Here is a 66,177-nt window from a genome sequence, read left to right as displayed (position 1 = left end):
ACACATTGCTGTTAGACTGTACACCTCCCTTGTTCGCCCCATCCTTGAATACGCGGTGGTGGTGTGGGGCAATGCTGCCCCCACCCACCTCCGTCGACTTCAAACCGACCAGAACCGGGCTCTCCGGCGTGCCCTCCGCCTCCCCTTCGACTTCCCAACTCAAGAGCTCCATAACCTGGCCGAAGTGCCGCTCCTTCGCACCCGCATCCTCTCCGCAGCCAACTCCTTTTACCAACAAACCCGTCTTTCCCCTAATCCCTTAATCCTATTCCTGGGTACCCGTGTTCACCGACTAGCCACCACTCGATGGCCTGACCTTTTATTTCGCCCCCCATGACTTCACATGCAATAGCCATCTCACCTCATGACAATTATTCTCCCTCACATCATAGAACACTCCCCCCAACATGTCAAGTCATTCACTCCCCAACACGCCACCCCCCCCCCCCCCCACACCCACACTATCACAAATGCTGGCCGAATCATGACAGGCCCTTCCTTTTTCCCTTCTCCATCTGTCGCTCTCTGACTTCTTTCTCTTTCCCCGACCCCCCCAACCCGCCACATCAAGACCGACTACCACCACCATCAAGACGCCGCTGTGAAGAAGAAGAAGACGCCAGGACAATGGCCTTTCGCTTTCACCATCTCTCACTATTCCTCCTCCTCTCCTTTAATCTGTAACTTAGTAGTAATCCACGGCCAGTCAATTGGGCCATTCGTTTTCCCACTTCTTCCACTATCACTCTAACTATCCTTTCTACTTTTGTATATATATATATATATATATATATATATATAAAACCACACAGCACAAAAGTCAAGACCAAAAAACACCCACCATGTAACCCCTTTTTACCACCACACCATTTAAGAAGGAGAAGCGCATAAAGCGCTAGAACTTCGTTCACTGAAGAGGGTCCATCCCTCAGCCATGTGCGAAGTGAGATAGGGGACTACTCGGCGCGCCACCGTGGCCGTCTAACCAACTACGACATGTCATAACAGGCAGTACACCGCCATCGGAGGTCACGTATTGTGCAGACGTAGAACAGATAGCGTTTCTAAACATAACAAAACATGGGCAATGATACCTACATACCTACTTATCATTTGGAGAACAGACGGGCAAGTAGACGATGAATGTTGCAACCACAGAAAAAAAAACTGAAATGACCCTGATTTATAGATAATGTAAGAGAAATGTTGAGGCTGCTGTTGCCTTGTATGCCGAGCGTTTTCTAGAGAAAGGTCGCTCTCGCTAGTTCTTTTGCAAGGTTGTGAACGCCTTTCTGTACACAGCGACAAAAGGAAACGAAACAAAAGTGTTACAGGAGAAACTAGTGAAATATCTGTACTATCGGCAGTGCACCACAACCCATGGATAAGCATCCGGCAATTACACCGCTGATTCCGGTATCTCCGTAGGTAATAATGTCAGAATACTGCATCGTCATAAACATCATCCATACCACGTGTCACTGCGTCAGTAACTTCATGGCGCCGATTTCCGTAACCGGGTAGTGTTCAGTGAAAGGGCACATCAACAAATGCAAACGACCACCGCGTTCTTAGCCCAGGTACTATTTTCCGATGAGTCTACATTCATAAACAATGGTAGCGTGCATTACTGGAGTCCCTACTGCTAAAACGGCAAACTGACCATCAACGCCCTTCGTCCGTTAACGTATGGTGTGGCGTCATGAGGAACAAACTCATTGTTCCATATTTTATCGACGGCACGTTCAATGGACGCAAATATCGAACGTCTTTGCAGCAGGAACTATCGGTACTAATCCAAGTTATTGCCCTATATGTTCGACAACGCATGTGGTTTCAGCATGACGGCTGCCCAGCGCATAATGCAATTGAAGCACGGCACGTTGTAAGTAGGCTGTTTAGGTTTTTTTTCTTGGTAACGCCACTTAGCGCTCTGTATGAAAATCACTAGCTGTGCTGCGTGCAGTCTGTGGCTGGTTTGCATTGTTGTTGGATATTGTAGTGTTGGGCAGTTGGCTGTTAACAGCGCGTAGCGTTGCGCAGTTGGAGGTGAGCCGCCCGCAGTGGTGGATGTGGGGAAGTGAGATGGCGGATATTTGAGAGCGGACGATCTGGACGTGTGTCCATCAGAGACAGTACATTTGTAAGACTGGATGTCATGAACTGCTATATATATTATGACTTTCGAACACTATTAAGGTAAATACATTGTTTGTTCTCTATCAAAATCTTTCATTTGCTAACTATGCCTATCAGTAGTTAGTGCTTTCAGTAGTTAGAATCATTTATTTAGCTGGCAGTAGTGGCGCTCGCTGTATTGCAGTAGTTCGAGTAACGAAGATTTTTGTGAGGTAAGTGATTTGTGAAAGGTATAGGTTAATGTTAGTCAGGGCCATTCTTTTGTAGGCATTATTGAAAGTCAGACTGCGTTGCGCTAAAAAATATTGTGTGTCAGTTTAAGCACAGTCATGTATAATTTTTCGAAAGGGGACGTTTCATATGTCGACCCTTAGCCGAGGATACCTCACTGGAATCTTCTGATCTTTTCTTGTAGTTTGTGTAATTAGTGTAGCTTTTGTTTATTGCTAGCGCATAATTGTAGAGAGAATCTCCTTTGTAGTTGCAGTCTTTCATTGTTGTACAGTAAAACAGTTGTGCCATGCATGTAGATTTGCACCAAGTATTTCGCAGCTGCGCTTGTAATTAACTAGATATTATTTTCAGTTCTATGTTAATGTGTTTTCTTATTTTGCTCTTCAAATTGTGCTTTTCTGTGTTATCGTGTGAAATATTGTGACAATAATGGCGTGTGAAAAACGTAACACTAGGCTCCAAAGTAAACTGAGAAATAATAGTGACGACGAGCGTAGCTTATCAGCACCACTGTGTAATGAATTAACAGCCATTCAAAGTAGTAATTTGGTAATTGTGCATAGGAAAATGGAGCGGGCAGCAAATAATGGCATAGACAGGGAAACAAGTAGTGAACAGGGAAGCATTATCGATCGATCGGTCGGCAACAGCTCGCCTCAGGAATCCGAAATGACAGAACACAATATTGCAAATACTGTAGACTCAGGTTTTGGGTCCTCACCGTTTCCTCAAATGAGTCAAGACACATTGACCGCTCGTCAGAATGTGAATGTTGCCGGTGCAAATGCACTGCCGAAAAGCATAGAGGAACAGATTCCAGACACTAATACATTATTATTGCAATTAATGCAACAAATGAAACAAAATCAGAAACAAACACGGCAACAGTTAGACACACTGGAACAAAATCTTCATAAGTTAGACACCACACTTGAACAAACACGTGAAGATTTAACTACTGAGTTACTTAAAATCGAATCGAAATGTCAAAAAGTCTGTAATGACGTAAAAACACAAATTTGTGAGCATTTTCAACCTTTTTTTTCGTGGCATGAAAATGCATAACAGAATCACGAAGCAGCTATAAAAGAACTGTAAACTATTGTTCATGAAAATCATGAGACCTTGCAAGCTAAAATTGACTCAGTTGCATCTACCGATTCGGTTACACAACTTGCAAAAACTCAGGAAAACTTAAAGGACACAGTAGATACTCAGAAAATTGGTTCAGAAAGACACATGGAGGAAATTAGTTCATTATCAGAGAAAGTAGTTGAACTTTCGGATCAGCTAAATAATTTATCTACGAAGGTAGATGATAATCTGAATGACACAAAACCGGTAGTCTTTAATGACACAGAAGAGTGCGAACAAATTAGGAAATTCAAACAAAATCAGAATCAAATTAATACGCAACACCAAAGAGAAATCCGATAAGTACAGGATCAGCTGACACAGGTAATACAAGAATTACGTATTTCAGAGGACACTCACGCTCCAATATGGGCAGAGGGACATAGAAATACGGAACAGCCATAAAATAATAACACGGGGTACTTCGGAAATTATGAAAGAAATTGGCAAGGTACACCGAATTTTGAGATGAAACCGCCGAAACGAAGTAACAATGACCAATATGCGACTCGCCGACATGATGATTTTGACTATAAGCTGTTTATTTACTACAGGTTAATTCAAAAAATTTAAGAATTCCGGCAACGACATTCATCCACAAGTGTGGCTTCATCAATTCTCTCATTGTTTTCCTCCCAACTGGTCATTAGAGCACAGATTAGAATTTATGTGTGGCTATTTAGAGAATGAACCAGCTGTAAGAATGCGATCGGTCATTCACGATTGCCACAGTGAAGGAGAATTTTATCATGCCTTCCTCTCAGCATATTGGTCTCAAGCTACACAAGACCGAGTAAAACATAGCATCATAATGATGAAACATTTCGAACAATCTTAATTTTTCCAGTCTTGTGAAATACACTCCTGGAAATGGAAAAAAGAACACATTGACACCGGTGTGTCAGACCCACCATACTTGCTCCGGACACTGCGAGAGGGCTGTACAAGCAATGATCACACGCACGGCACAGCGGACACACCAGGAACCGCGGTGTTGGCCGTCGAATGGCGCTAGCTGCGCAGCATTTGTGCACCGCCGCCGTCAGTGTCAGCCAGTTTGCCGTGGCATACGGAGCTCCATCGCAGTCTTTAACACTGGTAGCAAGCCGCGACAGTGTGGACGTGAACCATATGTGCAGTTGACGGACTTTGAGCGAGGGCATATAGTGGGCATGAGGGAGGCCGGGTGGACGTACCGCCGAATTGCTCAACACGTGGGGCGTGAGGTCTCCACAGTACATCGATGTTGTCGCCAGTGGTCGGCGGAAGGTGCACGTGCCCGTCGACCTGGGACCGGACCGCAGCGACGCACGGATGCACGCCAAGACCGTAGGATCCTACACAGTGCCGTAGGGGACCGCACCGCCACTTCCCAGCAAATTAGGGACACTGTTGTTCCTGGGGTATCGGTGAGGACCATTCGCAACCGTCTCCATGAAGCTGGGCTACAGTCCCGCACACCGTTGGGCCATCTTCCGCTCACGCCTCAACATCGTGCAGCCCGCCTCCAGTGGTGTCGCGACAGGCGTGAATGGAGGGACGAATGGAGACGTGTCGTCTTCAGCGATGAGAGTCGCTTCTGCCTTGGTGCCAATGATGGTCGTATGCGTGTTTGGCGCCGTGCAGGTGAGCGCCACAATCAGGACTGCATACGACCGAGGCACACAGGGCCAACACCCGGCATCATGGTGTGGGGAGCGATCTCCTACACTGGCCGTACACCACTGGTGATCGTCGAGGGGACACTGAATAGTGCACGGTACATCCAAACCGTCATCGAACCCATCGTTCTACCATTCCTAGACCGGCGAGGGAACTTGCTGTTCCAACAGGACAATGCACGTCCGTATGTATCCCGTGCCACCCAACGTGCTCTAGAAGGTGTAAGTCAACTACCCTGGCCAGCATGATCTCCGGATCTGTTCCCCATTGAGCATGTTTGGGACTGGATGAAGCGTCGTCTCACGCGGTCTGCACGTCCAGCACCTACGCTGGTCCAACTGAGGCGCCAGGTGGAAATGGCATGGCAAGCCGTTCCACAGGACTACATCCAGCATCTCTACGATCGTCTCCATGGGAGAATAGCAGCCTGCATTGCTGCGAAAGGTGGATATACACTGTACTAGTGCCGACATTGTGCATGCTCTGTTGCCTGTGTCTATGTGCCTGTGGTTCTGTCAGTGTGATCATGTGATGTATCTGACCCCAGGAATGTGTCAATAAAGTTTCCCCTTCCTGGGACAATGAATTCACGGTGTTCTTATTTCAATTTCCAGGAGTGTATTTTGAAGACCTGTTGCACAAGAATCAGATCCTGTCAAACCCATACAGCCCCTCAGAACTCATCCACATTTGCTTAATCAAATTGCCTGAACATTTACGACACATTATTTTGGCAGGACGTTGCAAAGAGGACATTGAAGCTTTTCAGGGACTCTTACAAGAATTGGAAATTGACACTGATAATCGTGGGATGCGAAAACAGGAACACAACAATTACAGGTGACATCCATCACAATTCCGCGATAACAGAAATAATAAATGGACAAGACAAGGCTATTCCTACAACACAAATCGTGATGAAAACAGACACCACCCATATGACAACCACTGGCAGAGTATTAATAGTTACAGAGAAAGATCGCATTTTCATAGTAATGAAAGTGACAGAGACAACCACAGAAACAGACAATATGGGAACCAAAACAATTATTGTCAAGGGAGACAGAATAACTTAAGACACAACGGTCCTCTGTGCAGTTATGACTCAGGGAGAAGTTCTCCACCACGTGACCGACAAGAAATTAATTACAGAAATGACCGACATGACGACAGACGATATAATCATTACGACAGACCTGAATTTCATCAGAACTGGTGAGATCAAACAGGGTTGGGCCCTCTCGACAAGGTGAATTTGTAGAACTTAGATCTCCTAATCCCAATAACGACGCATGCCAACAAAGATACAGACAATGACCTGCACCACAGGCAGCCGTGTACGCCGGCTGGCTCAGAGAAAAATAACATAGGGGCTAACCTTGAGAAAAATTCCAGTATTGTTTACCGATGTATACCACTTGATAATTGCGTTGAAGTTGAAACTCCGCGTACTAGGAAGAGTAAAGGATTGCACCACATTTCACATGTAAAACCGTTTATTGAAAGATAATCTGCTTTTTAACTTAGTCTTTGCTATAAAATTTTTCACTTCACATTACTAGTATGCTTTGTCAGACTTAGAAACTGTTAACATGCAACAATGTTTGAAGTTAAATATCCAGTCAAGAACCAAGAGAACTTATTTAAACAGAAATTACGAGTGCATTGTTATAGTGAACAGATGACACAGTGTTATTGTGTGTGTACATTCTTGCTTGTTAATTGCATGATTACGTAACGACTATAAGGCTTACATACTTCGAACATATACTGCTAAAGAGATTTTAATGCAACATTTTGGTTTACTTGAAAAGATACTCTTTATTTGAAGTACATTTGGTGAGATTAAAGATGACTTAGTATTTGGTTTCTTTGATAGCTACACGATTATATCACGACGCTACTAATGAGTGACACAATTTATATTATTGCTTTTGCGCTGTATCTGTTTTATATCTGCACAGTTTTTCTGTATTTTTCTGGAAAGTAAAAGATGTTTTAGTAGTAACTTTTGTGGTATAGCTACAATGAGATAGCCTTTTCCGTAGCACAAGAATACGTTACAGCACAGTACTTTCTTCATCATGGCAATAAGTGTAATAACTAAGATATCTATGCGCAAAAGCATTTCACTTTTGTTTATGAGGAGGTGAGTACATTGACTTCAGCAGAACTTTGCTTACAGAGGACGATAACTACGACAGTTCCACAGAATTATCTTACAGCAAGACGCACATTTAGCGCTACAGGACACGCATTTGAGTGATTAATTTTGTACTTAAAACATTTATTTTTCAAGGTTTTTGAATTACAAATGAAAGTTTTCCATGATACGTTTCATTCCATTGCTGTAATCCGTAACACCTGTGGGTATAATTACGTTACTCCTCAGGGGGGTACACACTTACTTTGTGTACCATGTGTCTGGCAAGCACAAGGAGCCCTAGCTAATATGGTATTTGCTTATACAACTTTACATATTGGTACCATATTTCTCTAACACATAAATTACACAGCTATCTGATCATTTAACTGAGAGAGACAAAAATTTTTTTCACTACATCAGTGACAGATGTTTACGTAATTACACCATTGGATAACTTCACACTTACGAAATTGTATTTTGTCTGTACTTTGTGAAATGTTCATATTTTTTCGGAACCATTGTGACACTATGAGAGCTCTGAATGATGTATTTGGTATGGGATCATGATTTTAAAGTACATTTGAGGTAGATGACACTATTGAAATGGGCAGAGAATTTTTTTTAGGTTTTGAAATTATTGTAGGAAGCTACTACGATTTTGAGAATTGACTGAGATGTTATGATATTATCACGACGACGATTTGTATTATGCTGTTGAGGTATGTTTATGATCAATATGCTGATGCTATATGAGGAATTTGATTATGCTACATATTTATTATGATGAAATATTGAAGAAGTGTCGACGAATATGCATATGTGTAATAAGGTAAGGAATAATGAGTAGTGGTTAGGGACCCTGATTTGTGGAAAAGGATGTTGGAAACAAAGAATCGTACTTTAAGAATTGTGAAATGTGTGTACATGCATGAATGTATTACAATGCTGTCGAAAATTTTTTGGACACTGTTATATTTATAGGATTTTGTTTCTACACATTTGTAACGCAAATTCTCGACCTGTGAAATTTTTTATATGAGACTGTCACTGTAGTGCAAACTGCTGTCGTAAATATATCAGTAAGAAAGCCAAGTGACCTTGACGTAATGCATCGTGAGTGGCCAGCTGTGCCAGCCGCCTGGAGAAAGAGCCATTAGGTGGAGAAAAAAGAGGCCATTAACCTCGCTATTGACATTCCTTTGTAGAAAGCATCGCAAATACGACACGCTCATTACTTGGAAACATATGATTACTCGTACTTTGTGCTACTTACTGAAATGCTTATGAATTGATGGGAAATATTCGTACATCTGCACACCTGATTATGACAAGTGTCTTTCTATGAGAATTGAGAGAATTTCTACTAACTTATGAAATGCCTCATGACTACTGAATGATATTTTTATGCTTTACTTTGTACATAGTTGCTTATATTATTTGATATCTGTTTTCCAGGTGTGTTGCATCATTGGTTTTATAAAATAAAATTAAATGCATTTGCTAATGTGAACACTTTCTGTCAACAGATCTGTTAGATAATAATTTTATGATCCTCATTTTTTGAAAAAGGAGCACTTGGAAAGGAAAGAACAACAAGAAGGGACTAATAACAGTAAGAATAAGTTGTGGTGCAGCACTTTAATGACATAGACATTAAAATGTGAATAGACATTTTCCTTATCTGCATTGTTGTCTTTAGTGTACTATTTTTTCTGCTTGAATTTTGTCATGTTTAGATATTAGTAACAGCATTTGCTGCTGCTATTTGCCAGGCATAGTATTACTGAATTTGACTTTGTATTATTCTGTTAAGCCAGTTTTAGTACTGATTTATTTTTCTTGTTGCTGCACATTGGCTAATATTAGTTGTAATGTTTCAAATGGTTCTGAGCACTATGGGACTTAACATCTATGGTCATCAGTCCCCTAGAACTTAGAACTACCTAAATCTAACTAACCTAAGGACAGCACACAACACCCAGCCATCACGAGGCAGAGAAAATCCCTGACCCCGCCGGGAATCGAACCCAGGCGTGGGAATTAGTTGTAATGCTGCATTTTCTCTGCTAATTTAGATATACTGCTGCTTGCTTTGCCAATTTGCATTTTTTTGTCATTTCTGTTTGTATTAATTGTTTTGTGCTGCTGCATTGCCTCGTCCCTTAGTTTATGCATCTGAGCTCAGTAGATTTAAGTTAGCTTAAGAGGGGTAGACTATATAAGAGAATGAGTTGCAATGCATTGAGAAGTTATACGAAAAAAGTACAGAAAGCAGGTATAGATAGGACTTTTTGGAAATAATGAAGAACAAAGGGAGATCTCTGAGAAGTAAAGAAAGTTTTGTTTGCAAAATACTGCAGTAAAACAAACCCTGTACTTCCTTGTGTTATCCCGCTATGTGTTTTTGTACCCTTGGGTATTTGTGTTCTTCCTGTCTTTATGTGTTTCTCTGATGAGAGTTACGTTGTAGAATTTTCTTTGTAAAGATGTTTAGACATTAATTATTCTGTTTTGTTTTAATGCTCATGTGTGAAGTTGATGTTTCAAAAGTTATTCTGATCTTTTATGTATGTACTTATGTCATAATTCCTGTAACACTGATGTATATCTTTATTTCTATTGTTTTGTAAAGCCAGTATTACTACAAATGTTATCTGTATTATTATGTTTTTGATGATGTATTTTGTACCTTTGTTATTGTATTCTTATGTTATAAAATTGTAATTGACACCAGTTCATCAAATTAAGTAACTTGTAAGTTACATTTCACTGCACACGTTTCTGTTTGTCATAGTATATGGACAATATGTGAGAAGTAGTGACTGATAGTGTTTGCACATGTGTTAATAATTCAGCAAGGGACTGGTTAACAGCATTACTGGTTCAAAGGACAATTCCAAAAACTTTGTGAGTGCACAAGTGGTGGTTTATGGACTTGCTATATTCTCCGCAACACTTTTAGATGGTGATTGTGCACCTGCACAGTTGAAACAGATGGCTGCTAGCCATCTCTACATGGACTACATTGGGTCTACACCTTTGATGACTCACCAATACCATTATTTCTACAAGGACTGCAGTGGGTCAGCACCTCTGGTGGCCCACCAATACCATACTCTCTATCAGGACCACAGTGGGTCTGCTCTGTGATGACCTACCTACCAATATTCTTCAAAACTTCAACTGACTCTGCTGAGGGTTTGCTCTGTCGTGGCCCATTACCTGTCAGCATGTCAAGAGTCAGCACTGTCTGTCCATTGGAAGGACAACACTACTTCTTCAAGACTGCATGGAAATCCACTACTTCTGTGTGCATTCTCTTTTACTGCTCAGACTTTGAGGGAAAAAAACACTGCAATTTTATTGTGATGAATGATCAGGACTGTCTTTATGGATTGTGAGAAAATTTTAGCTTTTGACCAACATTGTATCAATAAGTGTGTGCATTTGATATCTTTGTTATTGTAATTATGAAAATTTTTTTCAAATCTGTATTGGCAACCGCCCAAAACAATTTGTAAAATTTTTAGATTTTTTTTATTGGTAACGCCACGTAGCGCTCTGTATGAAAATCACTGGCTGTGCTGCGTGCAGTCTGTGGCTGGTTTGCATTGTTGTTGGCTATTGCAGTGTTGGGCAGTTGGCTGTTAACAGCGCATAGCGTTGCGCAGTTGGAGGTGAGCCGCCTGCAGTGGTGGATGTGGGGAACTGAGATGGCGGATTTTTGAGAGCGGATGATCTGGACGTGTGTCCATCAGAGACAGTACATTTGTAAGACTGGATGTCATGTACTGCTATATATATTATGACTTTCGAACACTATTAAGGTAAATACATTGTTTGTTCTCTATCAAAATCTTTCATTTGCTAACTATGCCTATCAGTAGGTAGTGCTTTCAGTAGTTAGAATCATTTATTTAGCTGGCAGTAGTGGCGCTCGCTGTATTGCAGTAGTTCGAGTAACGAAGATTTTTGTGAGGTAAGTGATTAGTGAAAGGTATAGGTTAATGTTAGTCAGGGCCATTCTTTTGTAGGTATTATTGAAAGTCAGAGTGCGTTGCGCTAAAAAATATTGTGTGTCAGTTTAAGCACAGTCATGTATAATTTTTCTAAGGGGACGTTTCAACGTGAGGTATTAGGCCATGTTTATACTGGTTGGTGGATCGGCAGAGGTGGCCCTATTAATTGGCCCGCCATGTTGCCGGATCTGACGGCGCCGGATATGACATCTCCGGATTTCTTTCTGTGGGGATAGATAAAGATGAGGTGGAGCAGCAAGTGCCAACAGGCCGTGAAGACACGGTCGACCACATCAGAAACGCCTGTGCTGACATTCCCGCAGATATGCTTCTGTCAGGTGTACGGTCATTTAAAAAGCAGATCACCAAGTGTATTCACGTTGGCTGTACTACGTCTGAACACTTTCTCTAATAGGAAAACTAGAGAAACCTTCGCCTCGAGCCACAAACTCAGTGGCGCATCGAATAGTACCCTGTTCGATATGACAGAGGAATACAATATTGCGAACAGGATTTTGAAGCAGAAGTTATGAAATACTAGCCTGTCTTACCCTCGCAGCATGGAGGTGGGATCGCACGTGCCATTGGATACTCAAGGACCATTGAGTAACATGTCGTAAATTAAGATTGTGTTCCCATTTCTTTTCCTCTGATTATAGCGACATCTGTGGCGAAAGGAAGAAAATGCTTCTGGCAAAACGTATGTAGATTTTGCAGTAGAGTCGTAATCTGCAATAAAAAAGGGAGTTCCTATTGAGGATTTTAAAGTTGCCCCTTGCCACCCAAACACACGGTGAAATCCGTAGTTTACCATGAAGTCAAGTTGCGATTTATTTAACAAAACGTAGGTAATAATGTTATGTTATGGTAAGAAGCTTTATGGGTTTGAAGGAAACGTAAGAGGAAAAGGAATTTAACAAAAAACTATTGAGAAACGAAATTTACGACGAGTATTTTGTATTTACAAAACAAGAAATGATACATGTAAGAAATGTTCAAGACTAGATTTATTCCAAACCCAAAGTCGGTCCCTCATCATAGATTACACGTATATCTGGAAGTGCTACTTCGCGCCTTCTGATAAAAACATACAAAGTGCATATTAATGTTAGGGTGAAACTAATATATTTACTATAATATTTCCATAATCGTGTGTTAATTGCACAAGACTTAAGCTAAGTGTTGATAATTGTGTGCTTAAATGAAATAGTTCGCAGTTAATGTGTTTGTCGTTTCACACCTGTTTGGTGCACACTAAGCACTGCAGATACTGAGAATGGATAGTTGAGAAGCGAATAAAGTGCAGTAAAATAGCATGATACGCCATATTAAATTGTTAATGGAAATTTCCAGATTCTCTGTGGTACATTGTTTGGCGACATGCACTCGTGTATGCCTTCCTACCATCAATCGTATGAGTGACTAGAATGTCGAGATACCGAATGTTCAGCAAAATAATCTAAAACAATAAATAACAGACACCTCAGAGGAAAAAAAGAGTTTGATGTGTTTACAGGAGCAGGCTGTTACGATTGGCCTCCAAAACATGGACGCAATGTACCGTCAACTGCTGACCCTGTCTGCGTTTGGAGCTGAGAGTCTTTAGTGGCGTGGCACCAGTAGGATCAGAATTCTTCTTCATTCCTTCTTCGTTGTTTTCTTTTTCTTCTGTTCGTGTGGGGCAGAAGTTCTTGCGGTGATTAGCCTGTAGAGTGTCCTGACTGCCACGACAGCGATTGTAAGCACTAGGAGCGCTCCAGACAGTAGCAGGGCAGCGACGTCCAGCAGGAGGTACTGGTACCAGCTGAGGTCGAGGGCGGCGCTGCGCAGGTGGGGGGCTCCCCGGTGCCTCAGCACGTACTCTGTCCAGTAGACGGCCGTCTCCACAGGGCTCTCTGGACGGTCCCAGAACAGGCGGGACCGCAGCTTCGCCTTCTCGCGGTACCTGCAAACAAAAGCATCCCACATCTGGTATGAAAATTCACTCAGTTTCATAAAAGAAGTTGAAGTTAATTGAGTAGAAGAAAGAGTGCACAAAGCAGGAAAAGATAATACGGCAAAAACAGGACACAAAAATATAGATCCAAACAAACACATATCATTATACGAATCAGTGGTGTCTGTACTTTCGGAAATGTAAAGTTACGAACACCGCGATAGTCAAGACGCCACATATTCATTTAACTGATACGCCTAGCTGGGCTATGGATCCACCTTCTTCAGTGTGGAGGCACAAATACGTCCGATCTCCTATGGGAATCTTAAAGTTGCGAAAATGGAGTCAATGGATAGCGACTGCAGATAGATGGCGTTCAGTGGAAACGTGGATCAGTTGTGAGGCATGCCGAGATAAGCCGCGCAGTTGCCGTAACGCTGTGTCCCAGATGGTGTAGTGGTTAACGCACCTGCCTAGTAAGCAACAGATCCCAGGTTTGAATCCCGGTCTGCTACACATTTTCACTCGTCGCCGCTGATTCGGCTTAATATCCCGCTACAGCTAACAACAGTTACCCTCTTCAATTTACAAAGACGTTTGAAACGCAGACCCACCCCACCTGTGTCCTGCCTCTTGGTGCACCCGCTGACGCCCCTACTCTTTCATCCTGCCCCCTCCACCGCTGTACCTTGCTCTCCCCTCCTTTTCATCCTCACAGGCCTCTCCCTTGGCAGGTTCCACCTGGCAGTTTTATTCTTCATCGTGTGTGGTCCAAGTGGGTTTAAAGTGTGTTGTTCTGGAGTGTTTTTATTACTGTGACCCACTTTTAACCTGTGTGTGTCTGACTTCAGTGTCTTTTTTGTGCTCTACGAATCGCCAACTGTGTTTTTTTAACATTTATGTCGACTTTTTAAATCCCCCCCCCCCCTTGAACGTCTACATGCCAGTGTATTTTTACCTCCATTATCTCCCCTTACTGTGTTTTATGTCTCCTTTTTTATCGCCTTTATATGTACCATTTTCTTCTTGTATTAGCTGTCATGTCACTTGGCTGAAGAGTGGCGGATTGTGCCCCTGACGGCCCTCCCCTGCCCATATGGGGCAGAGGAATGAAATCACAATAAAGGAAAAAAATGAAACGCAGATAAGGACATGTCATTACGGGCTTATAGAAGCAACATCAATACTTCGAGCAACAAAAGAGTGCTCAAAGTAATGTATGATGCTCACGACATCATCTATCGACTCCATTAGACTTGAATTGAATACCTGAGGAAAAGTTGGTCACAGAAGCGGATAGGGTCTAGGGATGGAGGATTCCCACGATCATTCCAAAGAGCCATTGTGGAATACAAGGTCGTGCAGTCAAATTAGTGATCCATTTGCTGAACTGTTCCCTGTTCCCAGGATAAAACCATTGTTCTACTGTGGAGTGTTTGCTTGTGTGAAAGTTGCACATCGCAGCAGGGATTCGAGCCAGTAACCTTGTATTTTACGGGACAAGTTTTCACCAAATTCTCTACGCAGTTACGATTCGCCGTTCCATTTCTACTTTCCATCCGTTAATGTCGCCCTCTTACAGATAAACTGGAAGTTAGTTTACACATTATCAACTTTATTATTTTGTCAGCGATATTTTTCACTTTTCTCCGCAGCGCATTCCATATGTAACTATTTTTCTAGTTATTTTCAAACACTCTCACCTTGTGTTTACTTTATTGTAATTGTCAGCTTGACTGCAATTGGTAAACTCGTTATTCTGTTGTTCCATCACATGGACGTCTCTTCTGCTGGGTGTATCCATCTATACTTTAATATTCGCTGATCAACCAGAAAATTATGACCACCCACAGCCGGTATGCCCATCTTGGCACGGATAACAGCGGCGACGCGTCGTTTGCATGGAAGCAATGAGGCCTTGACAGGTCGCTAGAGGGATTTGGTACCACATCTGCACATCGAAGTCCCGTAAGCTTCGGGGAGGGAGGCGTTAAGCTCTGACGCTACATTGACTCATATCCAAGATGTCTATTATCAGGTTCAGGTCTGACGAGTTGGGGGGGCCAGGACATCGACTAGAATTCGAACCGCACACATCGCACTCCTCACCTTGTCACATGGCGCATTATCTTGTTGAAAATGTCACTGCTGTCGGGAAACATAATCATCGTTAAGGGGTGTACGTGGTCTGCAAACAGTGTATGATACTCCATGGCCGTTATGGTGCCCTGCACGAACTCCACAGAACCCTCGGATGCCCATGTGAGTGTTCCTCAGAGCTCAAATGGCTCTGAACACTACGGGACTTAACATATGAGGTCATCAGTCCCCTAGAACTTAGAATTATTTAAACCTAACTAACCTAATGTCATCCCACACATCCATGCCCGAGGCAGGATTCGAACCTCGACCGCAGCAGCAGCGCGGTTCCAGACTGAAGCACCTAGAACCGCTCGGCCACAACGGCCGGCCGGCGGGCGTTACCTCATTTCTGTTGCTTTGTTTGCGTACGCGATCAGTGTCTTACTAGATATGTCTCACTAGATTCCTTTAAAAACCGAAAGTTGTGAGCCATATAGAAACTATATATATATGTACAGGGTGAGTCACCTATCGTTACCGCTGGATATATTTTGTAAACCACATCAAATACTGGCGAATCGATTCCACAGACCGAACGTGAGGAGAGGGGCTAGTGTAATTAGTTAATACAAACCATAAAAAATGCACGGAAGTATGTTTTTTAACACAAACCTACGTTTTTTTAAATGGAACCCCGTTAGTTTTGTTAGCACATCTGAACATATAAACAAATACGTAATCAGTGCCGTTTGTTGCATTGTAAAATGTTAATTACATCTAGAGATATTGTAACCTAAAGTTTACGCTTGAGTACCACTCCTCCGCTGCTCGATCGTGTGTATCGGAGAGCACCGAATTACGTAGGGATCCAAAGGGAACGGTGATGGACCTTAGGTACAGAAGAGACTGGAACAGCACATTACGTCCACATGCTAAAACCTTTTTATTGGTCTTTTTCACTGACGCACATGTACATTACCATGAGGGGTGAGGTATATGTATACACGTGGTTTCCGTTTTCAATTACGGAGTGGAATAGAGTGTGTCCCGACATATCAGGCCAATAGATGTTCAATGTGGTGGCCATCATTTGCTGCACACAATTGCAATCTCTGGCATAATGAATGTCGTACACGCCGCAGTACATCTGGTGTAATGTCGCCGCAGGCAGCCACAATACGTTGTTTCATGTCCTCTGGGGTTGTAGGCACATCACGGTACACATTCTTCTTCAACGTACCCCACAGAAAGAAGTCCAGAGGTGTAAGATCAGGAGAACGGGCTGGCCAATTTATGCGTCCTCCACGTCCTATGAAACGCCCGTCGAACGTGTACCTCACCCCACATGGTAATGTACACGTGCGTCAGTGAAAAAGACCAATAAAAAGGTGTTAGCATGTGGACGTAATGTGCTGTTCCAGTCTCTTCAGTACCTAAGGTCCATCACCGTTCCCTTTGGATCCCTACGTAATTCGGTGCTCTCCGATACACACGATCGAACAGCGCAGAAGGTGTCGCCGCTTCTTTCTCAAAGCTGGTCGCAGGTGACGCTCCAAAAACGAACAGTAATACCGTGCATTGACGGTCTGCCGTGGAGGAACGCAACCCACCCAGCGCCTTGCACGACAATGCGCGGTCGCATACAGCGCATGTTGTGGCTGCTCTGTTCGGTCGATGGGACTGGGAAGTACTGCACCGTCCACCATACTCCCCGGACTTAAGTCCTTGTGACTTTGATTTGATTCCGAAGATGAAGGAACCACTTCGTGGCATTCGCTTCAGAACTGTTCCAGAGGTTCGACAGGCAGTAGACCGCTCCATTCCCACCATCAACAGAACAGGCTCTGCTAACGGGCTACTACGCCTTCGACATCTGTGGCAACGGGTTCTACACAACGCTGGCGGTTACTTTGAAGGGCAGTAACAGGTGCAAACATGTAACTCTTTTGTATCGGTTGTGAATAAATAGTTGCCACTATTTAAGTTCTATGCCTTGTATAAACTTTACTTGCATCAGAAGTAACTACTTTGGATGCATAAAAGCACTGAAGATACGTGATCAGCTAACTTTTATTACCTATAAAATGCAATTTATATTTTGTAAGGATGTAAAAAACACAATGGTTCAACACTGAGCGATGTGCAGTTCAAATTATGTGCAAACAAAAGGAGATCATCGGCTCCTAGTCTCTCATTTATGTTTCTTTCCCTACCAATGCTGCTTACACTACAGGTAATCCTACGATTTACAACATCATTTATTTAGTGTACCAAAACTATCGAACGCAACTATACTTGTAATCAAGTTCCTCGAGCATTGAATCACAATCGGAATAAGCCTACATCTCAGCTATTTAATTGGGAATCGCTGAAACATTCTCAGTACAGGCGGGATCTTTCACCGTGTGATTCTCCCATCTTTGACGACCTGAAGAAAGACACCCATGGACACCGGATTTAGTCGGATGAGGGAGTGCAAGAGTCGGCGTGGTTGTGAATCCCTCACCAGCCGACCGCGTTCTACGAACCTGAAATTGATCGTCACCTCTTCCAGTGTGATAAATGTCTTAACGCGTGTGGTGATTACTTCTGAATGGATCCATTCCATGACCTCGTTGTGTAGGGTGTTTCGCTTTCATGCGACTGCCCCTCATATACATGGAAAATAAACCACTGAACTACTTAAGCATTACCTGTTCGAAATTCAGACCACTTCCTAGTCTGATAATAGCCCTTCCCATTCTCCTCACCTTTCCCAAGTAAATGAGGAAGGCTTTTATTCTCTCCCTCTTGCTATGAGGACACGAAGAAGCCAGCCCAGAACGAACTGTTGCTCACGGCAGCAACTAAGGCGAAGGCTGCCGATTGTTACCCACAAAATATGAAATAAGGTTAACATAACACATAAAATAAGCAGAGTAACTCACACTGGGTTGTTCAAAACTTCATAAATAGCCCACTCCACGGACTGGGCAGTCAAGTTTTGCAGATCTAGTACGATGCCGTATCCGAAGTTAGCGATTCTGCGGGCATTATAGCTCTGTTCGGCTCCAACTGGTATTCCGATAACGGGGACACCCCGAGCGGTCGCTTCCAAACTGCTCTGCAGTCCTCCGTGGGAGATGAAGAGCTGTACGTTTTTGTGAGCTGAAACACAATCATCATCACTGCCAAACACATAGGTTAGTTGCAAAACATGTGAAATACACTGCTGGCCATTAAAACTGCAACATCACGGAGGCAGTTGGCACTAATGTGCATGGGTCGGTAAACGATAGTCTTTTCAGCACAGATCTCACACAGTAGGTAGTAGAAAAGTAAACAAGAAAAATTTAAACTAAAATCCGTCACGACAGGTCTCCGAAGACCCAACGGTACTGACCGACCGCCGTGTCGTCTTCACCCCACAGGTGTCACTGGATGCGGAGGTGGAAGAATGTGAGGTCAGCACACCGATCTTCCGACCGTTGTCAGTTCTTGTGACCGGAGCCGCTAATTCTCAACCAAGTAACTCCTCAATTTGCCTCACACGGGTTGAGTGCACTCCGTTAGGCAACAGCGTTCGACAGACCGGACGGCCACCCATACAAGTTCGAGCCAAGCCCGACAGCGCTTAACTTCGGTGATCTGACGGGAACCGATGTTACCACTGTGACAAGACTGTTGGCGTAAGTAGGAGAAACGTTATCTAAATTCCGAATATAAAGACGGCTTATGCAGTTGACTTCTCATTGAGTAATCACATTTGAACGTTGTAGTTTGTTTCAGGGCCGTATTAAACCTAATGTAAGAATTTGACGACAAAAGGCTCGTGATCTGTTAGGACTGATTTTATCGTTCAACGAGATTGCTGCTCGCGTTGGTAGGTCTCACAAAGTATAATGCCAATACGTAATCGATTGGATCAGGAGAGCCATACTGATAGCCATGCTGGATCAGAATGGTCCCACATGACTAGCGCCCGATAGGACAAACATTATGCTCGCTCTGTGGTGTAGCATCGTACAGTGACATCTGATACCTGGAGCCTGGATCTGGTAGTGTTTGCGGAAAATATCCACCATGCAGCGCCACCGCGTCTGGTGCGCTATGGACTGTTGGTATGGCGACCATAGTTAGCTCTTAGCTGGGTGCGGCAACAGGGTGAGGCGTGTCAATAGCGATGTGCCCAAAGAAAAGTCTTTCAGAAAAGTCTAGGTTCTCACACGTACATAATGAGTGTGATCGGATGTGGAGGCTCCGAGGATTACAGTTCACCTTTTGTTAATACAGCTGGTAATTTGGCTATCAGCTGCTGCATTTATGACCTGTTAAGGCAGCGAACTTTGTCCTATCTTCTAGGTTTCTGTACCACTATGTTTCAACAAGATAATGCAAGATCCTTCTTTGTACGTTAGGTCTTGAATTAGTTCGATACAGAGGTCGTTAGACTCTATCACGGTCAGAGCGTTCTGCAGATCTCTCACCCATTAAAAATACCTGATCATGAACTGCCGACAGATTGACGCACCATCGCTCACCAACTACTGCGAATGACAAACCCTTGGACAGAGTCGTTGCAGCAAGGAATGACGTAACCTTATCTGTCATCTGAGCTGAGTTAAACTAGATGCTCGGCTGCGTTACAGCTCGGTGTAGTAAATTCCGCACTCTGTGTAATCTCAAATCACCTGCAAATTAATCGTCTACTCTTCCTCCTAAACTGTATGCGTAGGACACATAAAATGTCGTTATTTTCGATCCTTTGTGATGTTGTAATTTTAATGGCTAACAGATTAGTTACTTTAAGGAATTTACTGTTCAGCACAACTATGGAAAGAGCGAGGAACACCACGTAATTGTCAATAATTAATAATACAAATAAATACACTAATGATCCAAATCATTACTACCACCTGCTTAATAGTGTGTTGGTCCACCTTCGGAAAGCGGTATAGAATATGGGTGGCGTGGAGTACAAAAGTTCTTAGTAGCTTAAAGTGGAGAAACAGTGCTGATATTCTGGCTGAAAGAAGATTTTTGTTCTTGTCAGTCACTGGATGTGAGGCAGCTGGTATACCGACGCGTTTCTGTTACGATCATCATCAAAAAATCAGGGCAGGGAGAAGAATTACTTACATACAGTAAGGGTAATGTGAATGGGACACAAGCCAAAACGTTTTGGAATGTGTCACATTCACATGAAATAATACTGTACGTATGAAGTTCTTCTCCCTGCATTGATTTTTGATGATTATTGCAAACTAAACGCGTCAATAAAATAGTTGCCTGACATCCAGTGAATGACAGGAACCAAATTCCTCCTTCAGCGAGAATATCAGCACTGTCTTTTTTTCCATTTTGATTCACATAATGGGAGCATACCTCTTGCGTGACTGTTTCACACCGTGTATCTTAGTAGCTTTTCGCAAGTATACGGCACCAGATGTCTTCGGACAGGTCACACATTTTCCGTGAATCACAGCCCGTGGTTTGCGCGTGAAGGGTGGACGCCAGACAGCGTCCCAGATATCTCCCTTAGAGTTCAGGTTGGGAGAAATTAAGTGCTAAAGATATCAATGTGGTTCATTATCATTTTCCACAAATCCCTGTAGTACGATTCTGGTCTTGTCCCGCCACTAGATGCGAACGTCGTCGGCGAAGACATCAAGTAATCAGATATGTAGGTGGTCCGCAACAGTGTTTATATAGTCCGCAGTTGTCATGGTTGCTTCAATTCCTACCACAGGTCCCATGGAAGTATAATTGAATGTTCCCATGGGATTATACGGCCCCGGTATACGGTATGTACACTCTAAGGCAAAAAAAGACGCACTACGAAAGAATTATCCGAATGGGATGGAAATCAATCGGTAGACGTGCTGTACATGTACAGACAAACAAATGATTACAATTTCGTGAAAACTGAATGATTTATTAAAGAGAAAGAGCTTCACAAATTGGGCAAATCAATAACGCATTGTTCCACCTGTCGCCCTTATGCAGGCAGTAATTCGACTTGGCACTGATTGATAGCATTGTTGGATATCGTCCATAATTCTGTTCAAAACTCGTCAAAATTCCGGGTTGGTTGGCGTGACCTGCCCATAATGCTCCATACGTTCTCGATTGAAGACAGACTTGGCGACCTTGCAGGCCAAGGTAGAGTTTGGCAAACACGAAGATAAGCAGAATGGTTGGTCATGAAGAGCAAGCCGGTGTGACCGAGCGGTTCTAGGCGCTTCAGTCTGGAACCGCGTTGCTGCTACGGTCGCAGGTTCGAATCCTGCCTTGGGCCTGGATGTGTGTGATGTCCTTAGGTTAGTTAGGTTTAAGTAGTTCTAAGTTCTAGGGGACTGATGATCTCAGATGTTAAGTCCCATAATGCTCAGAGCCATATGAACCATTTGAAGAATTACAGAATCTGTTGGATGGAATGAACAGTCTAATGGGTACAGAACACTGATCGAGAGTAAATCGAAGAGAGATGAAAGTAAAGAGAAGTAACACACGTGAGAACAGTGCTAAACCTTAGATCAGAATTGGGGATCACGAAGTAGACGAAGTCATGGAATGTTCCTATCTAGGAAGCAAAGTAACTCATGACGGACGGAGCAAGGAGTACATAAAAAGTTGACAAACACTGGTAAAAAGGACATTCCTGCCCAAGAGAAGTCTACATCAAATATAGGCCTTAATTTGTGGAAGAAATTTCTGAGAAAGTGCGTTTGGACCGGAACAGGAGAGGAACGAAGCACTTCAGACGTGGTGCTACAGACTGATAAAATGAGGACTGCAGAGGATCTCTGCAGAATGGGCGAGGAAAGAAATATATCGAAAACACTGACAAGAAGAAGGTACTGGATTTTAGGCCACCTGTTAAGACATCGTGGAATAGCTTCCATGGTACTAGAGGGAGCCGTGTAGGGCAAAAACTAAAAAAGGAAACAGAGATTGGAATACATCCAGCAAGTATGTGAGGGCGTATATTTCAAGTATTACTCTGAAGTAAAAAGGTTGGCACAGAAGGGGAATTGTGGCGGGCCGCGTCAAACCAGTCAGAAGACTGATGACTCAAAGGGAAAAAAAAAATAAATGTGAGAGTTGAATCGTGTGTATATCGGTGAGTGTATGTAATATTTGCCTGTATACTGTTTTGCTATGTTCGTATTGTATGATAACGATGACAAGAGAAGGGAGAGGTTGATACCCGTTGGCGCCGGCCGGAGTGGCCGTGCGGTTCTAGGCGCTTCAGTCTGGAACCGCGCTACCGCTACGGTCGCAGGTTCGAATCCTGCTCGGGCTTGGATGTGTGTGATGTCCTTAGGTTAGTTAGGTTTAAGTAGTTCTAAGTTCTAGGGGACTGATGACCTCAGAAGTTAAGTCTCATAGTGCTCAGAGCCATTTTTTGATACCCGGTGGCGGCACGTAATCTACTCCTCTCGAATAGTAGCATGAGGGCTGAAGAGCTTAGCGTCCCCAATCTACGGACGGATCACCATCAACAGAGTGATGTTCTGACTATATGAGATACTGTGGATAAGTCTGGAATTTAAACCGTAACTTTGGCCAAAGACTGGTGATCGGGAACTTTACGTCACAGATACTGCTCCCGTTTCTGGCCAAATACTGCCACTGAAAATTGCACCCATCACTACAATTCGATCACCCATACTTTCGTATCGATCGCTACTGACCAGGCGTGCGTTAGCGACGTCCCATAAAGGGGTGAGTTCAAGGTACCTCTCAGTACTGTTTGATATGGCTCCCAGAAACTTGAGCAGTCGACTTCTTTCCAAGCAACCTGTTTTGTCGACACATTGTATTTTCCCAGTATGGGAGACTGTTAAACCTTTTAACATCCTTCAGACTTTCACCTCTAGCCAGTACTGTAATAGATGTTTAATTTGTTTCCTTATTCCGTTATTAAGTGATAGCAGTCACTTTTCGTTGCGCTCCAGATTTTTTATTTAACTTTCAGAAATTACTCTGGAAAAGTAAGGTTTTGCCAAATGTGAAAAACATGTTCCAACGTATAACAGTGTTATGTATCTAGGAGCCAATATACAATCGAAAATTAAAAGTGTTGCAGTCGAGATAGTCTCGCCGCGGTCGTCTTCAATAATCTGTCTGTTACATTATTACGCTGCTACAAACCAATCTCTGCATATGAAAGGCAATGTCCTGACTGACTGACTGACTGACTCATCATTGCCCAAACCGCAAACTTGAAATTCGGAATTCATACTGCTGGCGTCGTTTAAGAAGGGATTTATCGAAATTCCAACCCTAAAGAACTGAAATACGAGATGAACGGTTTTCTTTAGAAATGTGGCTACTTAGGGAATTTTGAAGCTAGACCTACGAAAATTGGTATTTGCTTTTTCGGTCAGAAGTAAAGAAACCCGTGGTTAAGCATTTTTAGAAATTTAACCCTATGGGAGTGGGAAAGTGGTTGAAAGCTTTCTTTGAAAATACATCCTAATTAAAGAACTACTGACGTATTTTCAAAGCTACATCAATGAACATTGGTATCTGACTTCTCGGTTACAAATAAAAAAAAATACGTGTTTCATTGTTTTTGGAATTTGAACAACTAAGGGAGTGATATTGGGGATGAGATTTCTTATGAAAATATGTTACTATGAAAGAATTTTTAAAGCTACATTTATGAAAATTTAAATTTGGCTTCTTAGTTAGAAATTAAAAAAATACGTGTTTCACTGTTTGTGGAAATTCAACCCCTAAGCGAGTTAAATAGGCGATGAAACGTTTTATGAAAATCTTTCATTTCGAAAGCATTTTTAAAACAAAATCTTGAAATACAACCCCTAAGGGGGTGAAATAGCATCAGATTGATTCACTGATTCATCATCATCGCCGAGCCAAATTCGTTAAGGACAGAAACTTAACTTGAAGTTGGGAGAGTGTGTGGATCTTAGATTGTCGGCACCGTTTAAGAAGGGACTGTCCGGAATTCCACTGCTAAGGTGGCGAAATAGGGGACGAGAGGCTTTTTGAAAGTATGTCGCTATTAAGGGGGTTGTGAAGCTGGGGCTACGAAAACTGATATCTCGTTTCTCAGTCAGAAAACAAAAAATACGTGTTTCAGAAATTTGGCTACTAAGAGGGTAAAATAACGGGTGAAAGTTTTTTGAAAATAAATAACTGCTAAAGAACTACTAAAGGATTTTTTAAGGCTGTATCTATGAGAGCTAGTATTTGACTTCTCATTTAGAAACAAAACAATAGGTGTTTGAATATTTCTGGAAATTCATCCCCTAAGGGAGTGCAATAGGGGATGAAAATTTCTGAGAAAATATTTCGTTATATTAAAAAAATTGTAAAGCTAAACTTATGAAAATTAGTATTTCACTTCCTCCTTAGATATAAAGAAATATATGTTAAAGGATGAAAGTTGCTGTGGAAGTATCTCCACAAGAACGCAAAAGGCATGATTAAGAAAAACTTTGGACTCCAGTACCAGAACCGCTTTTTGGTCAGAATTACCTTTGGGAAAGACAATGGTTACGAGGCCTTGATTATCGTGAAGAGCTTAAAAGATGTTTCAATTTGTGAACAACATTCAATTTAGTAAAAACAAAACAAAACAAAACTTCTGTAGGCCATACAGTCTACGCGAGTGAAGGAGCTGCCGCAAGGCTAGTAGTCAATAAGTGAAATCAAATTAAACTGAAGTATCACCAAAATTCATTTACAAGTTAAATAATTTTGAAATAGAAGCTATTGGAAATTAACACAAATTTACATTTTCATGATAGGTAGATCTGTTAAGACAATAAAGGAACTCAATTATTTTGCAAATATCACATGTTTTATGGTAGAAGACCTTCTGTTTCAAGGTGCAACGTGGTAGACAACCAAGGAAGTACGGCTAAACAATACACACGTTATATAAGTAGTTTTAAAAATACGTAGGATTTCACTCAGCATAACATACTGTACCCGAAGAACTAACAATGTCTTAGAAATTCCTTTAATGCATTACACAGTACTTGAACGTGTAGACCTCAATGTTTTTACGAATGCTGCACGAAACACTACCTCATGTATCATAACAATAGAAACAGTAGAAAATACTGGAAACTGCATTTGGTGGTCTCTAGTGCACATACCTTCATGTGATTCTGAAGTCGGTCATTAAGATTGAAACAACAGCCAGAAAACATCACGTGTTCATAGGTACACTATCCTCGAGGCTCATCACCCTCCCATATCCTACGAATGAACTCAAGTGTGCCAATGGCTTTAACTATGGTTAAGCCTAGTCATTCCGTTTTATAGCACTACAAAGGTGTGACATGCAGGTATTTGTATAAATTGACTGATTTCTTAGCATACCACTTCTTTTTAGTTTTGTGAAATGCCCTTTCTTACATTCATAAACATTTAAAAAAAGTCACCAATATTTACAACAGAATACAGGTTAACAATATCTAACTGAATAGCTGAGCTGCTATTTTTATTACTAATAACTGAATCACCTGCAAAAAATCGGATCTCATTATTAGTATTGTCTTCCTGCTATTAACGAACATCAACAGCAAGGGTCTGAACGCACTTCCCTGCAGCAAGTCACATGTTACTTCTATACCTGTCGATGACACTCCGACTTAAATAAAGCGCTAGGTACATCCTCTCTACTCAGAGATCTTTAATCTTTCGTTTGTTACCCCATAAGATAGAACAATGGTCGATACGAATTGCTGTAGTACAGTCACGTAGCAGTGCTCCAGTACTGTATAATATGAGACAGGGCTAAAGTGATGTTAATATGAGTGAAGGACAAATGCGCTTTGAAAGAGAGAGTAATGAAACTTACCTAGCAAGTCAGACTGTGGAAACCATTTGCCCAGATGCACATTTACTGGCTTCCCAGGTATTGTGTTGTTCTCCCATTTCCACAGGACCAGTTGCTTCAGTTTAGAGAAGGCTGTGAGGAAAGCTTGAATACTCTCCTGTGGAAAATCCGCACTCTTTACGAAAGATCCCATGCTGAAGAATATTACTCCATCTTTTGCGTTGTCCATTAGCTTCTTCAAGTCCTTCAACAAAAGAAAAAGCGGTTATAGTTGCATCACGGGAAAGCAAATTGTCAGTGTTTCTTGGCAGATCATATCACACAGTTTATTTAATATTCATGGTTGATTTTCTCCGGAAAGTGTAACAGGGAAAGTCGGTATAGTAATTACATAAATTTTTGCGAAGGAGAGCGCATGTCATGCTTTGTTCCCATCTCAGATACTGTGGAATCTACAGTAGACGTGTTTGATGATAATGTCTGTGTCCTGTAGTATCGATTGATAGTGTGATGGACTTTTTGTATTTGCAGCGTAATAAAAAATCAAAAGCGGAAATATTTGGAAACACATAATGTGAATTTCGTATCGCAGTTTAGCTATACTCGCGGATCTTGTGATTGTTTGCTTACATAGGAACCAATACATACGCTTTACACCTTCATGCATACATAGCTCACAACACAGGTATTGTGAATACATGGCCGGCGAAGTTGTATGTGATTAGGATACCATACTCTAATTCTCCAAAATCTTACTCGTTGTTTGACAACCAGCACATATGTGTGCAGTACACTGAGGTGCTCAAGTTCGTGGGACACCTCCAAATATCGTGTCAGATCCCTGTCCCCCCGGCATAGTGGTTCAAATGGTTCAAATGGCTCTAAGCACTATGGGACTTAACATCTGAGGTCATCAGTCCCCTAGACTTAGAACTAATGACATCACACACATCCATCCCGAGACAGGATTCGAACCTGTGACCGTAGCAGCATCGCGGTTTCGGACTGAAGCGCCTAGAACCGCTCGGTCACAGCGGCCGGCCCGGCACAGTGACCCAGTTCGACGTGGCATAGACTCAACAAGTCGTTGGAAGTTCCGTGCAGAAATACTGAACCGTGCTGACTCTGTAGCCGTCTATAATTAGGGAAGTGTTGCCGGTGGAGGATTTTCTGCTCGAAATGACCTCTACATTACGTCCCATTAATGTCCAATGAGATTCAATGCCGGCCGATATGGGTGGCCAAATCATACGCTCAACTTGTTCAGAATGTTCTCGAAACCAATCGCGAACTGTTGTGGTCCGGTGACATGTGTGGGGACATGAAAGCCATAAATAGCAGCAAATCATCTCCAAGTAGCGAAACATAACTATTTGCAGTTAATGATCGCTTCAGTTGGACCAGAGGAGGCAGTCTATTCTATGTAAACACAGCCCATAGCATTATGGAGCTACCACCAGCTTGCACAGAGCCTTGTTGACAACTGTGTCCATGGATTCGTGGGGTCTGCGCTCCACTCGATCTCTACCATCATCTCTTATCAAATAAGGACTCATCTGGCCAGGTCACGTTTTTCCAGCGTCTAGGGCCCAACCGACAAGGTACCGAGCCCAGGGGATGTGCTGCAGGCGTTGTTGTAATGTTACCAAAGGCACTCGTGTCGGTCCTCTACTGCCGTAGCGCATTAACGCCAAACTTCGCCGCACTGTTCTAACGAATACGTTCCTAACGAATGTGTTCGCCGTACGTCTCTCATTAACTTCTGCGATTATTTCGCTCTGTGTTTCTTGTCTGTTAGCAGCGACAATTCTACGCAAACGCTGCTCTCGGTCGTTAAGTGACGGATGTCGGCCACTACGTTGTCTGTGGTAGAAGATAACTCCAGAAATTTGGTATCTACATCTATATCCATACTCCGCAAGCCACCTGACGGTGTGTGGCGGAGGGTACCTTGAGTACCTCTATCGGTTCTCCCTTCTATTCCAGTCTCGTATTGTTCGTGGAAAGAAGGATTGTCGGTATGCCTCTGTGTGGGCTCTAATCTCTCTGATTTTATCCTCATGGTCTCTTCGCGAGATATACGTAGGAGGGAGCAATATACTGCTTGACTCTTCGGTGAAGGTATGTTCTCGAAACTTTGACAAAAGCCCGTACCGAGCTACTGAGCGTCTCTCCTGCAGAGTCTTCCACTGGAGTTTATCTATCATCTCCGTAACGCTTTCGCGATTACTAAATGATCCTGTAACGAAGCGCGCTGCTCTCCGTTGGATCTTCTCTATATCTTCTATCAACCCTATCTGGTACGGATCCCACACTGCTGAGCAGTATTCAAACAGTGGGCGAACAAGCGTACTCTAACCTACTTCCTTTGTTTTCGGATTGCATTTCCTTAGGATTCTTCCAATGAATCTCAGTCTGGCATCTGCTTTACCGACGATCAACATTATATGATCATTCCATTTTAAATCACTCCTAATGCGTACTCCCAGATAATTTATGGTATTAACGGCTTCCAGTTGCTGACCTGCTATTTTGTAGCTAAATGATAAAGGATCTATCTTTCCGTGTATTCGCAGCACAATACACTTGTCCACATTGAGATTGAATTGCCATTCCCTGCACCATGCGTCAATTCGCTGCAGATCCTCCTGCATTTCAGTACAATTTTCCATTGTTACAACCTCTCGATACACCACAGCATCATCTGCAAAAAGCCTCAGTGAACTTCCGATGTCATCCACCAGGTATTCTTGGCACACCTCGAAATATTGAATTCCCTGACGATTTCCGAAATGGAATGTCTCGCGCTTCTAGCTCCAAGTGCCGTTGCACGTTCAAAGCCTGTTAAATCCCGTAGTGCGGCCATAATTACGTTGGAAACGAAAGAACAATTCGGCAGAACACACGAAAGTACATCATCAATAAATCAAGCCTGAGAGATCGCACGATTTCTGCCTCTCGATGTGAGCCGTTCCACTGGCTCCACTGAGCTGTTTTGGGTTTTCTATACTTCTTGCACCCTTATGGGTCGGTGCGTCTGTACTTTCGATTCTGGAGAGGAAAAGTTTTCCACTGAACAGCTACAGCAGCACTTTAATAGGCATATATTGTCATTTTTCAGTATTTACTTTACATTACACGCCATTTATAGCTATACTAAGTGTATATATAGTCTTGTGACCATATCTTATATTCCTGTATGTTGTGTCTTTGCTTTCGGATTTGTCCAAAATAACAGACACCATTTTGATCCTGCAGGAACTATGAATCAAGAAACAAAGGAATGATGTTAGCTGCTCGTGGGCATCAATTTGTATCGATGGGGCAAATTGAAGAATTTGTATAGGACTGGGATTCGAACCTGCTCCCTTGCATATCAGGCAGATGCGCTGACCACTACGCCATCCGGCCACAGTGTCACACACAGACTTCCATAGCACATCTCTCGTCAGACCCAAATTCTCGACTTACATCACATGCTACTGATGTAGAGCCCCTGCTCGTTAGCCTCATTACTTGCAGCACCTCGCTGATTCCCGTAATAGTTCGAGTTTGGCAGGTGTGCTATGGTAGTCTATGTGGTTCTGCTGACCACTGTGTCTGGATGGCGAAGTGGTCAGCGTGTGTGCCTCGTAAGCAGGAGTCCCACTGGCAGTTGATGTTGTCGTGGTCTTCAGTCCAGAGACTGGTATGATGAAGCTCTCCATGCAACTCTATCCTGTGGAAGCTTCTTCATCTCCAAGTACCTACTGCAAACTACGTCATTCTGAATCTGCTTAGTGTATTCATCTTTTGGTCTCCCTCTACGGTTTTTACCATCCACGCTGCCCTCCAATACTAAATTGGTATCCCTTGATGCCTCAGAACATGTCATATCAACCGATCCCTTCCTCTAGTCAAGTTGTGCCACAAAGTTCTCTTCTCTCCAATTCTATTCAGTACCTCCTCATTAGTCACGTGATCTACCCATCTAATCTTCAGCATTCTTCTGTAGCACCACATTTCGGAAGCTTCTATTCTTTTGTTGTCTGAACTATTTATCTTACACGTTTCACTTCCATACAGGGCTAATCACCATAAAAATACTTTCAGAAAAGACTTCCTGACTCTTAAATCCACACTCGATGTTAACAAATTTCTCGTCTTCAGAAACGCTTTCCTTGCCATTGCCAGTCTACATTTTATATCCTCTCTACTTCGACCATCATCTGTTATTTTGCTCCCCAAATAGCAAAACTCGTCTACTACACTCCTGGAAATGGAAAAAAGAACACATTGACACCTATGTGTCAGACCCACCATACTTGCTCCGGACACTGCGAGAGGGCTGTACAAGCAATGATCACACGCACGGCACAGCGGACACACCAGGAACCGCGGTGTTGGCCGTCGAATGGCGCTAGCTGCGCAGCATTTGTGCACCGCCGCCGTCAGTGTCAGCCAGTTTGCCGTGGCATACGGAGCTCCATCGCAGTCTTTAACACTGGTAGCATGCCGCGACAGCGTGGACGTGAACCGTATGTGCAGTTGACGGACTTTGAGCGAGGGCGTATAGTGGGCATGCGGGAGGACGGGTGGACGTACCGCCGAATTGCTCAACACGTGGGGCGTGAGGTCTCCACAGTACATCGATGTTGTCGCCAGTGGTCAGCGGAAGGTGCACGTGCCCGTCGACCTGGGACCGGACCGCAGCGACGCACGGATGCACGCCAAGACCGTAGGATCCTACGCAGTGCCGTAGGGGACCGCACCGCCACTTCCCAGCAAATTAGGGACACTGTTGCTCCTGGGGTTTCGGCGAGGACCATTCGCAACCGTCTCCATGAAGCTGGGCTACGGTCCCGCACACCGTTAGGCCGTCTTCCGCTCACGCCCCAACATCGTGCAGCCCGCCTCCAGTGGTGTCGTGACAGGCGTGAATGGAGGGACGAATGGAGACGTGTCGTCTTCAGCGATGAGAGTCAATTCTGCCTTGGTGCCAATGATGGTCGTATGCGTGTTTGGCGCCGTGCAGGTGAGCGCCACAATCAGGACTGCATACGACCGAGGCACACAGGGCCAACACCCGGCATCATGGTGTGGGGAGCGATCTCCTACACTGGCCGTACACCACTGGTGATCGTCGAGGGGACACTGAATAGTGCACGGTACATCCACACCGTCATCGAACCCATCGTTCTACCATTCCTAGACCGGCAAGGGAACTTGCTGTTCCAACAGGACAATGCACGTCCGCATGTATCCCGTGCCACCCAACGTGCTCTAGAAGGTGTAAGTCAACTACCCTGGTCAGCAAGATCTCCGGATCTGTCCCCCATTGAGCATGTTTGGGACTGGATGAAGCGTCGTCTCACGCGATCTGCACGTCCAGCACGGACGCTGGTCCAACTGAGGCGCCAGGTGGAAATGGCATGGCAAGCCGTTCCACAGGACTACATCCAGCATCTCTACGATCGTCTCCATGGGAGAATAGCAGCCTGCATTGCTGCGAAAGGTGGATATACACTGTACTAGTACCGACATTGTGCATGCTCTGTTGCCTGCGTCTATGTGCCTGTGGTTCTGTCAGTGTGATCATGTGATGTATCTGACCCCAGGAATGTGTCAATAAAGTTTCCCCTTCCTGGGACAATGAATTCACGGTGTTCTTATTTCAATTTCCAGGAGTGTAGTTTAAGTGTCTCATTTCCTAAGCTAATTCCCACAGCAACACCTCATTTAATTAGGCTACATTCCATTATCCACGTTTTGCTTCTTTGATGTTCATCTTATATCCTCCTTTCAATACACTGTCCATTCCCTTCAACTGATCTTCTAGGTCCTTTGCTGTCTCTGACAGAATTACAATGTCATCGGCAAGCCTCAAAGTTTTTATTTCTTCTGCCTGGGTTTTAATTCCTACTCCAAATTTTTCTTTTGTTTCCTTTACTGCTTGCTTAATATACACATTGAATAACATCAGGGAGAGGCTACAATCCTGTCTTACTCCCTTCCCAACAACTGCTTCTTTTTTTGACCCTCGACTCTTATAACTGCCATCTGGTTTCTGTACAAACTGTAAATAGCCTTTCGCTCAATGCATTTCACCCATGCCAACTTCAAAATTTGAAAGATAGTATTCCAGTCCACAATGTCAAAAGCCTTCTCTAAGCCTACAAATGCTAGAAACCGGTTTGCCTTTCCTTAATCTGTCTTCTCTATTATAAGTCGTAAGGTCAGTATTGCCTTGTGTGTTCCAACATTTCTATGGAATCCAACTATCTTCCCCAGGGTTGGTCTTCACCGAGGTTGGCTTCTACCTGGTTTTCCATTCGTCTGTAAAGAATTCTTGTTAGTATTTTGCAGGCGCGACTTTAAAAAAAATGGTTCAAATGGCTCTGAGCACTATTGGACTTATCATCTGTGGTCATCAGTCCCCTAGAACTTAGAACCACTTAAACCTAACTAACCGAAGGACATCACACACATCCATGCCTGAGGCAGGATTCGAACCTGCGACCATAGCGATCACGCGATTCCAGACTGAAGTGCCTAGAACCGGACGGCCACACCGGCCGGCTGACTTTTAAAAAAATGGTTCAAATGGCTCTGAGCACTATGGGACTCAACTGCTGTGGTCATAAGTCCCCTAGAACTTAGAACTACTTAAACCTAACTAACCTAAGGACATCACACACATCCAAGCCCGAGGCAGGATTCGAACCTGCGACCGTAGCGGTCGTGCGGCTCCAGACTGTAGCGCCTTTAACCGCTCGGTCACGCCGGCCGGCGACTTTTTAAACTACACAGCTCTACTCAGCTGTCATTTCACCGCCACACCCAGTCTTTTAATTTCTTTTTATTTCTCTCCTATCCACTACTCCCCCCACCCAACCCCACCCTCCACATCTTCTCTCCTGCCCTCCATCTAAACCGCAGAATTTCACTGTCTGCCACCCCCACCATACTATTCTTCCCCTTCCTTGCCCCAGCCTCCTCCATACCCCCACCCAGTTGCCAATCCCATCATGCACTAGTGCTGCTGCTCACAGTGTGGTTTCAGTTATCTGAGACTGCAGACATGTGTGCAAATTGTGTGTGTGTGTGTGTGTGTGTGTGTGTGTGTGTCTATTGCTGACAAAGGCCTTAATGGCTGAAAGCTATAATTGTGTGAATCTTTTTGTTGTGCCTATCACGACTCAGAATATCTGTTGTATTGTGAGTAGCAACTTTCCTTCTGTACTATTATTACATTCCATCCTGGATTTTCCATTGTTTGATTTACTCCTACTTGACTGGGAGAAATATGTTTTCCTTTTAAATACTGTCAAAGACAGATGGCGTGATGAACTGTAGGAAACATGTGCCACTGTCACTCAATCAGATTCCAAGTGATGAGCATCGCACAAAAAACTATCTGATCAATGAGCGGTATATCACAGTTCATACAAGACGAGTATAGTTTCCTGGTCTAAGAAAAATAGCCGTTATGTGCAAAGCTGGAAAGGAAAACACCTCATGATATCAAGTATGATGTCATGAAAATACCTGTTCAGACCATATCTTTTAAGGGACCTGACTACAAATTCGTTTTAGTATAGATTATAAACGTTGTTAATAGCTCAGATCAAAGTCAAGACAGACATAGGCTACACATTGCTACACAAAGACAGATCTCTAGCACATGTTGCTTTTCAGGTATGTGAGTTCCTCGATGAACAATTTTGTGGTTACTGTATAGGGCATATAGGTAGTTCAGCAAAATCTCAAGCCCCACAAAACTCAGACCTGACCACATTGGACAACTCATTATGGGGATCAATCAAGTCCCATGAGGACCAAGGTCGGGACAAGACTAATGAAGAAGTGCTCAAAAGTGGCGAGGAGTTAGAGACACACATGTCACTATGCAAAGCATGCTGCTGCTGATGAATCAGAGCATTACTCTCACCTACTTAGTAGCGTGTGAGTCCACTTTTGAATGAAATACAGCAGCGATTGTGGGTGACAGGGGTCTAAAAAGTCCCCGATAGATTTCTGGAGGTATATGACACCAGACACCGATGTTCACGCACAGGTTACGCTATTTTCATGTTTTCGGAGGTATATGGCACCAGAGAGCAGATGTCCTCGCGATTTTCCGTAAATAATTGGATGGTGCTTAGTGAGAACGGAGCTAGCGTCCAACAGCGTGTGGTGCTTTGTGGGAGCTGAGCTAGCATCCAATAGCATCCCAGACTTGTTCCATAGGGCTCAGTCTGGGCGAACTCAGTGGCCCGCACATTAATATGAATTCATTATCATGTTCCTCACTTCACTGCAGCTCGATGCTGGCCTTATGATATGGACAATTATTCTGATGGAAGACGCCTATGCCTCTGACAAGACATCAAGCATGAAGCAATACAGATGCCCAGCAATAATGTTCACATAATCCACAGCTATCATGCAGCCTTCGATTAGTATCGCAGATCTCATGGAAGTGAATGCCCCACGTTGAACAATACTGCCCCCACCGGGCAGCGTCCGTGGCCCAGTGCTTGTTTCGAGGAGGCGGTTCACTGGATTTCGATGTACCCAGACACAAGGATCAACTTGATTTATATTGATCCACAGTCAAATATCGATGATCACGTCCTCAGTGCAGTCGTCAGTTATTGACGACGACGCTGTGACACCATGGAATCACATAGCGGTCGTCTTCTATGGAGATCTGTGTCCAACAACTGGCGCTGAACGGTGTGCTCTGAAACCCTTGTGCCTGTACCAGCATTGTTGCACTCTCCACCTGTCCTGCTTTTCACATCGGTCTGTGATGAGGCAAGGATGTCCAACATAATTTCGCCATCTCGTGGTTTCACTGTGCTTCGACCACTTCCCATATATGTTCACAATGGTAGCACGCTAGCAGGCAGCTAGCTTCGTCGTTTCCGATATGCTCGTTCCGAGGCGCCGGGTATAACAACTTGCTGTTAATAAAAGTCGCTCATGTCGGCGGGTTTCCCCATTTGCAGCCCGTATCGTTGCTAGAATGTTTCCCCATATGTCTCTGTTCCGCTTGAATACTTTCCTTACATCGTCAGTGCCCGCATCTCCACCAGGAGTCTTTCAGTTTCGTGGTGGGCAGTGGGCATAATGTCTTAGATCATCAATGTAGATCTGCTGGCTTCATAGTTTACATATATAAGTATTCCAAAACAGAGAGTACCGATTTTTCATTCATTGTATAGTGAATTGGGTCCTTGGGAACCACAGGATAACTTGCACCAATTTGGGCTCTACCGTTGGTAGATGCGGCGTCTCGGACGCCACCTGCGGGTAATTCGGCACCATCGCTTTACGGTTCTTCGCATGGACACCAGTTGGCCCTTCTTTCAGTGATAAAAGTGTTTCTGTTCGGCGTGTCCCTCACTTCAGTAGAGTTCAATTTTCAAGCTATACTGGTCTGCAAAACTTCAGGACAGGAACTACAATAGTATGCCGCTAGAGGTCTTCCAGTCATGCACAGGAAGTTGGACGTCACATGACATTAGGTCGGCCTGCATATAGTCCCAAGTAGTGTCTGCCAATCAGGGAGCAGTTACGGTCGACTGTGATGGTGTTCTTCATTACAGCTTGGCCCGGAGATAACATTTGCACGATTTACCACGGCAAAGATCAGCGGGAAGTTGGAAGGGGAACGAAGTGTGACGAGTGAAGCCATGGAGTTTGGTAGCGCAGACAGCGTTGTTTCACGTGCGTGGGGAGCGTTCCGAAACACAGACACTGCTTCCCGAAGGAGAGGAGACGGTCGACAGTGGTTAACTACAGCAGCAGATGGCCGCTACATTGTGAAACAGGCAAGAAGAGACCCAGGTCAAACAGCGGCTCCAATTCCAACCCTATTTAACAGGACTGCAAGACACGCAATCTCACGCTACACAGGAGCACGGTGACTGTATGCGGGTAGTCGCTTTGCCCGACGATCTGTACATTATGTTCCGTTCACACTCTTTCATCGGCTGCAGCGCTTGTGATAGTGTCAGGAACATAAGAACTGGACTAACTGAGCCCGCGTGCTCTTCTCGGATAAGAAAGAGTCAGCCTGAATGGTGAACCTCATAAGACGAGACGTGGAAACACATCATGCATCCAAGAACACTGCCGAACATGGTCGTTTTGGTGGTCCAGGTGTTATGGTGAGGGGATACATAATATTGGATAGGGGTACTGACATTCAGATCTTTGAACATGGTACACGCAGCAGTCAACGTTGTACTGACACTGTGCGCCTTTTCAGGTGTACATTCGGCAGTGACTTCACGCTCATGGATGACAATGCGCGACCGCATCGCACAGTGCAAGCGGAGGAGTTCCCGGAACGAGAACATTTTCGGCTAATGGACTGGCCTATACGTTATCCGTTCGCTCGACTTAAAACCCATCAAGAACGTGTGGGATGCCACAGGAGACATGCAGCAGCATGTCCGCAAGCACCTGAGGCCATCCAAAAGTCGTCAGCGGCCGTGTGGAGGAATGAAACGTCCTTGCACAAGAACTGCTTTCCAAGTTTGTGACTACCATGGAACCACGTTGCAGAGCATGCATATCCATCTGTGGCGATCACACGCCCTATGAACAACCATGTCCTGCCTTCTGTAATGTCCAGGGGACTATCGTAAAATGAGGTGACTTTCAATAAAGGTCTCATTTTTGTTCATCTCATTGTGTATTTTCATTCAGTTACCTTCTGTACTATACTGTAGCAGGACTGTCTATGTATGGCCAACTTTCATCGAATTATGTAACTTGGCAGTGAATCATAATGCTAAAATTACTTTCGTCCTGAAGATTTTTACACCAGGTTTGTGTCTTGGGGAGTATGTGATGCTGACAGAAGCTGTCTTGTGAGAGAGGTTTCTTTGGGCTCTGAAAAACTGGAAAAACATAAGAAGCCATACTACCACTACGGAACATGTTACAAGACAGATTGAAAAAGGAAAACGCACGCTAATAGCACCTCTATATTTAGAAAAAATGATCGACTGAGTGGAAGATACTGTTTGAAATAATGTAGTCGCCAGGAATAAAATGTAGGGGACAACCGTCTATCTACAATTTGTACAGAATGCAAACTGTAGCCCAGAGGATCAAAGGACCTGAAAGGGACACATCAATTGAGAAGGGAGTGAGACAGGGCTGCAGCGTATCCCGCAACTGGTCGTAGAGCAAGCAGTATATTCGACGAAAGATAAATTTGGAAAAGGAATTAAAGTTCAATACCCGTAACAGATACCGCGTCGTTACGAAAGCATGTAAATAAAAGTAATGCCCACGTAAAATCGTATTTTTTTTTAAACAAGGACTTTGTAACCGCATGCGTTAATTAACTTGGAACCCATTCGGGTCGAACACGAAGTGTTGTACTATTGCATGAATCTTTTTGAAACACACTACATATAGCACATGGTATTGTTTAGATACTTGGTCATTAACCGGATATTTTAGTGAGTTTTGTGTTCTGGGATAAAAATCCAATGTGTGTGTGTGTGTGTGTGTGTGTGTGTGTGAGAGAGAGAGAGAGAGAGAGAGAGAGAGAGAGAGAGAGAGACGGAGGGAGGGGGATAGCGAGAATGAATACCTGTGTATGTGTGAGAAGGGGAGTAAAGGAGAGAAATCATTTAAGGTACTCAGTGTATTTTATTAATAATTGTAGAACATGGTAGAAAGCGCCATCTTACCTGTGGTAGTGCCTTTGGTTGCTGGATGTGCATTCCGCCGGTCTCAATCACATTGGGTAAGTGAGGTCGGGGATAACTGAAGCTCACGTGGCTTTGCACGATGATCAGCGACGTGTTGGCTCTGAGAGCTGACAGAGGTGGCATCGCAGGATCTTTGAAATTCTCTTTGACTATTTCATCCATTTTCGGTAAGAAGTGGTAATTATAAACGTACCTTGCGTACGTCAAAGCCACAGTGTTTTCTAAACGCTGCCAGAAAGTCATGTGGTCTGTAAAGTCGCTAAAAATATCAGGAATGTATGATGGCGTGCTTAGCTCGCCAACTGCATCTGTTACCCAGTGAAACCCTCCAACAGAAGACAAGGCGACAACGGGCACATTGAATTTGTGTGAGAATCCTAAGAAGCAATCGTTCATGAAGAAGTATTCCATGACAAGCAGGTCGAACTTTTCCTCTTTAATATTCATCAGTTTTTGAACAGCTTCCTGCCTTAAAAGGTTTTCACACATTTCGATGCCAATGTCCAGGAACATATCATATAGCTTTTTGCCTCTTATCGATCTTAGTATCATCGTATTTTGTGTTATCACTGTAAAAGAAAAGACTCTGATAATACCATAGATTTCATACACGTTCATGCTATAAAACAGAGAATACTTTTTACTAACATGAATGCTCACACAACTTCGTGTGATATATGTAACTTTGTGATACCTCTAACATGTCCAGCAAGATGAAGCGAACAAGTCCTGCAACAATATCACATTCTCCGTAAAAAAGTATCAAGCTTACCATCATAGGCTGGAAAGACTGAACAAATTTGGTTTCATAACATTCAAGTTGTATGATAATTGATAACAAAAAATAGCACGAGTGAATACATGGGGTAATATTAGTTTGGTGCATAAGTTCGTAGCGTTTTGGTTTTGCATGTTGGTATTCCGGTTGTTATCGGTTTATTTACCTGTTGCCATTTTTTATTTGCAGATCACTGTTGCTATCTGAGTTTACGTTTGTTCATTTATTTCTGTTGGTGATATTGAGTGGAGGTGTGGACGCTGGAAAATGGAATGCCAAGTGCAAAAATTGGAACTTTTACGACGTACTCTTCAGTTCAGTAGAGGGATGACAGCTGAAACATCAGCACCGTGTATGGGGATAATGATATTGGACAGAGCAAGGCAGATAAGTGGTTTTCTCGTTTTAAGGAGGGCCGTTTGGACATTAGTGGCTCTCCACGTTAGAATGACCTTAGGCGTTTGATAAAGATAGTTCAAACGCATTAACCCACGATGATCCACGTCCTTGTACTCGAGAAATGGTAAATAAGATGTTATCATTATACCATAGGGCGACATTTAAATGCTGTGGGGGAAGGTTCAAAAATCGAATGACCTAAGCCAAAATCACGAACGTCAGTGGGTGGCCTTTGAGCATCTCTGCTTGCTCGTCATCAATTGGCTAGTGAAAAATCCCCTTCCACTTCTACCCTTTTTTGTCATTGGTGACGAGAAATGTAGTCTTCATGCTGACACAAGGAAAAGAAGGGCATGGTTGAGTCCAAACTAAGCAGCAGCTCCTTGTACAAAGACCTGCAGACATCCGCAAAAGATGATGTTATGCGTCTGGGAGGACAGCGATCGTGTGGTGCACTACGAATTGCTTCCCTGAGGTGTAACCATCACTACTGACATTAATCGTGAACATGCGCGACGTCTTGCAGACGCGATCCAAGAACAACGGCCAAGAAGACTGCATGAAGTGATCCTACTCCACAATAACGTCCGTTCGCGTTCTGCTAGATTGGAAAAAAATGTTATACAGGAGATGGGTTGGGTGTCATACCGCACCCGCCATGTTCAGCTGATCTTACGCCCTCAGGATTTCTTCTTTTCCGCTCTATATCGAATGCCTTCAAGAAACTTCCTTTCAGGATAAAAATTCGCTCCGAACACGGCTGGAGGAGTTCTTCACCTCAAAACCATGTGATTCCTACAGACGCGGAATCGAAAAGTTAACGCAACGTTGGCAGACTGTCGTAAACAGTGAATGAGAATATATTACTGACGATTAAAGTCTCTGTTATGTCTATCTATTGCACTTATTCAACTTATGGAAAAACGCTACGAGTTTACACACCAACCCAATAGAAGTAAACCCGTTCCAGTATACATTGGTTCATGAAAGAGTATTTCGCGAGGTTTTGTAAAGAAAAACACGATCCGTACTAAGATGCGATATTCTTTACTAATTGTGGGATCGTCGTTTTGAAGCACATCTTGGTAACAATCATACGTTGCGTCACATTTGAAGTGACGTACTGCAGAGGGACCGAGCGGAGACTCCTCTTCATGAAGTCTGGACAGCAGTTGGATGCCTGTGAAGCGTCTCTGACGCTAATGAAATATTGCCAAAGATTAATTATTTATTAACAATGTTTACAGTCGTCTTGATCCACTCCGGCCTTGTAGCCGATGCCTCAGTCAGCTGCGTGTTGGATTCCCTCTGGCAGCTGCCGAGTCAGCTCCGCATCTGCTTGTCCAGGCAAAGAGTGCGTGAACTCGCTTCGCGACCCGGTGCCGGCACTGCTGTGGTCCAGACGAATGGTTTCGTACTAGCTGCCGGATTGTGCTCGGTCGCACTTCGAATTTTGTGTTGATCCCTGATGACCCATTCGCAATGCGATGTCGTCGAAAGTCGTGTGGTAGATCGATCTCCTTCCTACCGGCCAGGTAGGTTTCAGCACCCGGAGGCGCCCAAGAGTTGAACAGGGACGTGGACCCCACGAGGCCCTGCTGCTGGTTCCGCGCTGAAGTTCGGTGCTGTCAAAACTGTGCAATGTGGTGTTGTCGGAAGACAGTCGGCTTCTCTATCAGCAGTGGTAGTCGGCGAACAGTATGAAATTCATCAGACGAAGACCGTCATCTCAGTCACAACTTCGGCTGGTTCATAGACTGTTTTGGAGTATTTAGGACATTGATTCGGTACAGAACCGTAATCATGGAATCGAGTGCTGTTACTGTGAACGCTGTCGATCCCTATTATCAACTCCTTGAGAACTGGAGAGCTCCAGTATTTAAAGGGAGCTAACATGAGGCTATGAGGTGATGTTCGTTTCGCAATGACCACATGTGTCCTCCTCGTTCTGCTCTAATCGCTTAACAGGCTCTTAACTGCAGTGTAGGCTCTCTGATAATAGTTCTTACGAAATAGATACAATTTCTTTTGACGTCTCTTACGAGCTAAGGCATATGCATGTCACGTTTCTGCTGGTTTTCTATCCTCTGTTATTTTCTGCCGATCTCATCGTCTCTCTCTCTCGGCGCGGTATGGTAACGTGCTGAGGCGTGAAACACATGCGACACATGCCTAATTTCCTGGTTCTCTTACCGTCTCTGGCATGACCGTAGTTTGCTTGTAGCAAGGTGAATGAGTTTTAATAACATTTTCTAATTCTCATCCTCTTACTATTCTGTGCCACAACAGGCCGGCCGGAGTGAGCGAGCGGTTCTAGGCGCTACAGTCTGGAACCACGCGACCGCTACGGTCGCAGGTTCGAATCCTGCCTCGGGTATGGATGTGTGTGATGTCCTTAGGTTAGCTAGGTTTAAGTACTTCTAAGTTATAGGGGACTGATGACCACAGAAGTTAAGTCCCATAGTGCTCAGAGCCATTTGAACCATTTTTTGTGCCATAACAATATAAATGTAATTAGTATTCCACATGTGAAGGACTATTGATTGATTTATATACCACATCAGGTACAGTATAAGAGAGAAAAGACGTCGCATCACGAAGAAATTATCCGAAAGCAACAGAGATCGGTAGATGTGATGTACGTGTACAGACAAACAAATGAATACAATTTCAGAAAAAAATGTGTGATTTATTGAAGAGAAAGAGTTTCACAAGTTGAGCAAGTCAGTGATAGTCCACCTCTGGGCCATATACAAGCAGTTATTCGGCTGGCATTGAAAGATTGAGTTGCTGAATGTCTTCCTCTGGGTATCGTGCCAAATTCTATTCAATTCGTGCGTTAGGTCATCAAAATCCCGAACTGGTTCCAGGGCACTGCCGATAATGCCCTAAACGTCCTCAGTTTGGGAGGTCCAGCGACTTTGCTGGCCAAGGTAGGGCTTGGCAAGTATGAAGACGAGCTGTAGAAACTTTAGGCGTGCCCAGGCGGTTTTTATATTGCTGAAATGTAAGCCCAAGATGACTTGCCATGAAGGGCAACAAAACGGGGTGTAGAATAACGTCGACGTACCGCTGTGCTGTCAAGGTGGCCCTGATGTCAACCAAACTGATCCTTCTATGAAGACCAAAGACCATCACTCCCGGTTGTCGGGCCAGTATGATGGGCGACAGTTAGCTCACTGCTCTCTGGGCGTCTCCAGACACGTTTTCGATTGTCATCGGGGCTCAGTTCTAAGTGGTACTCATCACTGAAGATAATTCTTCTCCAGTCAATCAGATTCCAAGCCGGGCTGTCTAGAGACGCTCCGGCCAGCAGTGGGATACTAATCTGACTGCCGCCCGCAATACAATCCGACAACCAGGAATAATGGTCTGGAGCGCCGTTTATTTTCGAATCAAGACCCCTTTGGTGTCATCACCGACACCCTTACAGGACAGTGATACGTCGATGATATTCTACGCACTGTTTGGTTATCTGTTATTGTAACACATTATGGGCTTACATTTTAGCAAGATAACGCCCGTTGACACACGGTGAAGATTTTTACTGCCGGTTTTCAAGCTTGCCAAACCCCTCCTTGGCCAGCAAGGGCGCCGTATTTCTCCCCAACTGAGAACGTTTGGAGCATTATGGGCGGGAGCTTCCAACCAGCTCCGTATTTTGAAGATCTAACGCATTAGTTGGACAGGATTTGGCAAGACATCCTCTAGAGGACATCCGATAACTCTATCAACCAATGCTAATCCGAATAACTGCTTGCATAATGGTCAGAGGTGGATCAAGCGTCTTCCACTTGCTTAATTTGTAAAGCTTCAAATGGTTCAAATGGCTCTAAGCACTATGGGACTTAACTTCTGAGGTCATCAGTCCCGTAGAACTTAGAACTACTTAAACCTAACTAGCCTAAGGAGATTACACACATCCATGCCCGAGGCAGGGTTCGAACCTGCGACTGTGGAAGTTGCGCGGCTCCAGACTGAAGCGCCTAGAACCGCTCGGTCACTCCGGCCGGCAATTTCTAAAGTTCTTTCTCTTTAATAAATCATCCCATTTTCTGATATTGTAACAATTTGCTCGTCTATACATGCACATTACATACAGCTTTCTATCCCATTTGGATAACTTCCTCGTGATGTTGTAAGTAGGCTGTTTAGGTTTTCTTATTGGTAACGCCACGTAGCGCTCTGTATGAAAAATCACTGGCTGCGCTGTGTGCAGTCTGTGGCTAGTTTGCATTGTTGTCTGCCATTGTAGTGTTGGGCAGATGGATGTGAACAGTGCGTAGCGTTGCGCAGTTGGAGGTGAGCCGCCAGCAGTGGTGGATGTGGGGAGAGAAATGGCGGAGTTTTGAAATTTGTAAGACTGGATGTCATGAACTGCTATGTATATTATGATTTTTCAATACTATTAAGGTAAATACATTGTTTGTTCTCTATTAAAATCTTTCATTTGCTAACTATGCCTATCAGTAGTTAGTGCCTTCCGTAGTTTGAATCTTTTATTTAGCTGGCAGTAGTGGCGCTATCTGTATTGCAGTAGTTCGAGTAACCAAGATTTTTGTGAGGTAAGTGATTTGTGAAAGGTATTCGTCAATGTTAGTCAGGGCCATTCTTTTGTAGGGATTATTGAAAGTCAGATTCCGTTGACTAAAAATATTGTGTGTCAGTTTAAGGACAGTCATGTATAATTGTTCTAAGGGGACATTTCAATGTGTCGTCCTTTACCTCTTAGAGTAAATGATAAATCATATCATGATTATCCATGCGTGATTGAAATCAACATAAATGCCGAAATCGGCCGAACGCACTATTAGTAAAGAATATTACAGCGTACTATCGACGATGTTTACCTTTACAAATTGTTTGGAAATTGTAGAGGCGCAAAAAAGAAAATTATACTTTGTTAGATAACGGGAGTGCCTGTGCATACGAGCCACCACTGACTACAGTATGAAAGATTTGCCCTGTTAGAACAATTGTTTTTCAAACGTAATCTTTTCGAGTAACTCCTTATTTCACTGGACCGAAATTTCACCCATGGCCCATGGTTGGGGACTGTGGTAGGTGCATCTTGGTGCACATATTTCTGCTGCTGTAAGAGGACATTTAATGTGCCAGTATGGCCCAAGGTGAACCGATTGCGCAGTATCACCCGACCTCAATCCTCCCCGGGATTTTTCTGTCTAGGTTATCTCAAATTGAAGTGTACAGCAGTCCCGTTGATATGGTTCGAAACCGGGAGAAGAGAATTTTAGTCTTTTCGACATTTACTAGATGGTCCTTGGTGTTGGAAAGAATTCGAAACTCACTGCAATACTGCGTCCGAATACGAGAACGACTCGTGGACCACCACCTTTAACAGATAAGGAGCGTACAGAGAGTAATACAGCAAGTAAGGTGCTGAAGCAATATTGTATTTCTTTTGAAGGTAGACCATGCATAAAGTCTAAGACTGATTAGAATTAAATTACATATGCCCTAACTAGGGCAATATTTCATAGTGAATTCAGTGGCCGTTCGTAACCATATTATCAGAGTTATCTCTCAAACGCCTCCGCTCCTAGCTGTGTAGCTATCTTTAGAGGGGATCATCAGTCCCTCGTTGAGAGAAACAAGTAAAAACGTAAAAAGCGGAAAAAACGAGGACTCAAACTACATAATCAAATCAAAGAGTTTAAAAGGGCATGACAATAGTTGTAACATGATTGGTAAAAGAAAACAGAGATAACCCAGGAAGCATCTTACTACACAAGAGGATCGAAAGCACAACAAGGTGAGAGAAGAAGAAAGTAAGCTGTACTCGCTTGGTGGGGACCCGCCACAGGGGGAGGATCTCGTCCCCACAACCACCCCAAACACTGGAAGTGGAGGGGTATTACATAGTGAGCCGTGAGTGGCTCGTGTTCGTGCCATTTCTCTTTTACATTTTGTTTTTACTGTACTGCCACCGCGTTTTGTTAATTCATTACTGTTGTTACTGAGTTGCTGCCTTTCCTGCCCGTGAGCGGCAGCAGCAGCGCTTATCGATATACGCCCCGTCGTATTATCTTTGCTGGACTGCTATGATTTCCCGGTTGGTGTGTCGTAAGTGAGTTCGTATCTGGCAGTGAGTTGCAACGTGCCAGGAGTGGAGTTCGGACCTGGCAGTCGGACAGTTGGGACGCGGCAGGAGTGGGTCGGGTTGGAGCGGCAGTGAGGTTCGGATAGCCATGACTCGCCCGACCGTTGCCGGCACACATGGTTTTAATAGGGACGGTCTTGGTTGATCATCGGTTGGTCGTCTTACCGGACGACGTGATTGCTCGCCGATCGTTTATGGGTTGGCGATGTGTGTGTCTCAACTCGTGGTTCGTCATCTCCAGTGCGTAGTCACTCTTTTTACCATTGGTAGCGTTCTTCGTCCAAGTGTTTGTGATATTGTGTATAGCTTGTGACGTCAAGTGCCCAGGTATTTTAGTGCTGTTTCCGTGCTGATGTGTACCGGTTGGTCGGTTGGCGCAGTTGCGACGCAGCACCAGTGGGGCATGCAGCGTCATTAAAGTGCGGATAACCATTACTTGCCCAACGATTGCCGACACACCTGTTTGAGTGGGGACGACATTGGTTGACCGTCGGTCGGTCGTCATGTTAGACGACGTGTAGTTGGCCGGCGATTGCTTATGGGTTGGCTGTGTGCGCCGACTCGTGGTTCGCCCTCGCTATTGCACAGTGACTGCCGTGAGCATCGTCTAGTCCTCGTGCAGATGTTCGTGGGGCTGTGTGTAGCTTATGTTACTTTCACTGAAAAGTTTATTTAAGTGTTGTCGGCCTACTGCCTCTGAGTTAGTCGGTCGTTTGATTAAACGACGTGGGTTTTCGAGGCCTCCACCCCTTATGGGTCGTCTGTGATCCGTTCTTTTTGGTTCTACAGTCTCCGCTGTCAGCAGCTTTGGAATTCTGGTGCGAGTGCGGAGCGGAACCTTGGTGCAAGTGCGGAGCGGGAACCACCTTGAACATTGGTCTGTTGACGGTCTGTCGATTGGGTAGCCGTCGGATTGAGGATGGTTGTACCGACTGCCTGCCTCACCTAAGCGAGCGTTAGTGTTTGAATTCCAGGCCGATCTCTGAACATCTTGGCGCCATTGTGTGTATTGCCTTGTTTTTTTTTTTAATTTGTTCTTGTTGTTGGTACTTGTATGGCTTCTAGCCGTTTTTCTGGTTTAAATTAGAGTTGGTTTACTCTTAAGGCCTTCAGCCTAGTTTAAAGTACTGTTTCACTTGACTCTAAATTTTTTTTTAATTTTTAAGTCTTCGGCCTTCAGCAGATTTGAATTTAACTTGTTTACTTCAACCTATTGAAATCTTAAGTCTTCGCCCTTCAGCCGGTTTGAGTTTAGTTGTTTGTTCTTAAGGCCTTCAGCCTAAATTAAAGATCTGTTTCACGTAAGGACTTTGGTATTAAAAAAATTTAATTTTTTGGAGTTTTAAGTGTTTGGCCTTCAGCCGATTTGAATTTAACTTGTTTACTTCAGCCTAACTAAAGAACTGTTTTAAGATGAGGCTTGCCTTATAAATTTCTGATTATGCTTGCGTTTTAAGTTGTTGGCCTTCAGTCGTTTTTAAATTAAAGTGGCTTTCAGCCGGTAACCGTCCCAAAGATTAAAGCTGTGTATTTAAAAAATTTTTGGGCTCTTGTAATGTTTGATCAAATAATAAAGTTGTATGTTCGAGTGTAACTGACAGGCCCTTATTTTGGCCCCTTTCCACAATTTATTCTATATGTCCTGTCCTGCGGGTTAAGCAGGCATTCCACATAGGCTAGAGTAAAATCCGTTCTCCCTCACGAAATGCACCAATCTGGTAGAAGCTGTCACGTCATCCTCAAGCATCTGAGGTAGTGAGGTAGGCAAGGTGAGAGCATGCCGTAGATCGGCCAGCAGGCCGCCCTCAACAAGAGCATTCGCTGTCGTCAGTAGACTGCTGCAACTGCAGCGAGGAGGATCCTCCTGACCAGTGAGGAGCTTCCTCCTGGTACAGAACGAACTCGTGGGTGAATTTCGTGTGGTCGATGCGTAGTAGGCACAACAAAATGGCATGTGTGCCGCACCTTATTGGGTCCTTTAATCGCTCTCAACTTGTTTTGGGTCGCAGTCGCCTGCCGTTTCAGTTCCCAGAGCCTCAAAATACAGCGTCGAAGTTTTAATCTTAAGTCTGTGCCCGGTATCACCTGTAGCTTCGGCTTTAGCTAGACGATCAGTGAGTTCATTTCCTGGAATGCCTGTGTGACTCGGTGTCCAGATGAAGGATGTTGGCGACCAAACGATTTATGGGACAGCACAGGGTTATGCCTTTTAAGCAGCTCATGGAATCGCTGTAGATCAGAAAGATCGTCGTGGTCTGGGGTTTGACATACCTCAAAGCCTGAGAGATGGCAACCGACTCTGTAGTGTATATACTACAGTCACTAAGCGTGCTTCTCGTGTTCCCTTGCTGTGCAAAAGTGTAACCGACCCTGTCGTTGACGTTCGATCCATCTGTGTAGATGCATACCGATTTAGAATACTCATGGAGGACTGAAAGAAACAGGTGTTGGAAAAAGGTACAATTCTTGGGCTGCAAAAGAAGGTCCATCCATATCATAGGGCAGGGTACAGCCCATGGGAGGCGTCGAGAGGGAGCTCTGGGAACACAGTGTAACAGAGGCTGTTGGAGGTCCTTCGGTAGAATATCGAGCCGTATCCCAGATGGTCTTCCTTGTTTTTGGCGATGCGCAAACAGTGTGAACTGTTGGTTGTGGGACAGAGTTAAGAGTTGTGAGTGAGTAGGCATCTGACAGATTATGACTTCGTAGCTTGCGAGAAGCTGCTGTCGTCTAACCCACAGCAGTGGGACACTGGCTTCCGCCAGGTGGCTGTCAACAGAGCTGGTACAGAAGGCACCCATTATCAACTGCGCGACATTGTGGTGAATAGGGTCTAGCAAGCTCATAGGCAACACATCCGTAGTCCAAACGAGATAAAATCAGCGCTTTGTAAAATCTCAGAAGAAGGGTGTGGTCCTCGCTCCACGCGGGGTGACTACGAAAATGGAGATCATTCAGCTTCTCCATACAATTCGGCGGACATGCAGCAGCCAAGTTAGCTTGTGGTCAAATAAAATACCCAATAATTGGAAAATTTCAACGACTTCAAGTAAATGATCAACAAGATAAATTTCTGGATGCGGGTGCACAGACTGGAGTCGATAAAAGTGCATAACTCGTGATTTTGCAGGAGGAAATTGATAGCTGTGATTCAGGGCCCGGTCGTGGACTCTACAGACAGCTGGCGCTCAGCGGTGCACAGCGATGTAGAGGCACAGTACAGGCGAAGCTCATCTGTGTACAGTGATGGAGGGACTGTGGGGCCCACTGCGTTTACGGTACCACTGATGCCGATAGCAAACAGAGTTACGCTCAGATCCAATTCCTGAGCGACTCCAGTTTCCTGTTGATATCGGTTGCTGAGAGTGGAACTTATCTGTAGCCGATAGATAGGAAATTCTGGATAAAAATGGCTAAACTGCCCCAGAAATCCCACTCAAGCAGTGTAGATAGGATGTGATGTCGCCAGGTGGTATCATATGCCTTCTGTAGGTCAAAGAACACATTCATCAGTTGTTGGCGATGCCCAAAACCATTGTGCACTGCGTGTTCCAAACGAACCGATGATCTGCGGTGGACATTTTGGAATCGTGATATATGCCTTCTAGCTTCAAGCCATCAACAAAGACGGCGGTTGACCATTTGTTCGAATAGCTTACACAGCCCATTCGTCAGAGACACTGGCCGAGGGTTACTTAAAATATGTGGGTCCTTTCCCAGTTTCAGGACAAGAATAATAATATATTTCCGCCATTGAGAGAGAAATACTCCCTCCATCCAAATACGATTAAAAAAGCTGCCGACACAAAGGTGATTGAACATTAGGTTGTAGATTTTGTTGGGACCAGGGCCCGTACCTCGACACTCTGTCAAAGTGCTGCAAAGTTCCGTACAGTTGACACACTTTGGGGGTAGGTCACAACAGCTGACCTCATGGGATGCCTGTCCACGTGCCCTATAGATAGCCTCATTGGAATAGCGGAAGGACATGTGTCCGAGACTAGGCGCTTACATCTCATCAGAGGAGGGAAGTAAGGCCTGACATCACACCTATAAAGCATCACCTTAGCCTTCTCAGTCAAAATGTTTCCGTAAAGGCTAGGATAAATGATCCAGTGTCCACTGAATTACTTTTGGGTCCCTTCTGGATGGGACGAACTCTATGCCACGCCAGATTAGCACACAACTCTTCATCAGTTTGAAGTGTTAGGTCCCGATGGAAGATAACACCCTGAATTCCATTGAGCTTGTTATGAGGAGAAACGGTGACTTATACATCTCCTACACTGAAGCAGACCTGAACTGCCGGTGATTGGTGGCGTGCGACGTCTTGATCAGCAAAGATCCATTTCTCACCTTGTCTATTGCCGCAACCTCCCTAAACAGATCCTCAATATTTTTAATGAAAAACATTGGCTTCGTTGAAGCGAAACAGCCGCCGTCAGTGCGGGAACAAACCAAGAACTCGACATACTGTCCACTTCCATTTCTCCTTGCCTGGCTCTGGTCTTGAGGCATGGTCAGTAACGGAAATGCAATAGGATTGTAAACCTCTGAATTAAAATCACTGTTCCTGACTGATGAGATGGCCACGTTGGCACGGCCACCGTTTAATCCGTTTCATTGCAGGTCATCAGCCCCGATGCCACTCACTTCGATTTGAGTCTCTCTCCACAGCAAAGGCGAAGGCCACGGGAAACAGTAGCCAGTAGCCGTTGCCCAGAGTCTCGGGACCCCGAAGTGAACAGGCACCTACTGCTTGGCTGACACGGGGAGGTGACAGCTCAGATATCGGCAGTGCGATCACTGCATTGTCAAGGGGCTATCGTCGAGAGGGTACATAACGACCGCACCAAGTTGGACTGACTTCCGTGCTGGATTTCGGGTGCAGTGGTAGATCTACTTGATTGGTAGGTATAAAAGATAACAACGCACAGCTTAGAGGTTCGCAGGAGAGCTTCTGTAAAGTTTGGAAGGTAGGAGACGAGGTACTGGCAGAATTGAAGCTGTGAGGACCGGGCGTGAGTCGTGCTTCGGTAGCTCAGATGGTAGAGCACTTGCCCGCGAAAGGCGAAGGTCCCGAGTTCGAGTCTCGGTCGGGCACACAGTTTTAATCTGCCAGGAAGTTTCATACCAGCGCACACTCCGCTGCAGAGTGAAAACCTCATTCCAGCTTAGAGGTAATTTACCACAGCAAGGCGTCCTTCCCCAAACGGCCCGCACTTCGGTAAAATTTGGAAAGTTTAGGTCAAACCCAAAAGAGGACTAGAATTTGAAAAACAAAAACAAAAAAATCTGAGGGAATATGCGTTTAAAAAAGTGAAAAGAGCAGAAACCTTCAAAATTCCGAGGAACAGTTACAAGAACAATAACAAAGACTATTAGACGCCTTTGACGACAGGAAAGGAAGGGCCGCAGTTGTATGACAACCCCCGACACCGCAGGGAGAGTCTGTGTAGATAGTGCTTCCGGATACTAAACTAGGTTTTCGATTACCTTCCACAAATCTCACGTTTTCAGGGCTACATGGAGCAACTTTTTTTATTATTCCCTTATTCTCCTGCAGACGTTCATAACAAATCAACTAAAATTTCAAACAACAGAATTTCCAATTCGTTCCATGTGAAAACTAAGAGAATCAGATTTTTAGAATCTGTCATTGTGGAAAAGGATATCAGTATGTCCTTCTGAGACACTACCTAATAAGCAACATGTAAAGGGAATGGCTAACTCCATCTGAAATACTGGCTATTCTTTTTACATCACCCCATTGCTACAAAATTTAGATACTGTACTGCTCACGACAATGTAACAAGAACAACAAGTGCGTTTACTTACAGATCGTTGGAAGTACCGCCGGAATTCTGAAAACGTCCCAGTTTTCAGGTATATCTTCCTCCAACTCGGTTATCAGCAGTGTGATGTTGTGGCCTCTTTGGGACAGCCCAGTGAGGAGTGGTTTGAGGGAAAACCAGTGGCTTCTTGCTGGCAGGGGGAAAAGAGCCAACACGTTCGCTGTGTCCACATGGCTAGCAAACAGGACACACGCAGTGGGCACCACCAAAGCAAGTAGCCAGTTGCCTTTCATCTGTAACAATACACGTAAATTTCACAACCTCAGAGATAAACATCTACTTAATGTAAATTGAGCAGCAGTATTTTGAATCTGACCTTTCGTTAGCAGATGATTAGCAAATCTAACACGGAATAGGGTCATATATTGACAGGTCGTAGGAATTGGGCTTTGTCCTCAATATAAAAGTAACAACTAGAAGTTTCTTCTACGTGCCAAAGAATGTCGTGTCAAGAGGTAGAAGGAGAACTGAGGTTTTCAAACAAGCGTACCTGTTAGACGACAATGTACAGTCCTCGAGGAATCATTCCACGAGGTTTAATATCTTTTAAAATTATTGTTATCTAACCAGTATCCGAGGGCAGGTTACGAGTAACGAAATGCAAATTCCTCGCAATATGTTCGGAAGGAAGAATAGAGTTTAACATCCCGTCACCATCAGAGTCATTACAGATGGAGCACAAGCACGGAATGTTTCAAAGATGTGGAAGGAAATGGTCGTACGCTGTCAAAGGATTCATCCCGCTATTTTTCTGGAGCGACGGAAAACCAAAATGTGAATGGCCGCGCTCGGATTTGAACTGTCGTCTTTCCGAAAGTGAGTCCACTGTGCTAACCAGTGCGGAATCTGTTTTAATAAGAATCCAGTTAAAACAATACGGTTTTTCTTTTCTTATATCGACTGGTAACGTTACAGAAGAATGCTGAAAATTAGGTTGATCAATAACACAAGGAATGAGGACGTTCTCTGCAGAATCAGTGAAGAAAGGAAATTATGGAAAATACTGACAAGGAAAATGTACTGGGTGATAGGACATGTGTTAAGAACACGTCCCTGGTATCCGAGGGAACTCAGAGAGTAAAAACAGTGGGGAAAGATAGAGACTGGAATACATCCAACAAATAATTAAGAACGTTGGGCGAAAGTTCTGCTTTGAGGTGAAAAGGTTGACACAGGACAGGAATTCGTGGGAGGCCGCATCAAACGAGTCAGAAGACACATGACTTAAAACTTTTTTGTATTCACAAAAGGAAATCATATTCTGGAGAAGTGGGTCAAATACCATAGTCCGGCTTTCATGGTTTGACTTTTCCGTAGTTTCCCTTATGAATTGTTGAATACTGAAATATTTGCATCTATGAGGCAGAAATGGTTTCATTCCCCGTCGTTGTTTAGTTTTATCTTGTGCTTTGTCTTTAAGGTCTCCTGTACGCCGGAGCAAATGGATGCAAACACAACGATCACCCGCAAGGCAGTTCGCTAGTGTGCAGTAACATTCGCTTGTATTCGTGGAAAAATGTTCGCACCGGACACAACGGAAGAGAAAAACGAGAGAACTAGGATAGCGCGTCATCCCTAAAAATGCTGTGTTATTGTTTTTTTTGGCGCTATTAACCGCCTCTCTGGACACATAACTACTTATAGTCACGGTGCAAATCTGTGATATTCAGATATGATTAGTCTGCATGGTGCGCAAGTTGCATTTGACGAAGCAAGCAAAGTGATACAGGAAGGGGAGATCGTAGGTCGACGAGTCTGAATTTGCTCGTAAGTGTGAAGCGCTTGGAGGTAATGCACTCAACAGGGCTCCGTTCTTTCTTATAATTATTCCAAAAGGTTGCACATATCTCACTTTTCGATGGTTCCTCATTAAATTGAGGACCGTTTTAACAAAACTCAACAAACACTATTCACTGAATTTTGCAGGAGATGTACATTTTAGTTGTATTCAATATAGTTGATTTAAAAAATTTCAAAAATGTGATAGTGGTAACCCATGTAGATATGAACTGATGAAGGAATAATTGAACTTCATCACTAATTTCCTTCACTGAGAAAAGAGAAATTACAAATTTGACACATTTAGGGTCATTCCGTGCAATCACACAGGGGTTGGAAAGGTTACCATCTCAGAATTATTTATAATTAGTACATGGATATATACATGTCCTAACAGTAAAACTACTAAACAGACTAATTTGAAGAATCAAGGGCGTGTATCTGATCATTAGTCAGACACCAGTTTCCCTATATTCAGAGACCTACTACTCAGTAATCAGTTGACCTACAGACCCAATTTTTTTGTGCATCTAGTACGTAGGCCACTAAGTTGATACGATGTAGAAAGGGTAGGATACACCATTCAGATTTTTTATGAAAACGTGAAAAACACACTTTTCCATGCTGTGCTTTAAATTTATCATGATTTTTGAGAAATCATAACTTTGCGCAAGTAAACGGTATACACTTCAGTTTGTGCATTGTAGTTCTTTGGTCGTACTACTAAGTATAAATAATAATGAAAAGCGTTTGCCATTGCAATTAGTTTTTATTACTTCCACTTAAAGGTGACTCCATCGCCAAAAAACGTCCAATTTGACGAACTTCAAAGTTCTGGAGGGGTACTTAGACAGATGCAGCTCAACCTGATCTTTTTCTGATATGTTTACAAATCTAGTAGCAATCTGAGGTCAGAAAAGAACATACTAACTCACTTTATTTACTGTCAAAGAATGATATAAAAATGCCACTTACATATACCATCCATAATGACCACCACAGTAAACTGGTTAATAAAAACCATGTATATTCCTTGAAAAACTGTTCCTAAAAAAGTTTGTGTTTGACCTGTAAGTCAGAACTTTAAAAAGGTCACCTTTAAGTGAATGTAAGAAATAGTAACTGCAATGCCAAATTATTTTCATCATTATTTCTACTTAATAGCAGAACTAAAGAGTTACAGTGTACAAGCTGAGGCCTGTAGTATTTCCCTGTGCAGAGTCATCTTTTTTTTAAAAATCACAAATTTAAAGCTTAGCGTGGAATAAGTATATTTTTCAACATTTTTCACTAAAAATCTGAACGATGTTTCCTAGCTTTTATACATTATACGAACTACGTAGCCTAAATACTATATACATAAAAAACTGAGCTCTGTAGGCCAACTCATTGCTCAGTAGCAGGTTTCTGAAAGCACAGAAATTGGTGCCTGACTAATGACTGGGTACATACCCTCGAGCGTTGAAACCTAAATTTATCAAAAATGGTTTTCGTTATGATAGTGACATTTGGCATTATTACTATTAAGACACAAGGTATCCATGTACCATATATGAGTAAATTCTGAGATGGTCACCTTAGGATCCACCAAAACTCCTGAGACTTTACACTGAATAACCCCACAGGTAATGTGAAGGTAACACTGCGTACACCTACTTATCTACACAAAAAGTATATGCCCATCTGTCTCCTCTTTGTAATGTAGGATATTCTCGAAATCTATTGCCAGTGGCATAGGAAAAACATAAAAATCTCAAATATTAGTCAAAGGAGCGACCTGACTTTAGAAGCAGATATAGCACAACAGACCATTTGTAAGGTATGAACAACGCTACAGAATAAGATAAATTACTACTTCGCATCCCATTCATAGCATCTGAGAAAAGAAATCAAGGGAGTGGCCAGACATACATTTTTGTGTGGTCATCAGTTTGAAAATTCTTATCCAATGTCATTATTCATGAAGAGTTATGGTGCCTTTACGTTAATTTCATAAAAAGATATTGATTGTTGAACCCTAACACAACACATCTCAAGTCAAGAACAGTGTACCTCCATAGATGATAATAACTTAAATTTGACACAGTGTATTGTATACTTCGAACTGTTCCTCAGCGGTGGTTCGTTGCATTGGCTGCAAAAACCTGAAATGCCTTTAGGCTGTAATGTAAGAAAAGACACGAAAGTCCCTGCATCGACGTCCTTCAGCACGCTGCTGATGTCGATATTACTGAACTACCACCACATACTTGTTGCAGGTTGCCTGTTTCTCGGGGACAACAAAAACTTTATTTTCATTATTTCATATAGCTACTGGTGGCATTGAAAAATTTAAAATGCTATCATAATCAACTCATTAATGTTACAATACAGACGCAATACAATAAATAAAAAATTGGAGTTTCAAACTGTGTATGTACCTCAAGGCAATGTGACTCACGGAATACAAATTACCAAGACTATATTTAGTCTGAGAAAAAAAAAACATAGCGAGTTCAGCAACCTTTAAATGTAATTTCAAACATTTTCGAAATTTTTTCTGGCCGGCCGCGGTGTCCGAGCGGTTCTAGGCGCTCCAGTGCGGAACCGCGTGACTGCTACGGTCGCAGGTTCGAATCCTGCCTCGGGCGTGGATGTGTGTGATGTCCTTAGGTTAGTTAGGTTTAAGCTGTTCTAAGTTCTAGGGGACTGATGGCCTCAGATTTTAAGTCCCATAGAGCTCAGAGCCATTTGAAGCATTTTTGAAACTTTTTCTCACTGACGGCTCCATGAGATAATGAAAGGAAAAGTATATTTCTTACCATTCATGCAGTAAAACTAACGCATTAGGCATGACGTTTTAATTTATTATTTCTTTATAACCAACTCCATTCGCAGAACACTTTGCTGACAGTATCAACGTACACCACCGCTTCTACCTGCAAAACTATATCACTGTGCGACACTATTTCAGAAGATACGAGGTCATAAAGATTGAGTTGAGTGAAAAACAAGCTTTTCTTAAATCTGAGCAGAAATACTGCCCAGTCTATGCTCACACAGTGTTTTGTAGTGAGAGCTTTTAGCGAGTTCCAGTGAGCTTTAAATATTATTTCAATCCTTTTCTCCCTGCAGCTACACAAAGTAATGAAAGGAAAGCAGTGTATCACTTACCAAGCATTTGTTGTTTGCCTTTTCAACCATAAAGGTTTTACATGCTTAACGTCAAATATCTAACACATTCACTCATTTGTAAAGTCACCAGTCGTCTGTAGCTGTCTTAAATACGAGAGTTCGGTTCTGTAAAGGATCAGGGATGAGAAGTTTACTGTTTATAAATGAAACTATTCAGGATTTTGTTTGCAAAGACGTCATCACATTTATTCCTCTGATCTTGTACTCTCAAATGTTAGCCTTTCTCAGTGACAAGTCCGTTAACAAATCGCTTATAACCATAACAAAATACCATTCTGAGAGAAAATCCGCTTTAGATTTTGCTTTCAACTCTTAATTAGTTGGTTGCTACATCTGTGGAACTTGAAAACTGCCTGAGCACTGTCAGACCGTTTTACATAATGTAAGAGAATACGAGATGCACCCAAAATATCCGAGAATTTCATTGTAAAAGCCAGAAAGCCGTACTTTCATTCTGTAGTTCTTCGTCACCTTCAAAGTAGTCACCTTGGAAATGTACGCAGCGCTATCAGCGTTTTCATCAGTTTTGGAAGCACTCACGGAAGTCCGCTGGAAGAAGGGTGTTCAGGACCCGTTGTGATTCAAGTCTTCAGTTGAGTCAAAACGTCACCCTTTCAACGCAGTTTTTAAGTTCAGGAGCAGGTAGAAGTCGCACCGGGCTAGGTCTGGTGAGTAGGCAGGGTGGGGCACAGTTGCCAAGTGGTTTTTGTCTAGGAATTTCTTCACAAGGAGCAAGGTGAGCGCGGGTGCGTTGTCATGGTGCAACAACCAGGCTTTCTTTTTCGACAATTCTGGACGTTTGCGACGGACATGTTCCCTCGGTCGCCTCAAAACTTCACAGTAGAACTACCCATTGACAGTGTGACGAGGTGGAACAAACTCGTTAAGTACTATTCCCCGAAACACATTGATGAGCATTGACTTCATGTTGCCACAAACTCGTGGAGCTTTTATCAGCCTTAGTGAAGATAGCACACTCCATCGTGTTGCTTGTTGCTTCATTTCAGGGTCATAACCGTAGACCCAAGATTCATCACCCGTTATTACTCTAGATAACAATTTTGAACACTCTCAAACTCTTTGTTACAACTCAGTACACGTCTGAATCCTGAAGTTTCGTTGGTGATTGCTGAGAAGGCGAGGAAAAAAGTTCGCTGCAATTCGTCTCGTGTTCTGTTAATTGACTAGAATCCGTTGAAATGTACGGTACGTCAGCCCAAACCTGTTACAAACATCGTGAATTGTGCATTCTTGCCAAATGCCTCTGCCAGCATGCGATGGGTTTCAGCTGTAGTATTCTTCTACTTGAAACAGAATTTGATGCAAATTCGTTGCTCCTTCACGTTACCCGTTTCACAGTTTGCAGAACCACTGAAACACGTCCTGACACTTACCACTGCAACTACAGAGCGAGGTGTCGCAGTGGTTAGCGCACTGAACTCGTATGCTGGAGGACGACGGTTCCAACCACGCCCAGCCATCCTTCTTTAGGTTTCCAATGATTTCCCTAAATCGCTTCAGGAAAATTCCGTGATGTCTACTTCGAAAGGGCACGGCCAGCTTCCTTCCCCATCTTTCGCTAACTCGATGGGACCGAAGGCCTCGTTGTTTGGTCCCCTCCCCCAGTCAACCGATCAACCAACCAACCAACCACAACAACTCACAACTGCATGCACCAAGGGGCCAACGAGATATACTGGTCCTATAACAAAATCAAAGTGATGTCACACTAGTCAGCTTGTGCGCCACGCTTCGCGAACGCTCGTCACTGTGCAGCGTCCACCGACATCAATATTTAATTGAAAAGATACCCACTAAAGGCCTTAATTTTGTCGGGTGCTATCGAGAACTAGCATCCATACAAACAAGCAGTCGGGAATTATTAAAGTCGTCTGAAATACACTATGTGATCAAAAGTATCCGGACACTTGGCTGAAAATGGCTGGAATTCAATATAGTGTTGCCCTCTCTCGCAGGCATACGTTCAATCAGGTGCTCAAAGGTTTCTTGGGGAATGGCAGCCCATTCTTCTCGGAGTGCTGCACTGAGGAGAGGTATCGATGTCGGTCGGTGAGGCCTGGCACGAAGTCGGCGTTTCAAAACATCCCAAAGGTGTTCTTTAGGATTCAGGTGAGGATTCTGTGCAGGCAAGTGCATTACAGAGATGTTATTGTCGTGTAACTACTCCACCACAGGCCGTGCATTATGAACAAGTGCTCGATCGTGCAATCGCCATCCCCGATTTGCTCTTCAACAGTGGTAAGAAAGAAGATGCTCAAAACATCAATGTAGGCCTGCGCTGTGATAGAGACACGGAAAACAACAAGGGGTGCAAGTACCCTCCATGAGAAACAATACCACACCACCGCCTCCAAATTTTTCTGTTGGCATTACACACGCTAGCAAGCGACGTTCACCGGGCATACCCACACCCTGCCATCGGATCGCTACATTGTATACAGTGATTCGTCACTCCACATAACGTTTTTCCACTGTTCAGTCGTCCAATTTGTACGCTCCTTACACAAAGCGAGGCGTCGTTTGGCATTTACCGGCGTGATGTGTGGCTTGTCAGTAGCCGCTCGACCATGAAATCCAAGTTTTCTCATCTCACGCCTGTCATACTGCTTACAGTGGATCCTGATGCAGTTTTCAATTCGTGTGTGATGGTCTGGGTAGATGTCTGCCAATTACACATAACGACACTCTTCAACTGTTGGCAGCCTCTGTCAGTCAGTAGACGAGGTCGGCCTCTACGCTTTTGTGCTGTACGTGTCCATTCAAGTTTCCACTTCACTGTCACATCGGAAACAGTGGACCTAGGAATGTTTAGGAGTGTGGAAATCTCGTGTGCAGACGTATGACACAAGTGACCCCCAATCGTCTGACCACGTTCCAGGTCCGTGAGTTCGGCGGAGCGCCCCATTATGCTCTCTCACAATGTCTAATAACAATTGAGGTCGCTGATATGGAGTACCTGGCAGTAGGTGGCAGTACAATGAACCTAATTTGAAAAACGTATTTTTGGGAGTGTCCGGATACTTTCGATCACATGATATAAGTGAAAGACTTGGACAGTGTCTCGACGGCTGTCTGATGGCATACAGGTTTTACTTAAAAATCTGTACACCTTGAAAAGTCGGAGACTTGTTTGCACCTCGAAAAACATTTTCAGCAAAAGTGAACAAAATAAACAGTTTTACGTGAGAGTAGCAAGAACCAAGATGTAGTTTAGGGAATTCCTTCTCTTATGTACCCTCTGAAAAGAAGAGAAAAATTATTTAGATCCAAACTCGCAGACGAAGTTTGCAGTTTCCGATTAAAATCACGTTAACAGGTGTCTGATGTTGTAACCGAAATAAAGTTAAGTAGCTGATGAGCAGCAATTAGTAAAGTAACTGTTGTAGATATGCATGACTCTTAATTACGCGTTGTCATTTCTGTCTCGCTGCCGGAATAAAGTTAAGCAGCTGTTGAACAGCAGTAAGAAAGCAAAATAACGCAAGGAGATTACTTATCAGCAAGTGTAATCTGCGCAATCATAGAGGAAATTAAAAATTCCTTAAACTGAGAAAAAGAAAGAAGTATTACGTTTTAATGAAACATGCCCAAACTAACTTCGTTTTGCGGATGACGTCATACCGTTTGCGTCTAATGCACCTAAATGTCGATGGTGAATGATAGATCTTGATAGAGCAAGTTTAAATGTAGGTCTGAAAACGAATTATAATTATTTTATAAAATTTTCATATTGAAAAGAAAATTGTACAAAATAACAACGAAGTCGTAGAAACAGTGGATGACTTTTAGTATTTAGGACAGCCGTAGACACCTTTTTGAGGACAGAAAAAGAAATTTAAAGAAATGAAAATGAACTAGAATACCTTTGGGAAATTATATTCCAAATTAAACGTGTGTGGGAAAGAAAGTGATGATGATGTTTGGTTTGTGGGGCGCTCAACTGCGTGGTGATCAGCGCCCGTACAATTACCCAATCTTTGCTCAGCCCAATTTCGCCACTTTCCTGGATGATGATGAAATGATGAGGACAACACAAACACCCAGTCATCTCGAGGCAGGTGAAAATCCCTGACCCCGCCGGGAATCGAACCCGGGACCCCGTGCTCGGGAAGCGAGAACGCTACCGCGAGAGGGGAAAGAAAGTTTACGATTGGTATTACCAAAAGTGACGTATGACATCGATATGAGTTTTAATGAGGAAAACATTAACATTTCACTGTTGAAATCGAGATATGAACACTGGGCGTTATTAGGGAAAACAGTTGATATAGAAACTACTGACTGGAGTAGAGGAGTGCAAGATGTAATTTGGATTGTAATGGTAATACAGTGAGGGATATGCAGCCATAGGGATCAATGGTACACTTAACAGGGAAGTGCTGGGTAGGTATAATTAAAATGCAGCTAGTCACAGATGTCCAGTGGGAGTTGTACGGAAGCGAAACTTGATGGATATGCTACTAATGCGTTAATATGGAACCGATTTACGCTGGAAGTTCTAATTTTGACCACCAGGTGTAAATCTGGCGACGTACAGCATCTCGTCCGCGTCTCCAGTAGTCATATTCAACAAACTGTGTAAGTGGCCATTACAAACAAAATCAACCTTATGTCTTTCTCACTTGTTTGGGCTTTTCTGCACACGCTCCGTTCGTAATCCATTACTTACGGAAAGATTTCAATATGTCATTCTTGCATTGCCAGCGCCAGATTTATACCTGGTGGCCAAAATTAAAACTGATTTTTTTCAGCGTAAATTGCTACCACCTTGACGAATCAGAATATCTACCGAGTTTCACTGCCATACGATAATTACAGCCCATAGTGGACCTCAGTGAATAGTTGCACTTTAACTATAACTACCCGGTATTTAACTGGATTCCAGGAGATACAAACCGACAGCAAAGATGACGTAGGTAGCTGACACTCGAAAATGTGCTGAATCTACGTTGATGGGTATAAGGAAATGTCGAGGGAGGCCTTTATCGGATAGGATGTGCAGTATGTCTGATAATATATAGCAACGGAAGCTCACCTTGTAGAAGAATGATACCGCGGCCCACAGAGAGTTCAGTAGGAAGACTATTGCTTCGGCATGGTCGGCCTGAGTATTTATATCAGCAGCCGGAAAGTGGCGTGGGCTACAGTGTTGTCTCATCATGAAAAGACGATTTATCTGGCAGCGTCCTGCAGATCGTTATATTTCGCTGTCTCATCATGAAAGTAAGGCTACTTATCTGCCAGCACGAGATGACGTGCCTCGTTGTTCTTCCAGCGTATTTCCAAGATATCTACAGCTGTCAGTAGCGCTTGGTCAGAATTCGGAAATCTTAAATTGCTATCTTATGAATCAAGTCAAACACAGCTAAGCGATATGCAGGGTGCCCTTAAAGTCCCACCTTCATTTCAAAAACAAGACTTGAAAGCTAAAAGAGCCAGAAAATCGTGTTTTGTTATAAAAAATTTTGCAGCTCTCAGAGATTTTTCCTTTGTACTCAGTTGTAAATTTGACTCGGAGTGCATCAAAATGATGACAAGCCAGAAGAAGTCACAATGTGTCATCTGGTATACAGAATACAAATCTGTGACAACAGTACTGAGCAATTGTAGCCGGCAGGACGATTCGACAAAAGCAAGAATAATGAGGTGTTTCAAAAACTTTAAATAGACAGTCAGTGTTATATATAAGATCCATAGTAAATTCCTCGTCCTACATGTAAATAAATACAAATAAAAATATAGATGCTCCATTTGCATGTAAAGTTCGAATAATTCAACCATTATTTACGTCTCGAAGTGGATGTCCCCCTGTGTCTCAGTCACTTGATAGAGCGCAAGCTGTGTTTCAACGTTCAACGCAGCTCCCAAAGCCAATCTGTCGTGCTTCACTCGAATTTCGGGAAGCTAGATCAACTGATCATAAAGTGCGACATAAGCAGTTCGACCTATTGCGTAAAAAGTGCAAATGGTCCTAGCATTGCAGCAAAACGATCATCCTCTTCCGTATACAGTCGCGTGTCCCATGCTAACCTCCATATATACTGACAATAACAACATGAAAAAGTACCTATTTTCGGATGAGGCAACGTTCCACATATCTGTACATGTGCACCGACTCAACATTAGCATCTGAGGCACCGAAGCGCCACACAACACATGCGAACACATTCGGAATAGCTCTACGCTTAATGTTTGGTGTAGCCTAATGAACGATCGAGTGATAGGCCCATTTTTCTTCGCAGAGAAAATCATAATGGGAAATTTTTTGAATGATTTGTGCTGGTATTTGACTGTAATAACTTTTATTTTACTGTTATACGACCCAGATTTCGACCTTAGGCCATTTTCAAGTACAATAATCTATATGTCAAAGGGCATCAGACTGGTATGAAATACAAGTCCTTGTCGACAAAATGATCAGATATGTCTTTTCGACAAGGACTAGTATTTCATAACAGTTTGATGTCTTTTGACATATAAATAAGTTTTTCTACTTGAAATGGCCTCCTAAGGCCGAAATCTGTATTGTATAACAATAAAATAAAAGCTATTACAGTAGTGGCAGTATCATTCAAAAAATTTTCCCTCGCAGTGGCTCCAGCAAAAATAAAAATTATCAATAACGAGAAATGTTAACCTGACATTCTCGAACTGTTGCTGCTACCACAGATGTAAGAGCAGCAGCTGTCCGTTCATATTCCAGCGTAATTCTGCGCCTCCAGACTGGAGTTTGAACGTACGGGGCCACATATACTGCAAAGTGCGCCCCCACTCTCTCCCGATGTCAGGCCATTAGATTTCTTCTTGTGTATTTATGTCAAGTATCGCGTGTACACAACACCAATCAATGACACTGCTACCCTTAGAGCGCAAATCAGCACTGACTCGTACATGGACAGAACTGTAATATCGCCGTGGTGTTCTACGAGCAACGAGTGGGCGTACACGGAAATTCTGGCATAGCAGAAGAAAACTTACAGAGCTGCTAAATGATTTACAACAAACCAAGACGCTCTATCTCTAATAGTTTCGAAGTTACGATTTTTTGAAATGGCAGTGGACCCTGTATGTATTTCGTAAGGCGATAACGCCTTTTTTGACTGACCACGGTAGCCAGAGGAGTTCTCCCTATTCACACACGTACTTCACTTGTCATTCGTATACCTTTTCATCCTAAAATATCTCAGCTGCTTCGTCAACCTGCGGCAATCACCGCTGTGATAAACTATGTTTAAGTTCCAGCGAAGGAGGTAGAACGCTGGAGTAATCCATCCCTCACTTTCAGATATTAGCACTCCACTTTCGCAGGTAATTTGTCTTCGTGTGTAGCATCGTCTGGATAACTACGTACAAATAGTGAACGGTTTTCCTGAGGTTACTGCAGAATACGTGACATGGTGCCTTATCACATCAAAACGTTTGCGTCATTCGTAGTCCTAAATGGTATAACAAATAATTTGACAATGTGCACTTTCTATCACTATTACACAGCTCCCCCGGATAAATCAATTAATTACCTGTAATATAATATATGCACGGAAAGCTTAGCATAAAGGAAAATTCAGTGTCGCATGTATGCGAGAGTGATTGAATACCGTTGTCCAAACAGATCTTTAATTCATATTCTGAGTCGTTCACAACCAGCTTCTAATCAAATTGCGTGCCTATGGAGAATCGTCTCAGTTTTACGACTGGATTCGTGATTTCCTGTCAGAAAGGTCACAGTTCATAGTAACTGATCGAAAGTCATCCAGTGAAACGCAAGTGGTATCTGGGATTTCCCAAGGAACTATTACAGGCCCTCTGCTGTTCCTAATCAATATAAACGATTTAGGAGACAATTTGAGCACCCGTCTCATATTTTATACGGATTATGTTGTTGCTTATCGTCTAGTAGGATCACTAAAAAGTAAAAACGAATCGTAAAATGACCAGATAAGATATCTTTGTGGGGCGAAAACTGGCAATTAACGCTGAATAAAAAAAAAATCCATTAAATTTAGGTTACACGTTAAAGCATGCAAACATAACGCTATAGATTCAACTAAATATCTGGTGACTCAATTATGAACTACTTACATGGGAAACATAACATAGAGAACGGAAAGTAAACCAAAGACCACGTTTTATTGGCAGAACACTTAGAAGATGTAACAGATCTGCTAAAGAGACTGTCTACACTACGCATTACTGATGTGCGGTATGGGATCCGTATCAGACAGGATTTACTAAGGGCATCGAAAAACATCAAAGAAGGTCAACTCATTTTATATAATCGAGAAGTAGGAGAGAATGTCACGAAAATGATAGACGAGTTGCAGTGACAATCATTAAAACAAAAGCGCCGGCCGAAGTGGCCGTGCGGTTAAAGGCGCTGCAGTCTGGAACCGCAAGACCGCTACGGTCGCAGGTTCGAATCCTGCCTCAGGCATGGATGTTTGTGATGTCCTTAGGTTAGTTAGGTTTAACTAGTTCTAAGGGACTAATGACCTCCGCAGTTGAGTCCCATAGTGCTCAGAGCCATTTGAACCATTAAAACAAAAGCGACTTTCGATGCAGCGATATCTTTTCACTAAAACCACCAACTCTTTCCCATGAAAGCGAAATTACTCTGTTTATTTCCACCTACATAGAGATAAATGACAATCGTAATAAATTAACAGAAATAAGAGCTCCCACGCAAAGATATGGGAGTTCATTTTTCCTTGTGCTATTCTAGAACAGAATAAGTAAACGAACAGTCTGAAAGTGGTTCTGTGAACCCTCTGCCAAGCTCTAGCAGAGTGGTCATGGAAATGTACATGTAGACGATGCCTATGTTTTGCAAAAGATGAGTATTGTCATGCAGAAGATAAGAATTATCATGCAGGGGAGATGTTTGAAGTGAGTTATATCTGAACAGCAACTATCACCGAATGGTGGTCAGGATTCCAGACAATACTGAATAGTACGTCTCTGCTACCTTGCCTACCTAAGCCACCAATCTCAGTCAATATTTTGACATATCACACAGCGATTCTGGACAAATTATACACCATCTCGCTCATACAGTGACTGCCGTAAGCGCTGTCAGCTCAGATGCATTCAACTATGAGCAGTAATAGAAACGTTGCAGGAGTCCTAAAGGTGCGTACCGGTTCCTGTGTTTGAGTCTTCATTTCAAGAACCATCTTTTCAACCCTGGATCTGTGTGACAAGATATATTCCATTTTCTAAGGCGCCGACGGTAGTCACTTCTTTCCTTCTTTAGAGCTCTTGGCCAGTGGTCATACTTCTTCTGTTACTGGGGACCGATGAGCGCCTTCAGTCTTTCATAACTGTAATGGGACACCTTAGGGTCAAGATATTACTTGGGTGTATAGTCTGGTTCGAAAGTCCTGTCAGTCCCTCTTTCTTGGCCATGATGTCTATTTAGTTATTTACATATTTCTTTATTTCGACCATGTCATAACAGATGTTTAGTGATCCAGAAGATAAGTATATGCACCATCACTGTCACGACACAAAAAGATGCAGTACTAGGTCCTGTGTGAAATTTTCCGAATCATAAGCAGTGTTATTTCCTTGAATGCCTCCCTAATAGCTTGCTTCAATTCTTCAATTGTCTGGCATCGTAGTTCGCGACATGATGCTTAATTACTCCACACAGGGGGTTGTCGCACGATGTCAGATAAGGACTCCTCGGAGGCCACTAGATCAGATGCATCTGGCAGATGCACTGATCCTCTCCCTCTCCACCTCTGGGGTAACACTTCGTCCAAGAATTGTCGAAGATGGAGAGCATAGTGGGCAAGAGCTCCATCTTGTTGAAGCCAACCACCTCAAAGAATGCGCTGACTCCGAAGCTCTGGAGTAAATCATTCACGCAAGCTTTGCAAGTAAGAATGTTGATTCACTGCACCGCCAAAGAAATACGACCATATGAGGTGCGTAGTGACCGTTGCTTGCTCCAGAGAAAATGCCCCTACTTCGATAAGATCGATAAACGCACATGCGTCTGAAAAGGAAATTTTACCCCGCTGGGACAGCACAACAGACACGTCGAGTAATCTTGAGCAAGCTTCATGCCCTCGCCGCAAGTTCACTTCACTCAACTCACTTACTAATTTGGTGTAAAATATTTTAGTTCCAGATCTTTTTCACGTGTGACAGCATAGTCGTTTTAGGAATTCCAAGT

The 66,177-nt window shown here is 43.4% G+C and overlaps 1 protein-coding gene across 1 annotated transcript; it reads right to left on the bottom strand.

The window, feature by feature from the left end:
* Positions 1-11,990: 11,990 nt before the first annotated feature.
* Positions 11,991-61,069, bottom strand: LOC126101036 (UDP-glycosyltransferase UGT5-like). The gene is made up of 6 exons (XM_049911699.1): positions 61,036-61,069; positions 51,010-51,259; positions 37,853-38,442; positions 26,175-26,397; positions 18,280-18,499; positions 11,991-13,279 (listed from the first exon to the last, which is right to left on the bottom strand). Exons 2-6 carry the CDS (start codon positions 51,257-51,259, stop codon positions 12,973-12,975), a joined length of 1,590 nt encoding a protein of 529 aa, XP_049767656.1. The 5' UTR covers positions 61,036-61,069; the 3' UTR covers positions 11,991-12,972.
* Between the last annotated feature and the right edge of the window lie 5,108 nt (positions 61,070-66,177).

This window comes from Schistocerca cancellata, chromosome 9 (genome assembly GCF_023864275.1).
Source record: "Schistocerca cancellata isolate TAMUIC-IGC-003103 chromosome 9, iqSchCanc2.1, whole genome shotgun sequence".
In the NCBI taxonomy this organism is placed as follows: domain Eukaryota; kingdom Metazoa; phylum Arthropoda; class Insecta; order Orthoptera; family Acrididae; genus Schistocerca; species Schistocerca cancellata.
The sequence above is the reverse complement of the archived record's forward strand: the minus strand, read 5'-3'. Positions and strand labels throughout refer to the sequence as shown.

Excerpts from the sequence above, each read along its gene's own strand:
- LOC126101036 (XM_049911699.1), bottom strand. The coding sequence starts at position 51,259 with ATGAAAGGCAACTGGCTACTTGCTTTGGTGGTGCCCACTGCGTGTGTC. Across the intron at positions 18,500-26,174 it reads TCCACAGTCTGACTTGCTAG|CTCACAAAAACGTACAGCTC; the intron begins GTAAGTTTCATT and ends ATTGTGTTTCAG. Across the intron at positions 13,280-18,279 it reads GAAGTTTTGAACAACCCAGT|GTACCGCGAGAAGGCGAAGC; the intron begins GTGAGTTACTCT and ends TTTTGTTTGCAG.